This window comes from Cervus canadensis, chromosome 6, assembly GCF_019320065.1.
Source record: "Cervus canadensis isolate Bull #8, Minnesota chromosome 6, ASM1932006v1, whole genome shotgun sequence".
Taxonomy (NCBI): domain Eukaryota; kingdom Metazoa; phylum Chordata; class Mammalia; order Artiodactyla; family Cervidae; genus Cervus; species Cervus canadensis.
In genome coordinates this window covers 21,502,229-21,574,317 of record NC_057391.1, presented here as the reverse complement: position 1 = coordinate 21,574,317, position 72,089 = coordinate 21,502,229, and the positions used below count along the sequence as shown (strand labels likewise).

Below are 72,089 nucleotides of genomic sequence, written 5' to 3'. Positions count from 1 at the left end.
TGCGATTCATGGGGTCGCAAAGAGTCGGACACGACTGAGTGACTGAACTGAACTGAACTGAATACAGTCCTCTACCAAAAAAAAAAAAAAAAAAAAAAATTAGGATCTACATAAAAGGGAATAACATAAGATTCCATATGTCAAGATATAAATTGTCCCAAATGAATCCATAAATTCAACACAAGCCCATTCCAACTACTAGCAATGTGTTTTGGTAGACAGTGAGAGGCTAATTCTATAAGTTTGGTGGAAATTCAAAAAGACCTAAAATAAACCTTGAAAAAGAAGAAAAGTTTGAATTACATTTCCAGATATCAAAATGTATATGAAGCCCCAGTAATTAGGACAGAATGTTCTGTTGGAAAAGGATAAAATAAAGATGAGTAAGCAGGATCAAATCCAAAAATAAGCCTATATGTATACATCATCAATTGGTTATCTCCAAAGGTGTTTATGCAATTCTATGGGGAAAAAGATGGTCTTTCGGGGATAACAGCTAGTGTTAGTTGCTCAGCCATGTCTGATTCTCTGTGATGCTATGAACTGTAGCTAGTCGGCCTCCTCTGTCCATGCGATTCTCCAGGCAAGAATAGTGGAGTGGGTTGCCATGCCCTTCTCCAAGGGATCCTCCTGACCCAGGGATTGGACCCAGGTCTCCCACACTGCAGGCAGACTCTTTACCGTCTCAGCCACCTGGGAAGCCCCCACCCTGTGCTGAGACCACACAAACACTAGAATGTGCTCTTAGTGGTATCTTACTGTGGTTTTAATTGCATTTCTGCAATTTCTGGCTATTTGCATCTTTTGAAAGTACCTTGACTCCTTCCTCATAACATAAAAATATTAACTCTAATTGGATACAACTTCTAAATGTGATCAGTAAAACTATAAAACTTCTTAAAAAATACAAGAGAATTTCTTTATAAGTTTGACAGCATAGATTCCTTCAAAAGCACACACACAAACCCAATCAGAAAAGGAAAAATATTACATTTCACTCTTTCAAAATTAAATATATCTGTTCCCCAAATACACCACCAAGAGAATGAAAACACAAGTTATAGACTGGGTTAAAATATTTGTGTTATGTATATCTGATACAGGCTTCCCAGGTGGCTCCGTGGGTAAAGAATCTGCCTGAAATGCAGGAGATGCAGAAGACATGGGTTCAATCCCTGGCTTGGGAAGATCCCCTGGAGGAGGGCATGGCGACCCACTCCAGTATTCTTGCCTGGAGAATCCCCATGGACACAGAAGCCTGGCAGGCTACAGTCCATAGGGTGGCAAAGAGTAGGATATGACTGAAGTGGACTGAGCACATATACATGCATGTATCTGATAAACAACTTGAATACAGAATAACAAACATGCCTATATATTTTAAAATGGTAAAAATAAATAATCTACAACCTAAAAATACATAAGCAAATGATGCAAAGTGATACTTCTCAAAAGAAATCACCCAAATGGCCAATAAGCTTAGAAAATGTGTTCAACACCATTACTCATCAACAAATGTAAATTAAATCCACCTTCTGCTCCTTCCTTCCCCCCTGAGTCATTCAGTTTTGTCCAACTCTTTGCAACCCCGTGGACTGTAGTTTGCCAGGCTCCTCTGTCCATGGAATTCTCCAGGTAAGAATACTGGAGTGGGTTTTCTTTTTTTTTTTTTTTGTTGGAGTGGGTTTTCATTCCCTTCTCCAGAGGATCTTCCAGACCCAGGATCAAACTGCAGTCTCCCACACTGCAGGCAGAACCGTCTCAGCCACCTGGGAAGCCCCCACCTTGGGCTGCTACCACACAAACACTAGATTGTGCTCTTAGTGATATTTTATTGTGGTTTTCATTGTATTTCTCTGATGATTTATGATGTTGGATATATTTTTATATGCTTATTTGCTATCTGTATACTTCTTTAGTGAAATAGCTCCTTGCCTATGGTCTAAGTGAAATCTTTGCCTTATTTAAATACTGTTTAGCTCTGAGAGTTATTTATATATTCTAGATACTAGTTCCTTGTGGAATATATGGCTTCCAAATAATAGTTTTTCGCAGTTGGTAGCTTGTCTTTTCATGCTCTTACAGGTTGCTTTGCAGGGCAAAAGATCTTAATTTTGAAGTCTAGTTTGTCATTTTTAAAAAATTTTATTGACTGTTCTTTTGTTGTCAAGTCCAAAGACTCTTGGCCCATACACATATCAAAATTTTGTCCTGTATTTTTTCCTAAAATGTTTTATAATTTAACATTTTACATTTAAGTCTGTGATCCATTTTAAAGAATGCATGTATGAAGTGTGAGACCTGAATCAAAGTTAATTTTTCCTGCCAATAGATTTCAACTTTTCCCAACATAATCTATTGAAAGGTTATCTTTCTTCTATTGAATTTATTTGGCACTTTGCCAGAAAAGGTCAGTTGGGTATATTTGTGTGGATGTATTTTCTCTGTTCATTTCCACTGAACTGTGTGTTTATCCCTGCACCAGTACTAAATAACCTTGATGACAGTAGCCTGAAATCAGATTGGCTGATTGTTCTGACTTCTTATTTCTTCAAGATTTTTTTTTCATTAATTTATATTAGTTGAAGGCTAATTACTTTACTATATTGTAGCGGTTTTTGCCATACATTGATATGAAGCAGCCATGGATTTACATGTGTTCCCCTTCCTGAACCCTCCTCCTCCTCCCACCTCCCTCCCCATCCCATTCCTCTGGGTCATCCTAGTGCACCATCCCTGAGCAATTGTCTCACGCATCAAACCTGGACTGGCGATCTGTTTCACAATTGATAATATACATGTTTCAATGCTATTCTTTCAGATCATCCCACCCTCACCTTCTCCTACAGAGTCCAAAAGTCTGTTCTAACATCTGTGTCTCTTGTTCTGTCTTGCATATAGGATAATCGTTACCATCTTTCTAAATACCATACATATGTGTTAGTATACACTATTGGTGTTTTTCTTTCTGGCTTACTTCACTCTGTATAATGGGCTCCAGTTTCATCCACCTCATTAGAATTGATTCAAATGTATTCTTTTCTTTTTTCCATTTATTTTTATTAGTTGGAGGCTAATTACTTTACAATATTGTAGTGGATTTTGCCATTAATTGACATGAATCAGCCATGGATTTACATGTGTTCCCCATCCTGATCCCCTCTCCCACCTCCCTCTCTATCTCATCCCTCTGGGTCTTCCCAGTGCACCAGCCCTGAGCACTTGTCTCATGCATACAACCTGGGCTGGTGATCTGTTTCACCCTTGATAGTATACTTGTTTCAATGCTGTTCTCTTAGAACATCCCACCCTCACCTTTTCCCATAGAGTCTAATGTCTATTCCATACATCTGTGTCTCTTTTTCTGTTTTGCATATAGGGTTATCGTAATGATCGTTTTTGTTTTTTTGGTTTTTTTTTTTTTATTTATTTTATTAGTTGGAGGTTAATTACTTTACAATATTGTAGTGGATTTTGCCATACATTGACATGGATCAGCCATGGATTTACATGTGTTCCCCATCCCGATCCCCCATCCCGCCTCCCTCCCCATCCCATCCCTCTGGGTCTTCCCAGTGCACCAGTCCTGAGCACTTGTCTCATGCATCCAACCTGGGCTGGTGGTCTGTTTCACCCTTGATAGTATACTTGTTTCAATGCTATTCTCTCAGAACATCCAACCCTCGCCTTCTCCCACAGAGTCCAAAATTCTGTTCTGTACATCTGTGTCTCTTTTTCTGTTTTGCATATTGGGTTATCATTACAATCTTTTTAAATTCTATATATATGTGTTAGTATACTATATTGGTCTTTATCTTTCTGGCTTACTTCACTCTGTATAATGGGCTCCAGTTTCATCCATCTCATTAGAACTGGTTCAAATGAATTCTTTTTAATGGCTGAGTAATATTCCATTGTGTATATGCACCACAGCTTCCTTATCTATTCGTCTGCTGATGGGCATCTAGGTTGCTTCCATGTCCTGGCTATTATAAACAGTGCTGCGATGAACATTGGGGTACACGTGTCTCTTTCAGATCTGGTTTCCTCGGTGTGTATGCCCAGGAGTGGTATTGCTGGGTCATATGGCAGTTCTATTTCCAGTTTTTTAAGAAATCTCCACACTGTTTTCCATAGTGGCTGTACTAGTTTGCATTCCCACCAACAGTGTAAGAGGGTTCCCTTTTCTCCACACCCTCTCCAGCATTTATTGCTTGTAGACTTTTGGATGGCAGCCACCCTGACTGGCGTGTAATGGTACCTCATTGTGGTTTTGATTTGCATTTCTCTGATAATGAGTGATGTTGAGCATCTTTTCATGTGTTTGTTAGCCATCTGTACATCTTCTTTGGAGAGATGTCTGTTTAGTTCTTTGGCCCATTTTTTGATTGGGTCATTTATTTTTCTGGAATTGAGCTGCAGGAGTTGCTTGTATATTTTTGAGATTAATTCTCTGTCTGTTGCTTCATTTCCTATTATTTTCTCCCATTCTGAGGGCTGTCTTTTCACCTTGCATATAGTTTCCTTTGTTGTGCAAAAGCTTTTAAGTTTCATTAGGTTCCATTTGCTTATTTTTGCTTTTATTTCCAATATTCTGGGAGGTGGGACATAGAGGATCTTGCTGTGGTTTATGTCGGAGAGTGTTCTGCCTATGTTCTCCTCTAGGAGTTTTATAGTTTCTGGTCTTACATTTAGATCTTTAATCCATTTTGAGTTTATTTTTGTGTATGGTGTTATAAAGTGTTCTAGTTTCATTCTTTTACAAGTGGTTGACCAGTTTTCCCAGCACCACTTGTTAAAGAGGTTGTCTTTTCTCCATTGAATATTTTTGCTTCGTTTGTCGAAGATAAGGTGTCCATAGGTACATGGATTTACCTCTGGGCTATCTATTCTGTTCCATTGATCTATATTTCTGTCTTTGTGCCAGTACCATACTGTCTTGATACAGTGGCTTTGTAGTAGAGTTGAAGTCAGGCAGGTTGATTCATACAGTTCCATTCTTCTTTCTCAAGACTGCTTTGGCTATTCGAGGTTTTTTTGTATTTCCATACAAATTGTGAAATTATTTGTCCTAGTTCTGTGAAGAATACCGTTGGTAGCTTGATAGGGATTGCATTGAATCTACAGAATGCTTTGGGTAGTAAACTCATTTTCACTATATTGATTCTTCCAATCCATGAACATGGTATAATTCTCCATCTATTTGTGTCCTCTTTGATGTCTTTCATCAGTGTTTTATAGTTTTTTGTATATAGGTCTTTTGTTTCTTTAGGTAGATATACTCCTAAGTATTTTATTCTTTTCATTGCAATGATGAATGGTATTGTTTCCTTAATTTATCTTTCTGTTTTCTCATTGTTAATGTATAGGAATACAAGGGATTTCTGTATGTTAATTTTATACCCTGCAACTTTACTATATTCATTGATTAGCTCTAGTAATTTTCTGGTAGAGTCTTTAGAGTTTTCTATGTAGAGGATCATGTTGTCTGCAAACAGTGAGAGTTTGGCTTCTTCTTTTCCTATCTGGTTTCCTTTTATTTCTTTCTCTGCTCTGATTGCTGTGGTCAAAACTTTCCAAAGCTATGTTGAATAGTAGTGGTGAGAGTGGGCACCCTTGCCTTGTTCCTGACTATAGGGGAAATGCTTTCAACTTTTCACCATTGAGGATAATGTTTGCTGTGGGTTTGTCATATATAGCTTTTATTTTGTTGAGGTATGTTCCTTCTATTTCTGCTTTCTGGAGAGTTTTTTTTTTTTTTTTTTCATAAATGGATGTTGAATTTTGTCAAAGACATTTTCTACATCTATTGAGATAATCATATGGTTTTTATCTTTAAATTTGTTAATGTGGTGTATTACATTGATTGATTTGTGGATACTAAAGAATCCTTGCATTCCTGGGATAAACCCCACTTGGTCATGATGTATGATATTTTTAATATGTTGTTGGATTTTGTTTGCTAGAATTTTGTTAAGGATTTTTGCATCTATGTTCATCAGTGATATTGGCCTGTAGTTTTCTTTTTTGTGTGTCATCTTTGTTTGGTTTTGGTATTAGGGTGATGGTGTTATCATAGAATGAGTTTGGAAGTTTACCTTCTTCTGCAATTTTCTGGAAGAGTTTGAGTATGATAGGTGTTAGCTCTTCTCTAAATTTTTGGCAGAATTCAGCTGTGAAGCCATCTGGTCCTGGGCTTTTGTTCGCTGGAAGATTTCTGATTACAGTTTCGATTTTCGTGCTTGTGATGGGTCTGTTAAGATCTTCTATTTCTTCCTGGTTCAGTTTTGGAAAGTTATACTTTTCCAAGAATTTGTCCATTTCTTCCAAGTTGTCCATTTTATTGGCATAGAGCTGCTGGTAGTAGTCTCTTATGATCCTTTGTATTTCAGTGTTGTCTGTTGTGATCTCTCCATTTTCATTTCTAATTTTGCTGATTTGGTTCTTCTCCCTTTGTTTCTTAATGAGTCTGGCTAACGGTTTGTCAATTTTTTTACCTTTAAAAAAAAACCAGCTTTTAATTTTGTTGATTTTTGCTATGGTCTCCTTTGTTTCTTTTGCATTTACTTCTGCCCTAATTTTTAAGATTTCTTTCCTTCTACTAACCCTGGGGTTCTTCATTTCTTCCTTCTCTACTTGCTTTAGGTGTAGAGTTAGGTTATTTATTTGACTTTTTTCTTGTTTCTTGAGGTAAGCCTGTATTGCTATGAACCTTCCCCTTAGCAGTGATTTTACAGTGTCCCATAGGTTTGGGGTTGTTGTGTTTTCATTTTCATTCATTTCTATGCATATTTTGATTTCTTTTTTGATTTCTTCTATGATTTGTTGGTTATTCAGTAGTGTGTTATTTAGCCTCCATATGGTGGGATTTTTAATAGCTTCCCCCCTCCCCCCACTGTAATTGAGATCTAATGTTACTGCATTGTGGTCAAAAAAGATGACTGGAATGATTTGAATTTTTCTGAATTTTCCAAGGCTAGATTTATGGCCCAGGATATGACCTATTCTGGAGAAGGTTCTGTATGCACTTGAGAAAAAGGTGAAATTGATTGTTTTGGCGTGAATTGTCCTATAGATATCAATTAGGTCTAGCTGGTCCATTGTGTCATTTAGTTTGTGTTTCCTTGTTAATTTTCTGTTTAGTTGATCTATCCATACTTGTGAGTGGGGTATTAAAGTCTCCCACTATTATTGTGTTATTGTTAATTTCCCCTTTCATTCTTGTTAGCATTTGCCTTACATATTGTGGTGCTCCTATGTTGGGTGCATATATATTTATAATTGTTATATCTTCTTCTTGGATTGATCCTTTGATCATTTTATAGTGTCCTTCTTTGTCTCTTTTCTCAGCCTTTATTTGAAAGTCTATTTTATCTGATATGAGTATTGTGACTCCTGCTTTCTTTTGGTCTCCATTTGCATGAAATATTTTTTTCCAGCCCTTCACTTTCAGTCTGTATGTGTCCCTTGTTTTGAGGTGGATCTCTTGTAGACAACATATATAGGGGTCTCACTTTTGTATCCATTCAGCCAGTCTTTGTCTTTTGGTTGGGGCATTCAACCCATTTACATTTAAGGTAATTATTGATAGGTGTGGTCCTGTTGCCATTTGCTTTGTTGTTTTGGGTTCGCATTCATACAACCTTTCTTTGTTTCCTGTCTAGAGAAGATCCTTTAGCACTTGCTGAGAAGCTGGTTGGATGGTGCTGAATTCTCTTAGGTTTTGCTTGTCTGTGAAGCTATTGAATTCTCCTTCATATCTGAATGAGATCCTTGCTGGGTACAGTAGTCTGGGTTGTAGGTTATTCTCTTTCATTACTTTAAGTATGTCCTGCCATTCCCTTCTGGCCTGAAGAGTTTCTATTAAAAGATCAGCTGTTATCCTTATGGGAATCCCCTTGTGTGTTATATGTTTTTTCTCCCTTGTTGCTTTTAATATTTGTTCTTTGTGTTTGATCTTTGTTAAATTGATTAATATGCATCTTATGGTTTTTCCAGTGGTCATGTACGGATGTGAGAGTTGGACTGTGAAGAAAGCTGAGTGCTAAAAAATTGATGCTTTTGAACTGTGATGTTGGAGAAGACTCTTGAGAATCCCTTGGACTGCAAGGAGATCCAACCAGTCCATCCTAAAGGAGATCAGTCCTGGGTGTTCATTGGAAGGACTGATGCTGAAGCTGAAACTCCAATCCTTTGGCCACCTGATGCGAAGAGTTGACTCATTGGAAAAGACCCTGATGCTGGGAGGGATTGGGGGCGGGAGGAGAAGGGGACGACAGAGGATGAGATGACTGGATGGCATCACCGACTCAGTGGACATGAGTTTGAGTAAACTACAGGAGTTGGTGATGGACAGGGAGGCCTGGCGTGCTGTGATTAATGGGGTCGCAAAGAGTCGGACACAACTGAGCGACTGAACTGAACTGACTGACATGCTATAGGAGCTTCTTTGTGACTCAGACCATAAAAGAATCTTCTTACAATGCAGGAGACCCAGGTTCAGTCCCTGGGTCGACACGATGCCCTGGAGAAGAGAATGGCTATGCACTCCAGTATTCTTGTTTAGAGAATTCAGGTAGCTACAGTCCATGAGGTCGCAAAAAGTCAGACACAACTGAGCAACTAACAGACACACACACACACACTAAACACTGCAGATAAATTGAAGTGTAATCCTAGAAAATGTTGAATAATTCACAAGAGGTTAGAAGGAAAAACATACGGGACAAAAAAAGGCACACACACAAAAAAATCAAATAAAATGGAAGCCTGAGCCCTAAAATATCAAGACATTAAAAACAAGTGATCCACACACAGAAACTAAGACACAGAATTTGACCCGAACACACCAGTGTCAAAACTGTTCAGACAAAAAGTGGATTAAGAAACACGACCCAACTATAACTGTCTGAGAGAAATTCATTTCAAATAAGACATGGTCACCTTGAAAGTAAAAGGATGGGAAAAGATGTATTATGCAAACATTAATCAAAGGAAAGTATAATGGCTATATTAATATCAGATAAAGTAGACAGACTCCTGAACAAAGAAAATTACAAGAGACAGAGAAATATTATCTACTGATGAAGAGGATAATTTACTGAGAAGGCATAGTAATCCTAAATGTATATGTACCAACTAACAGAGCTGAAAAATAAGTGGAACAAAAATTAAAACTAAAAAGAAAAGAGACAAATCTAGAAATATAATTAAATACTTCAATATTCCTCTCTCAACAACTGGTAGAATAACTTGCCAGAAAATCAGCAGATATCTAGAACTCAATAACACCATTAACCAGTAGGATTTAATTATCAGCTATACAACACTCCACCCAACCAGAGGAGACTATACTTCTTGCCAAGTGTCCGTGGAATATATACCAGGTAAATCCAAATCTTGGGACCTAAAAAAACTCAACAAATCTAATGTAAAAGAACTGAAATATAAAGAGTATGTTCTCCAACCACAATGAAATAATAGTATAAATAAATAACAGAAAGATACAGGAAAATTCCCAAACATTTGACAACCAAACAACACACTTCTTAATCATCTATGGGTCATAGAGAATGTCTCAAGGGAAATCATTGAATTTCCCATGAGTTGAATAAAAATGAAAATACAGCATACCAAAACTGGGGGGACACAGCCAAAGAAGTATTTAGAGTGAAATTTTAGCACCACATGCAAATATTAAAAAAGAATAACATCTCAGATTATCCAAGCTTCTATCTGAAGAACATGGACAAGGAAAAGATAAATTAATCCAAAACAAGCATAAGAAAATAATAAAGATAAAAGGAGAAATCAATGAAATTTAAAAGAGATAAACAGTAGAGAAAATCAATGAAATAAAGATCTGGTTCTTTAAGAGGATCAGCAAAACTGACAAAGTTCTAGCAAAACAGATGGGTGGAGGGGAGTGGGAAGAACAGGGACAATGTCAGCAGGCTAATTAGCAGTATGGTATCCCATGTGATTGGCTAAGGATGAACATTTGCCTTTCTCCAGTTGGTCCTAGGCTTCTGTCATAGCTCAGTCGGTAAAGAATCTGCCTGCAATGCAGGAGACCCTGGTTCGATTCCTGGGTAGGGAAGATCCACTGGAGAAGGAATATGCTCCCTAGTATTCTTGGGCTTTCCTTGTGGCTCAGCTGGTAAAGAATCCGCCTGCAATGTGGGAGACCTGGGTTTGATCCCTGGGTTGGAAAGATCCCCTGGAGAATTGAAAGGCTACCCACTCCAGTATTCTGGCCTGGAGAATTCCATGGACTGTATAGTCCATGGGGTCGCAAAGAGTTGGACTCAACTAAGAGCCTTTCACTAACTAACTAACTTTAGCAGTTGGTCCTGAGTTGAATGAACTTCCAAAATATTATGCTAAGTAAAGTAAGCAATGCCAAAATGTCATGTATTGTAAGATTCCATTTGCATGAAATGCATAGAATAAGCAAACCCGTGGTCAGAAAGCAGGTGGGTGGCTCCCAGGGATGTGTGGGTGGGGAGTGCGTGGAGTGACTGTGTCCTGGGCGCGTGGTTTCCTTTCCGGGTGATGACAAGGTTTCAAATCTAGATAGAGGTAGTGATTGTGCCATGTTGTAAATATACTAGATGCACACTTAGGTGTTCATTTGAAAGAGAGAATTGTGTGAAATGTTGCTTAATCTCAACAAAACTACTATTTTTTGACTTTTTATTTTATATTAGAGAATAGCTGGTTAACAGTGTTGTGTTATTTTCAGGTGTACCTCAAAGTGATTCCGTTATACATATACATGTATCTCCTCGTTTTCAAATTCTTTTCCCATTTAGATTGTAAAACTATTATTTGATTTGAAGTTGATGAAAATCTAACAATCAAAGAATTCACAATATAATTTTAGATCATTTTAAAAGATTTTTTTAAATTAATTTATTTATTTTAATTGGAGGATAATTACTTTACAATATTGTGATGGTTTTTGCCCTACATCAGCATGAATCGGCCACAGGTATACCTGTGTCCCCACCATCCTGAGCACCCCTCCCACCTCCCCTGCCACCCTATCCCTCTGGGTTGTCCCAGAGGGTGGGCTTTGGGTGCCCTGCTTCATGCATGGAACTTGCACTGGTCATCTATTTTACCTGTGGTAATGTACATGATTCAATGCTATTCTCTCAAATCATCCTACCCTTGCTAATTGCCTCTATCTGAAAGGAAAGTCAATACAGAAAACCCCTTAATGGAAGAAGTTTCCTCAGCACCAAGCCAGGACGTGGTTGGAGCCCCATCTGCAGTTTGAGTCCTGGGAACAGGCTCCCTCTGGGCACTGGGGCCCACAGCTCAGAGGTCGGTGGTCGAGTCACTGTGCTGAGAAGCCGCAGTGTGTGAAGCACTGTGTCCTGATGGTTTATGCAACGAGACTGTAATTCTTCCACTTGTTTGCTCTGATTTGCCTGAATTGACAGTAGGGATGTGAGTCCTTTCCCGGGATCCTGCCTAAACCACTGCAGGAAGTACAGAGCACTGTCGGTGTAACTGCAGTTGAGATCCACGCTGTCTCCCTCTCTCACGCTCAGAGCTTCAGGACTCTGACTCACGTCCTGCTTACTGCTCACCCCTGTTCAGAAAGAAAACAGAGACAGGCTGGTCAGTGGCTGATTATTCTTGTAAACTAACTTAAGTTTACTTTTTCGTTCTCCACAGGAACTCCCAGAAACCATGCACGTACAACTCCCTGACTTTCTGTCTTCCCTAGGGAGGAATATCCGGGAGATGCCCATTCTTTGCCCATTTCCAAATCCCTCTAACTCCCAGTTTAGTTGTAACCAAAGGATGAGCAGGCTCAGGAATTTGTCCATTCCTTCTGTCATTAAGACTCACTGAAGAACTGAATTCTTATGTCTGTAAAATATTCAAGGACTCGCAGGATAAAAGACCTGCTTTCCTGCCTCTTGTGTTCAAAACTTTCTACAGGAATCACAGAGTCAGCCCAGCCCATCAGAGCAAGTCACAGAGACATGGAGGAGGACGAGCCAGAAGCCCATCTGCCGGGAGTGCGAGGTTGCCATGGAAACACCATCATCTCAGGACTAAGCCCAGAGTTGCCAGAGAAATGATTATCTCTTTCCCTCCTCCTAAGGGAAACAATTTTTAACACATCAGATTTGCAGAATGTGGCTAAGTATGTACCTAGAGGGGCTTCTCTGATGGCTCAAACAGTAAAGAATCTGCCTGCAATGCAGGAGACCCAAGTTCGATCCCTGGATGGGGAAGATCCCCTGGAGATAGGAATGACAACCCACTCCAGTATCCTTGCCTGGAAAATTCCATGGACAGAGGAGCCTGGTGGGCTACAGTCCATGGGGTGGCAAAGACTCAGACAATACTGAGTAACTCATACACACAGGTACCTAGAGAGAAATGTAAGCATAAATGCTTATGTTAGAAAAGAAGAAATTGTAAGTTTTACTGCACAGCTGCAGCTGAACCTCTTCACATTCCTGTAACTGCTCCCTCCTCTTGCCACTTCAGTTCTTAAGAATTGTTTTCTTTAATTCACACTTTCTTGAAAATCCCTTTCTATCATTTCTCAGCCATCAGGTTGCAAAAAGAGTTAAGAATCATAATATTCACATTCAATGTGTGTGATATATCAGGAAATGGGCACTTTCACATCCTATAACTGAAGTATAAGCTAAATAAGATTCATAGGTGCTATGTTCATATCATTGGCCAGATATTCCACTTGTCTGAGAATTTTTTAAGAAATAACCTTATAAATACATTATAAAATTGCATATTGTATGCAGCAAGGATATTTAAATATCCTTCAATACAAATACTCAATATGTTATGATAGATCTCTATTATAATATACTAGACAGTTGTCAAAAGAGTAAGTAGACTTATTTCTGACTTGCAAAGATTTTTTCAACTTATTCAAACTGGTTATTTACATTTTAAATTAATTCTTGTTGGAGTATAGCTGATTTACAATGTTATGTTACTTTCTGCTGTATAGCAGAAAAAATTTTGAACTGTTTAACTCTGGAGTTTTTATTTTTTAATTCTCATTTTATGTTGCCTGCAGCATTTATCTCAGAAATCCCTTTATCTTTAAACATGTTTAAGGCTCAGTTTCCTTTCCTGAGGATAGATTAATATTACTTTGTGGGTTTTAGATTACAAAAGGAGTATCTAAAGTGCTGAGCAATGGACCTGGCATATGGTAGTGGTTCAATAAATGATAATAAAGACTCTGATGTTGAAGATGAGAATGACAAAAAGACAGCAGGTAGAAACAAGAATCTCATGATAATTCTTGGATCTATTCCACTGAAGACATTGGGCAGACTATAAAGCTAAAAACCCAAAAGATCAAAAACTGAACAAAACCAGGAGGTATGGACAAGAATACCTGTGTCTCTCTCCTTGAATCAGGAAGCTTCCACTTCTTTCCTTCTTTGTAAACCCCCCTCTTCTTCTACCCACAAAGGAGGAGTGAGGAGGGCTGATTCTGTCATTCAGAGTCCATTTATGAGTAGGAGATTGAAAAAAAAGTGAAAATGCAAGTCGCTCATTCATGTCTAACTCTTTGCGATCCCATGGATGGTATCCTGCCAGGTTCCTCTGTCCATGGAATTATCCAAGCAAGCATAGTAGAGTGAGCAGCCAATCCCTTCCCCAGGGGATCTTCTTGGCCCAGGGGTTGAGCCCGTGTCTCCTTCACTGCAGGCGGATTCTTTACCATCTGAGCCCCCAGAGAAGCCCAGGAGATCAGTTCTCAGTCTAACTTAAACACTGGGCTCCAGAGTCCACTTATTCTGCTTATAGCTCCTGAATTTTGAAGTCTTTGCCACCTGTGATAAATGCATTTCTATAGAGGGCTAATTTAGTGCCCTGGGATGGGCTGCCTCTTCTTTCTATTTCAGCCCAGATGCCTGAAAAGTAAATCAACTCTTGGCCAATTTGAGGTGTGTCCTATCTTTCCACCTCACCCTTGTAGGAATTCTGAGCTTGCTATTCTGGATTCAGAAGGAAGTAGGAAACTCTACTTAAGCATGAACCTCAAACTTACTTTTCCTAGAGGTAATCAGAGGACAAGTGATGTTAGGTCCTGGAAGTAATTAGGTCCAGGGATCAGCTAAAAGTCCTTCTTCACCTTCTGTTTGTCTTAAGCTAATATATACAGCATCTTCAGGAATCTTCCCTGTGGTGAGCAGGGCAGGATTTGGCCATTCTTAGGTCCCACTTCAAATGGAAATATTTTAGTTGAATAATAATGAACATATGACATATCAAAACATGTAAGAAGCGGCAAAGGCAGTACAGAAAGTCCCTGACTTATTGTTTTCCAACTTTACGATGGTACAAAAATAATATGGATTCAGTAGAAACTGCACTTCTAATTTTGAATTTTGTTCATGGGCTAGCATGATGCTGTCTTTTAATGCTGAGCATCAGCAGCAAGTTGCAGCTCCCAGTCAGTTACTCGACTGCAAAGGTAAACAACCAACACACAACCCTTCTGAACCTAGACAACCACTCAGTTTTTCATTTTCAGTACAGTGCCAAATAAATTATACGTGGTAGTCTGCATCAAATTATAAGATAGGCTTTGTATTAGATAATTTTGCACAACTGTTGGCTAATATGTGTTCTGAACATGTTTAAAGTAGGCTAGGCTGAGCTATGATGTTCAGAGTTCAGGTGTATTAAATGAACTTTTGACTAAAGATATTATCAGCTTATGATAAGTTTTTTGGCACATAACACCATTGTAAGTCAAGGAATATTTGTAATTAGAGACAAATTTATGAATTTAAATTATATTTGTCAGAAAAAAGAAATGTTGAGAATTAATAGGCAAAGCTGCAACTCAAAGAACTGGAAAGAGTAGCAAGTTAAAATAAAAGAAAGTAAAGGTAGCAAATAATAAAACATGGGCAGAAAAAAACACAATTTGTCAACCATCATAAGAGAAAACTAAATATATAAAGAACCCTTTATCTGTTAAACTAACTGAATCTATAATTTCAGGATTATTAAGTTTCTCCCATAAGGCTATGCTTACATGGCCTCACTATAGTGAACTTTCTGAAAATTGTTTCTAAATCATTAAAAACCCTACACAAATTCTTCCACAGGTAGAAAAGAAGCCATGAATTGCAAGTTACCTAATGAACCATTACAATCTTGATACCAAAATCTGACATTAACTTGGAAAAGAAAAAGTTGAATACTAGCATCATTCAGGAAAATGGGGGGAAAGTGCTCAATAAAATAATAGCAAATCAATGTTTCATTATGTAAAAAGGACAAAACAACATTCCTAAGGGCACTTAACTCTAGAAATGAAAGTTGGTTTCACATTTAAAAATCAATTTAAATAAATAAAGAATATTTATCAAAAACACTATAATTAATAGTCACAGTGAAATATTGAATGCTTTACCTCTGAGTTTGGGAATAAGAAGAATTCTATTCAACATTTTATAGGTGATCTTAGCCAGTTAAGTAGGACTTGCTATATCATTTGTGGGGTGCAGTTAAAATGAAAATGCAGAACGACAAGTGGGCTGGGGAGTCATCTCCTAGGACCACTGCCCAGACCCCAGACCTACTGAAGAGCTTTCCGTCGGTGAACACACAGAGGTGCTAGGCGAGTGGTCCCTGGAGAGGACATGGAAGCTCTACAGTTCCTCTCACAAACCTGACCCTACACGTCTCTTCCATCTGGATATTCATGTGTATCCTTTATCATAGCCTTTTATAATAAACAGGTAAAAGTAAGTGAAATATTTCTCCTAGTTCTGTGAGTCACTCTAGAGAATTAATTGAGCCTAGGATTTTATTTTGTTTTATCTTGTTTTGGGAGTCTTCTATCTACAGTCTTTTGTTCAGAAGCACAGTTGATCACTTGGGCTTGTGACTGGCATGCTTTTTTCAGGAAGAAAGTGTCAGAACTGACTAGAATGATAGGATACTCAGGTGGGATTGCAGAGAATTGCTTAGTATGGGAAAAAACACATTTGTTGACCAGAAATGTTTTGTGCGAGTAGTAAAGGAGATTCATAGGAAAGAAGGACATAATAGGGCAGAACTGGATTTTTCCCTACCCAAGAAGGAAAAAAATCTGGTTTTTTCCCTCACACACAGCTTTTTTCACAGTAGCACAAGACTGTAATCAATCCAAACAACCCAAATATCTACTTCTGGGAGGATGAATAATTAAATTGTTAGATATTCATGTAGAGGAACTCTATGCATCAATTAAAAAAAGAACAAACAAGACATACACAAAGTGACACCAGTGAATTGCAAAGATATTATTGAGTGAAAAAAGCCAGAGATAATATACACTATGCATGTAGATATTAACAAGTGTAAAATTTCTTTGAGTTCTAAGCTTCCGTTTTGTACACTTTATTATATGTGTTGTACCTCAGTTACAGAGAGAGAGAAGAGAAAGCCAAGAAGCATTTTGAATATGGAGATAAATGTCAGTGTCAGCACCTGAGAATAAAAAGTGGTTCCTCTGGGGAGGCAAAAATAGACTATGTGGAAGAGTGAGAAGAAAAAGAGAGTGCTATATGATTTTGTAACTAAATGAGAGTATTATTTTGATTAAAAAATAGGTAATTTTATTTTTAAAAAGGATGAAAAAGTGAGAATCTCAGATGAGATGAGGTTGAGAAATAATCATTGGCTTTATCACCACCAAAGCCACTGGTTTAAGTGAGAGCTTCTCACGGAGTAATGCTCACAGAAGTCAGGTTCAAGGAGGGGACAGTAAGTCTAGACAGTCAACTAATTTGATTATTAAGGAGAAGAGAAATGTAGTATTGGGCTGGTGGAGATATAACCTTCGAGAGTATATTAAAATGGGAAAGATTCTCTTACAGATGTGTGGCCAGATTATTATAAGAGAATGCCAAAATATTTATTTTAGGGAAGAAGGTTCCTGTGGCATCTTTTCAAGGGGCCCAAGACTGGAAACAAAGACTCCATACCACCACTATCCCTTTCGAATCTACACAGGCGAAGCTCTGGGCTGTTTAAAAGAGCAGCCTGATCCATGGACACGCGGGGGGAGGGGACTGTCTAGGATCCTGGACAGAATGCCCAGTAATCTCTGCTGTCTGGCTGCGTCACAAGAGTTCGTTCTCCATAGGACCACTTGGGAAGAGGCCCTGGGTGCTCGGGAGGCACGAAAACAGCAGAGACGCCCTTATTCTAGAGCCGCAGGCTCAGGGCTTGGGTACGGTCTGCAGGTGCCTGGGGAGCACTGTGTCTGCACAGCGCAGAGGTAAGTGGCTGAGTCTTCGGGTTTGGGGACTTCGATGTGCAGAGAACTTCCCTTCTTTAACAAGGTGGCTCTCAGTCTTTCTTTCTGCTTTTCATCCCCAGCTGAGTAAAGAAGGAAGAGGAGTTCAGGGCCCTTCCCGGGGTCTTGTCTATACCACTGTAGCCCTCTGAAACCGCTGACGATGTGGCTGCAGTTGAGACTGAGACTGCCCCCCTCCTGGGTTCTCAGGGTCTGAGGACTCTGCTCCACTCGGTCTTCTCCACGCAGCCCTGTTCAGGAGAACAAAGTCAGAAACAACACAAAGCTTTCAGTTCAGCAGTGCTTAAAATCCCAACACAAAGCCTGGATGAGCAGTGTCTAGACTCCTCTCTCTCTCCTCCCCGTCTTTGGAAAAATGTGCCCATAAGTTCTCACCTCTTAACCGGCAACTTACATCCAAGCTGAAGCCACAAGACCATGAATGCACATTCCAGCATGTTCTCCATCCTGCCACCTCACTCTTGATGCAATTTTAATGATTCCAAATCTTCTCCCTTGAGGGGCTGCTCCCGTGTCTTAGTTCTTCTCTAATGCGCAAGAGAGCCTTTCTGCTGGGCTCAGCCAGTCACGAGCAAATCCTCAAGTAGCTTCATGCTTTTGACTTTTAAGACACTGGGAAAATGAAAGGAATGGAATTACAAACACAAACATCTCACTGGACAACTATGCCACCTACAAAGACAAATATTGAGGGAAGAACATCTTTTATGTTGGTGGGCACAGTACACAGGAGGTCTAAAGCAGTAATCAGAAAAGCCTTCTCTGCCTGCGATTTTAATCATGTCTTTGTTCCTTGGATGTACTTTAAAGCTAAAGTGCTACCAAGGGTTATGGGAGTTGAGCCCAAGCATCAGTGTAATGGGGCTTCTTAGGTGGCACTACTGGTAAAGAACCCATCTGCCAGTGCAAGAGATGTAAGAGATGTGGGTTCAATCCCTGGGTGGGGAAGGTGTGCTGGAGGAGGACATGGCCGTCCACTCCAGTACTCTTGCCTGGAGAATCCCATGGACAGAGGAGCTTGGCAGGCTACAGTCCATGGGGTCGCACAGAGTCGGATGCGAATGAAGGGGCTTAGTAGCAGCGGTATTGGTGTAATGGACTGTGTTTCCCTCTACGGTACACAAGAGTCTCAGCAGGGGAGACCTTAAAAAGACCAGAGTGCTGAGAGAAGCAGAGGGATAGAATAGATGTGCATCTGTCTGGAAACCTCTTTGACAGAGAATTGGGAATATAAGTTAAGAAATCCATTTCTTCAAATAATTTTATGCCTGGCTTCAGGGACCAAGCATAACTAAAACTCAGGGTCAAGAACGTGATAGATCTTGGGAGGACAGAACAGGCGATCATGGCAGAGGGAAAGAAGAGCTCTCCAATGTAGACACCAGACAGGTCAGAAAGTCACAGGGCAGAGTGGGTAGCAGAAGATAAGTATAGCAAAACTAGCCTTGCTTAATTTGCTCGCTTCTATGACACCCCATTGGATTTTGTCATTGAACGTGTGTCTATGCTGTGGAGTTGACCACCATTTATAGGAGCTCTCTTAAGACTTGTCTGAACAGCACACTCTGCCCCAACCCCATTAGCTTCAATGCGGAAAAAGAGCATCAGCTCTCAGCTGCACTGTTTTGATGTCACTTTATCCTTCACCCACTCAGTGACAAGAAAGAATAAGCAGCACAGAAGTTCTTACACTAACAGTGTTTGGAGTTTGTTGTTGTTGGACTTTTTATTTGAAAATTTGGTAATTTCTCAGTGATTTAAAAGTCCTTGTACTAACATATCAATTTTAGCATCCTTTCATATAATTCATTTTACCCAGACTTAGCAAGCTCTCTTACAATGATAGTTAGAAGGCAGCTTTTCTTTGTTTCTGAATGTGTATCTCAGAAAGAAGATGGGAAAGATAACTGCAAGATAAATGCAGGAGCTCTTTGTAGAACAGACACTAAATGAATCCGGGAGCTGGATGAGTGATGGGTAATGAAGCTCAAGAGATGATTTATAGTTGCGAACTTTATGAAAATTGCATGTCATTTAAAAAATATTTTTAATTTTAAATCACTGTAGAGTCATGAAAGTTTCCAAAAATGTACAAGGAGGCTCTGTGTACTCTTTACCTGGTCTCCTCCCTGGTATTTAAATCAGGAAATTAACATTAGTAAAATCCACAGGTTTCAGTTTTTAGATTTCCTCAGTTTTGCATGCAGATACATGTGTGTGTGTGTGTGTGTGTGTAGCTCTATTCGGTTTTACACATGTACAGATTCATGTATTTATGTATATCACATGTATAGGTTCATCACCACAATCAAGATGCACACTGCTTCATCATAACAAGGTTTCCCTAGGCCATGCACACCTTTGTAGCCACACTGACCCCCTTCCCTAATCATTAACCTGACAATCACTCATCTGTTCTTCATCCATACAATTTTGTTGTTTAGTAATGTCATAGAGGGGCTTCCCTGGTGGCTCAATGGTAAAAGAATCTACCTGCAGGAAATGCAGGTTTAGTCCTTGGGTCAGGAAGAGCCTCTGGAGAAGGAAATGGCAACCCACTTCAGTGTTCTTGTCTGGGAAATCTCATGGAGAGAGGAGCCTGGTGGGAGTCCATGGGATTACAGACTCAGGCCTGACTTATCGACTAAACAACAACAATGACCTAGAAATGGAATTATATAGAAGTAGCCAATGAGATTTTTTTCACTTAGCATAAGTAGTAAAATCATGAGATCTATCCAAGTTACTGTATGTATCCAACTTGTTGGTCTTTTTCATTTCTGAAGAGTATTCCATGGCGTAGATGTTTCACAGTTTGCTTAACCAGTAACCCACTGAGGGACACAGTTATTTCCATATTTCGGCTGCTGTGAATAAATTGTTATGAATATTCAGGTACAAGTTTTTATGTGAATAAAATATTTTATTTATTTAGAATAAGTGTCCAGATGTGTGATTGCATGTTTAGTTTTATGAGAAACTGCCAAGCTATTTTCCAGAATGCCCGTATCATTTTAGATCTTCATCAGCAATTTGTGAGTGACTGAGTTTTTCCCACATGTTTGCCAGAATTTATTGTTATCACTATTTTTTATTTTAGCCCCACTGAGATTTGTGTAGTGATATTTCATTGTGGCTTTAATTTGCATTTCTCTGATGGCTAATATTGTTGAACATCTTTTCAGGTGCTAATCTGCAATCTGTTTATCCCCTCTTTGGTGAAACACCTGTTCGAATCCGAGGCTCGTTTTCTTCCCTCATAGCTCAGTTGGTAAAGAATCCACCTGCAATGCAGGAGACCTAGGTTCGATCCCTGGATTGGGAAGATCCACTGGAGAAGGGAAAGGCTACCCATTTCAGTATTCTGGCCTGGAGAATTCCATGGACTGTATAGTCCAAGGGGTCGCAAAGAGTCGGACATGACTGAGCACCTTTCACTTTCACCTCCAGTTCTGTAACTTACCATTTCATATTTTAGCAGGGTCTTTTACAGAGGAAAGGTTTTTAATTTTGATTCAGTTTGGTGTGTGCATGTGTGTGTGAGTGTATCATGCTTTCAGTGTCAAATCTAAGATTTACTTAGCTGCAAGCCTAAAGTTTTTCTCTTATGTTTTTTTAGAGTTGCATAGTTTTATATTTTACATTTAAGTCCATGATCCATTTTGAGCTAACTTTTATAATGTATATATATTTTTAATATATTTAAGGGGCTGTGTCATCATCTTTGTTTCAGGCTTTACCTATTTGCTGTTATCAAGTAACTAGTTCAAAGCAACATGACCAAAGTGTGGATTGAAGACTTCTCATAGGGGAGTGAAAAAAAATTCGTTCTTTGAGCCTGTGGCTTTCCCTTTTTACACTTAGTGTGATTTCTCTACCTAAAGAGTAAAGTTAAAACTGTAGTAAAAAGCCAAGTCCTTCTCAATTCATCACCTCTGAAATCCTCTATCATGTATTACAGGACAATGCTTTCTAGTAAAGATTCAGAAAATGGTTACATCTGTCTTATGATTAAAGATAACTGATATTTCTAACATTCACATTTCTTTAAAGTTCTCTGACAAAAATGCCTATCAATCTTTAAGTCATCAAACTGAGCTAAACGTCAGAATCTCCTTCCTTTTCTAATACTTCTTTCCTATAATTGAGCATGTGCTTCTTGAAGAAGAGAATATTCTTTACAAATTGTCCCAAGAATGAAAATTCCCTCTTTCTGTTATTACTTTTTGCTAAAATTACAGGCTTCCATTGACCTTTTGTCACAGTCAGCATTCCAAGGTCAAACAGCTCATTTCTCCAAGGATGTAGTAATTCTTCTTTCTACTGTCCCCGGGGCAGAGTCTTTTAGATACCAATTTTTTAAATACAAATATTATAATTGAGGATAACACTTTCAAAAAATTTTCTTAAGGGTTGTGAATCCAGGAGCTTAAAATTGTTCTTGATCAAAATAAGTCAGCCCTTGAAAACAGAAACTAGAAAAACTGACAAGGCACTTTTCTTGTTAGTCTAGGACTCCCAATGATAGGAGTATTTATCCCTAAACTAGGTCTTTAGATTTGAAAGCAAAAATATACAAAGAAGCAGCACAAGTCATGGCAATGGTAAAGATAAATAGAAACAGATAGTTTGACACCATCAGTTGTACTCATGGGCAATATCTAGTGTATGGAGCCTACCTGTTATACAAAGGTCATTTCCTTTGAACCCTAGAAATTAGGATGGAAAGGAAAAGTATTGGGGCTCAAAGAGAACTAAGGTAACTGTGACTTTCTTTCAGTCTGGACCACTGCTCCCTCCTTGCCCACTACCATCCTTAGCTTAACAGGATTCATATCTTTAGCCACAGCAAGTAAATATTTGAGGCTAAAATTCGAAGATTAAAAAGTCTAGAAATGAAAGCAAGAAAGAGATAATACAGGGGTACATTAACATTGGCTGAAATCTAGAAGAATCACTGATAAGAGGGACTTCCAAGTTTACAAGAGAACAAGTCGATATACATTACTATAGACTCACTCAGGTGATTAAGATGGCTCTGTCTATGCCAACAGGAGGGAGACCATTTAATTTAATTGCAAGCCTAAAAATAGTACCATATGAACAAAATCTGTTCAAACAGAAAGGGAACTTATGACACATATAAACAGAAGTATTCTTATGGTGATGAGAAATGAACTACAAGAAAAAATAGATCCACAATTACCTAACAGCATCCAAAGGGTAGAAGCTCTATATCTGTTGATTTTATGAATTAATTCTTCTTCAGTCAACCAATATTTAATATGTAACCACTATGTTCTATGTAGTGTGTAATGTACAATGCATTCACATTTCCTGACCCTACAGAGCTCACAGTTATAGTCATAACAGTCATTACATTGCCAACAAAGGTCCATATCGTCAAAGCTATGATTTTTCCAGTAGTCATGTGTGGATGTAAGAGTTGGACCATAAAGAAGGCTGAGTGCTGAAGGATTGATGCTTTTGAAGTGTGGTGTTGGAGAAGACTCTTGAGAGTACCTTGGACTACAAGGAGATCAAATCAGTCAATCCTGAAGGAAATCAGTCCTGAATATTCATTGGAAGGATTGATGCTGAAGCTGAAGCTCCAATCCTTTGGCCACCTGATGTGAAGAACTGACTCATTAGAAAAGACACTGATGCTGGGAAAGATTGAAGGAAGAGAAGGGGATGACAGAGGATGATAGTTGGATGGCATCACTGACTCAGTGGACATGAGTTTGAGCAAGCTCTGAGAGATAGCAAAGGACAGGGAAGCCTGGTGTTCTGCAGTCCATTGGGGTCACAAAGAGTCAGACATGACTGAGCTACTGAAAAATACAATACATAATTATAGATATAGCTGTAGATACATAAAAGCATATTAATTGCAACATCCCTTTTGTCTTGGACTTTGAAGACAGCCTGCAGTACATGAGAACTCATGGAGAGAGACCACAATACATGGTTGAAGACACTTGCAAAACTTACATAAAGCCCACTTTTTAACTTTCCTTAGCCTATTCTGCACAATAATGATACATGAGGAAACTGAAAAATCACTAAAGAGTTAGAATAAATAGGGACTTCACAGGTGGTGCAGTGGCTAAGATGCTGAACTCTCAATGCTAGGGACCTGGGTTTGACCCCAGACAGAGAATTAGATCCCATGTGCTGCAACTAAGAGCTGGCACAGCCAAATAAATTTTAAAAATATTAAAAACATAAGGGAAAAAAGTGAAGCTGTGGTGGTGTGTGTTTTTTTCAATCTTCCCCAAGTTAGAGGAGATTCAAAGGACTGACTCAGAGAGTTTGGAATATTCCCCTGGAGTCTGGAGGATTTTGAGGCTCACACTAGGTTGCAATGACAACTTCTCTCACTTTACTGTGGTAAAGAATCTGACTGCCAATGCAGGTGATGCAAGTTCAATCCCTGGGTCAGGAAGATGCCCTGGAGAAGGAAATGGCAACCCACTCCAGCATTCTTGCCTGGGAAATCCCATGGACAGAGGAACCTGCAAAAAAATGGGATTGCAAAGAGTCAATTCTAGGATACATTTTTCTTCTTTCACGTTTGATTTATTCCTTGAAACTGCTTACATCTATTTTCTTCATTAAAAGTTGATCTCTGGATGGCTTTACTTCCTTCTTTCCAATATGTTTTACAAAATTCAACTCTTTTAACTAATTACCTGATGACATGGCTATGTAAGTCTGTTGTCTCTCTCATCTCTCTCTCTCCTTCACACACTTGCGTGTCATGCACACACTTATACTTTCTTTTCTGGAAAATTGCTCTTTATTGGGATCATTGTTATTTGTACAATAGGGATAGAACATCCTTACACAAGGAAGAGTAGTGTCTTCCTTTTTGGAATTCCAGATGAAAGCAAACCCACTAGGTTAATTCCCACCTAATGTCACCAAGAAAGACTTAACTCTTTTAGATGTTATATGACAGCTACTCTGCACAGATGTGGTGCAAAATCATCCAAAATTGAAGCCATCTGGAGTTAATTGGGACTAAAGTATAAAGCAAAGCCTTTGTATAAAAGAGTTTTGTGAAACAAGGAAAATATGACTGTTTAGTAATTGCAGAGTGAAAATGCTCTATACTCCAGGGTCACAGAAATGAGCAGGGAGCCACATCAGAAAGATTTAATGGTAAACTCCTATTAAACTCCTGGGAGTCATCAAGAAAATCACCAAATACCTTCGTGTTTATTCCATTATTGTTTACTACAGTCAGTAAAACAATCTAAAAAGCTAGTAAAATGGAATTAGCCCAAAAGTATGATAAAATCGCACATTGGAATATCACCATTCGGATGTGTGATATTGACCTGTAAATATTGTTGTGAAATAATTATTTCACAATATACTGTCAGGTAAAAACTCAGAATAGAAATATTCTATAAGGTATGAATCTCTAAGAGAGTTTTTTTGACTAGTAAAATTGGTGAGTTATTTTGTTTTCAGCATTCCTTCTTTGCATAGTCTATTTTCTACCTTAAACATACATAACTTTGTAATCACATATAGAGAATGTGACCAGGTGATGAGGTTAGTTCTGAGCTAACTGTAGGGTTTTGTTTCCCCTTGGGGTGAAGGTTTGTGGTAACAGTTACTCTACGCACATCATTCCGAGTCATTCACGGCACAGGTGAGGCAGGGCACAGGGAGGGTCCAAGAAGTGTCCTTTCAGAGATATTTCATATCCACAATGATGGCCAGACTTAGCAATGCATGAATATTTGTGCAATGAACCTACAACTCTAACAACTCAGATGCAGATTTAGTCAAATACTATTGAATTTTTTAAAGCCAAATTTCATGCTTCAATAAAATCACCATTTAAAAGTTCTTTTTTTTTTTTTAATTTGGCAAATGATGCAAGATAAAGAATTGAAGATAAAGGTATTTTTAATGAATGACACTTTGAGATATGCTCTCTGAGCCAAAGAGATAGCATTTTCTTTACAGTGAGGTTTTCGCGTCTAACACCCCTACCTGTCCTTTTCCTTACTGAGAATCTCACAAAGGTATTCATAGCTGGGGGACTCCACATGTTGACATCTGAGGTTTCTGTGGGGCTCCCTCAGGCACCAGCATCACTGTGGTCTCTCAGAGCACAGAAATACACCGCTGAGTCTTCAAGCTGTAAGTCTGTGATGGTGAGGCTGATGGAACTCGTTGCTTTCTTGAAGTTCAAAAAATACTGACCTTTTGTTGTATTCAGCTCATTGAAAGACTCCTGATGAATAAGGAAAATCATTTTCCCTCTGGGTGGTTGCTTGTACCAGAATAAATAATAAGTATAACTATTAGCTTCATATGCACAGTTCAAGGTTACATCCTCCTTCTCCAGCATAGGAATTTCTGACTGGTTTTGAGTTACTTTCTGGGCCATGATGGATCCTAGAGAGAAGAAAAAAAAAAAAAAAAAAATATATATATATATATAATATGGAGAGAGAGAGACAGAAAGGAAGAGGCTGATTCTCCTGGTGGAACTCAGAGGGCTTCAAGGAACAAACAGAGGATTCAGAGTTCTAATCCCTCTGCCAGTTAACCAACTCTCCTAAACCCCAACAGACAATAATCACCTGCTCTACCTCTACACATGGGAGCTGAGCAGAGCTGAGTCTGCTGGCGGTCATCCTTACCAGCCTTACCAAGGCAGACAGAGGCTATGAGAGCTCTGAGCAGGCCAGGGAGCCCCATGTGGGAAGTTCTTCCTCTGAGTAGATGCCTGAGCCGTGCCTGAGGGCACACGCACCGTGACTGAACTGTGAGTCGCTTCTGCATCAGAACAGGAGATGTAACTGGCTGATATCAGTTTGCCTGGGTCATGTCATGGCTTGTTGATGTGGCTGGTGATTGTAAGCTGCCTATTTAGACTTGGTCATATCTGACTCTTTGTGACTCCATGGACTGTAGCCCACCAGGCTCCTCTGTCCATGGGATTCTCCAGGCAAGAATATTGGAGCAGGTTGCCATGCTGTAATTAAATTAACAACAATTACATCAGGGCTGCATGCATATTCAGTCAATGCATCTAGGATAGGCATACGTTTTGTGACAAAAACAATTTATTATGATTATAGTGACCTCTGAGAACAAATAGGCATCCATTTTTGTATAGCTCTTTTTGGGGGGAGGGATCTGCAGCCCAAATCTACAGTGAAATAAGCTCGCAAGTTTTTCTTTCATACGGGAAGATAGAACTGTTTACTCTCAATCGTCATAACTTTTCTTTCTACACTCCAAGGCATGGGTTTCTGTGGAAATTTGCAATGGATAAAGTTCCTTGTCTGTTTAATGCAATCACAGCAAGCTTCCTGATGGACAAAATTTGTCCAGCTGTATGTGTCTAACAGGAATCAATAATGTGTGCTAAAATAATCTTGCTTTTAAATGTCCACCCTATAGCCAAAATGAGTACAAGCTCACCAGACCAAGCATCCTTATTTCCTTACATCAGAAATGCAGCCCTAGAGGCTGCGTGCCGCCGCTACTGAAGCCGGTGCAGCGGGAGCCCGCGCTCCGCACCAAGAGGAGCCGCTGCGGTGAGAAGCCCGTGCACCGCAATGACGAGCAACCTCCACCTGCTGCAACTGGAGAGAGCCCAAGGTCAGTAACAAAGACCCAGCCGGACCAAAAATAAAACAAACAAATACGTAATAAAAGAAACATGGCCACTCAAAAGTCACAGACGCTTTTTCATCCCACGCTGCAGCAGCTCCAGTTCAAAGGCTTTCACTGCAAACAGCACCTCAATAGCGTTACGTCTCAGCCACATGCAGACTGCTGTGTGATTTGCCTGATACCTCTGTGTTGGTTTATGATTATGATTCAGGTGATGCGCTTTTAATCATCTATTTCTTTTCTCTAAATGAATTATTAATTCTGTGGCATCTAATATTCATCTTACATTATGAGAAAAATAGATTTTTTTTTTAAGGTCTGCCTAGAGAAGAGAGGAATCTTTCTGGTTGAACAGGGGTGCTTCTGGGGACTGAGCTTCGGTCTTCTTTAAGACTGACATCCACCCTATTATCCCTGTAGAGCAATTCCCAACCTCCTGACTTTCTAGGATTAGACCTGAGCTTGATTGATTTTCCTGAAAAACTCTAAATGTACACTGAACTCTGATCAAGGAGAGACTATACCTCTTCCTGACTTCAGCCTCCTGCTCCCCTTGGGTTTGTGCTCAGCTCCCCCTGCAGCCCTCCATCACTGTGTCCCTCAGAGCACAGTAGTACACAGCCGAGTCTGATGCTTGCACTGCCTGTTTCTGCAGGTGGAAGGAGCTGTCCCTCTTAACAAGAGTGGCCTGAAAACCTTCATGCTCTACCGTCTTGTCTGCTGTTAAACCCTTCAGGAGGAGCTGAGGAGCTTTGTTGAGATGCTGGACGTACCAGAAAGGATAGATATTTGAATACGTGGTCTGGTAAGTGCAGTTCAGGGTCATGAGAGCCCCCTCTGAGACAGTCACTGGGCCTTCTGTCTGGTTCACTGAGTCACCATTGGTCCCTCCTACAAGAGAATCACTTCGTTATAGTAGAAATGTACAGGAGGAAAGCTTTCAGCCAGAGAAGAAAAATAAGACTTACCTGTTATCATAGGAAAATGAGAAATCATTTTAGGATAAAATGCTACTTACCAAGTATTAAGAAGATGACCAGAACTGAGTGAGGGGCAGAAAACATTCTGGCGACACTCCTTGTTCCCTAGAAACATCAAATCTAACAAAGTTAGTCTTCAGCTGGATGTTACAGAAGCTCCTCACTCAGAAAATGGGGACCCCTTTCTGCACAGCAGCAGTCATCTGTCTTGTGACTACAGAGTAGGCCAGTCAAACCAGCTCCTGAATACAAAAGGGAATCGCAAATGAAGGAAGCCCCGCCCTCTGGTGGTGATCTTAAAGATTACACCACAGTCATGTCTGACCTCAGCTCATTTCAGTAGTTCAGTGGTGCCCAACTCTTTGAGACCCCATGGACAGCAGGAGGCCAGGCTTCCCTGTCCAACACCAGCTCTCGGAGCTTGCTCAGACCCATGTCCATTGAGCCATCCAACCATCTCATCTTCTGTCGTCCCTTTCTCCTCCTGCCTTCAATCTTTCCCAGCATCAGGGTCTTTTCTAATGAGTCGGCTCTTCTCATCAGGTGGCCAAAGTATTGGAGCTTCAACTTCAACATCAGTCCTTCCAGTGAATATTCAGAGCTGATTTCTTTTAGGACTGACTGGTTTGATCTCCTTGCAGTCCAAGGGGCTCTCAAGAGCCAAGGGGTTCTCTTTTGAATACTTTAGTTCAAAAGCATCAATTCTTCAGTGCTCAGCTTTCTTTTTTGGTCCAACTCTCACATCCATACATGACTACAGGAAAAACCATAGGTTTGACTATATGGACCTTTGTCAGGAAAGCAATGTCTCTGCTTTTTAATATGCTGTCTAGGTTGGTCATAGATTTTCTTCCAAGGAGCAAGTGTCTTTTAATTTCATGCCTGCAGTCACAATTGGCAGTGATTTTGGAGCCCTAGAAAATAAAGTCTGTCACTGTTTCCATTGTTTCCCCATCTATTTGCCATGACGTGATGGGCCTGGATGCCGTGATCTTAGTTTTTGAATGCTTAGTTTAAAGCCAGCTTTTTCACTCTCCTCATCCTGACCTACTCCTGACCTAGTCCTCCTGATGAGACTTTGTGGGGTACACACAGGAGAATGGGACAGGACTCTAAGAGGAGAGCCCTAAACACAAACATGCTTTGGGAAACGTTCCATTATTACATCCATTATTTTCTGTGTGGTATGGTATCACTAGCTTGGCAAAGAATTCCAGTGAACAATTTTTAGGAGGAATAGTCAGAGGGTTTCTTCTTTACATACGTCTCCATAATTCCCATGGGTCAGAACAGGACCACTCTACATGGAAAGTGCTCCCTCCTCTCCCCAAGACCTTCACCTGAATTAGCTCTATTCATCCCCAAGACACAGCCAACATGCTGCTGGAATGTTGGAATGTTACATAATGTTGGAAACATTATCTAAGTCAGGTCTCAAACAATGTGTGACTGAACTATCAGGTGAATGAATGATCCCTGTGCCCTGTGCTGGGCTCAGTCGCTCAGTCGTGTCTGACTCTTTGTGGCCCTAGAGACTACAGCCTGCCAGGCTCCTCTGTCCATGGGATTTTCCAGGCACGAATACTAGAGTGGCTTGCCATGCCCTCCTCCAGGGGATCTTCCCAACACAGGGATTGAGCCAGAGTCTCCTGCATCTCCTGCATTGCAGGCGGATTCTTCACACATGTGAGCCACCTGATCATTTAAGGCAGCTCTCATGTAATGTGTGGTTGAATGAGCAGGCTATTATCCCTATCCATCATAAATGTCATATTTGTAAAATTAAAAAGTAAATTGCTGTTACTTCTTTTTACTCATAAAGGTAGAGTTGACCTTCCAACTAGCAAACTGGACAAAATATATGAGACAAGTTGTGGATCTTGGACATCAGGTAGCACAGAGATAAGGAAAACAGATGAGATGAGCCAGGACATCGCCCAGCTTTCTTCACAGAGGCAGCTTCTAGGTACCAGTGCATGAGGGACTTAACAAAAATGGTCCAACTGTCTCACTTTGACTTGGACTAATATTTTGGGGATCCTGAGGAACCTAGAAATTTGTGGACCAGCGTACCAGAGAGGAGGGACGTGTGCAAAAGAGAGAGAGGGAGAGAGATGAGGGCAAAGAGGTGGGGGGAGGATCACTGTGAATCTTGGACTGAGTACTGATCTGTAAGTCAAGAGAGAAGACCCAATGAGCTTGGTAAACCTCCCTGAAGGGGCCTCCTTTGGGGCCTGGACCCTACTTGGATGACCACCATGTCACATCTTTAGCCCTATGAGGGACGGGTGACCTTACTTAGGAAACCTGGTTCTTGAAACATCTTTTTACCTCTTGTCACATTCTTGCTTTTATTCCCTAAGTTAGTACATTTCTAAGGAGAGGTGAAAGATAAGCATACAAAGTTTAGTTTAACGTTATGTCAGTTTGTCCTTCAGGAAACCAGGGTGTTTTCTGCATACTTCTTTGTTTATGAGAGTCTTCTTTCATAGTGGATCTTTGTACATTATCTTCTGGCCTTGGGGCCTATTAACATTTTATGACCTAGGTGAAGGCAAAGCTGTTTTCCGTAGTCTATTCTTTATTGTTCTATTTTGCCTTGAGCCTAGCAGAAAACAGAAAAGTTGCAGTCTGGTGGTAGAGCAGGTTGCAACATAGTAGAAATACAATCCTGTTAACACAAAGGTCAGTCTTTTTGTAAAAGTTCTCAGCTAAACTTATCTTAAAAGTTTACCACACAAAGACTCTGCAGCTCTGGTGAAGCAGCCTCTGTTTAGCACTCCTGGTTAAAATTAACAATCCTAAACTCTTATTTTCCTAAATCTTTAACTATAACCACTTTTAGAATAATATTTTTGTGTTCTCTAATAGGGCCCCCTTACCCCCCGAAGGGCTCTGTGACCATTAGGGCCTTTTGTGATCAGGTTCTTTATGCTGTTTATGATTAAGGTGTTGTGAGCAGCCATGTGCATTAGTACGCATTTGCCAAACAAGCCAGAGTGCCAGCAGAAGGGTTTTTACTTGAAACATTTCCTTCATTCCTGGCCCCTTCATAGGGAACCAGCGTCCAGGAGATTTATTAATTAGGGTTCTGTGTTGGTCTTTATTTAGTGAAAGAGGAGCAGGAGAGCTCTCGGCAGGCAATGCAAAGATCCGCAAGAGGACGAACAAGGACAGCAGCAAGAGGGGGAGGCGACAGGGTGGGGTAGAGGCCGGGGTCAACCTGGAGGGTCCCTTGTAGCCTGAACAGCCTTGTGTTTCAGGTCTTCTCCTCATGACCTTGTCATGGGTGGGATCTCCCATACTGGCTCCCGGCACACATCCATTCATGATTACTGGGAAAACCATAGCTCTGACTATATGGACCTTTGCCGGTAAAGTAATGTCTCTGCTTTTTAACATGCTGTCTAGGTTGATCATAGCTTTTCTTACAAGGAGCAAGCATCTTTTAATTTCATGGCTACAGTCACCATTTGCAGTGATTTTGAAGCCCAAGAAAATTAAATCTGTCACTGTTTCCACATTTTCCCCATCTATTTGCCATAAAATAATGGGACTGGATGCCATAATCTTAGGTTTTATAATGTTGAGTTTTAATACAGCTTTTTCACTCTCCTCTTTCACCTGCATCACGATGTTCTTTAGTTGTTTTTCACTTTCTGCCATCAGAGTGATGTCATCTGCATATCTGAGGTTGTTGATATTTCTCCTGGAAATCTTGATTCCAGCTTGTGAGTCATCCAGCCCTGCATTTCACCTGATGTACTCCACATATAAGTTAAATAAGCAGGCTGACAATACATAGCCTTGATGTACTCCTTTCCCAATTTTGAACCAGTCCATTGTTCCATGTGCAGTACTAACTATTGCTTCTTGTCCTGCATACAGGTTTCTTTAAATTCTCTTTAAGAATTTTCCACAGTTTGTTGTGATCCACACAGTCAAAAACTTTAGTGTAGTCAATGAAGCAGAAGTAGATTTTTTTTTTTTAATTCCCTTGCTTTTGCTGTGATCCAGCAGATATTGGATCTGCTCTGGTTCCTCTGCCTTTTCTAAACTCAGCTTCTACATCTGAAATTCTTGGTTCGTGTACTGCTGAAGCATAGCTTGAAGGACTTTGAGCATAATCTTGCTAACATGTGAAATGAGTGCAAGTGTATGGTAATTTGAACATTCTTTGGCATTCATTTCCCTGAGATGAGGTTATTAGCAAAGAGAATATCCTGTACCCAGTTTGAATACAAACAATATACACAACACCTGCAATATTTACAGAGTGGGCTGCTCTGATCCACAGGGCCCTTGACAAAAGGAATACCTTGTCAGAAACTCACCTCTTGGAACTCACTTAGCAGCATTCCTGGAGCAACCAGAAGGGATGGAAAAGTCAAGAAAAGAGAGAATAAAGCTCCAGTCACTGAAGATGGAGTGTCTGCAGGTGAAACTCAGCAGGATACACAATCTTGGCCTGAATTTTAAAAACCAGAGACTAGCTTTCAGATCACATAGTCATCCGTCAACAATGAGCCCTGGAATTTTCATTAACACATTGTGAAATATTTCAGCATATATAATCTGAATTGTTGAAGAGTTAATGTCACTTTAAGGGATTCTATGCCATATGGGGGAATGTGGATGGGTTGAAAACAGGTATTTCTGGAGAAAAGCGCTTAGGTTCCTCTTTACACTGTCCTGCCCCAGATTCCTCTGTCAGGCAATCCAAGAATTCCAAGGTCCTTGGCCCGGAGTATCAGAGCTGGAAGTGCTTTTACAGCACCTCTGAGAGAGGCACAACATCCCCTTCCGGGGCTGCCCACAGCCAGAGCCCCATCTGCATCTGGGTTTGTGCTCAGCTCCCCCTGCAGCCCTACATCACTGTGTCCCTCAGAGCACAGTAGTACACAGCCGAGTCTGATGCTTGCACTGCCCGTTTCTGCAGGTGGAAGGAGCTGTCCCTCTTCACAAGAGTGGCCTGAAAACCTTCATGCTCTACCTTCTTGTCTGGTGTGAAGCCCCTCAGAAGGATTTGAGGAGCTTTGTTGAGATGCTGGACATACCAGAAAAGATAGGGATCCGAATATGTGGCCTGGTAAGTGCAGTTCAGGGTCATGAGAGCCCCCTCTGAGACAGTCACTGGGCCTTCTCTCTGGTTCACTGAGTCACCATTGGTCCCTCCTACAAGAGAATCACTTTGTTATCATAGAAATGTACAGGAGAGGAGTTTTCAGCCAGAGAAGAAAAGTAAAACTTAACTATAGTTTTAGACTGGAGAAGGAAATGGCAACCCACTCCAGTACTCTTGCCTGGAGAATCCCATGGACAGAGGAGCCTGGTGGGCTACAGTCCATGGGGTCACAAGAGTCGGACACGACTGAGTGACTTTCACTGCTACTACTTCACTACTTCACTATAGTTATAGAAAGTGAAAAATCATTAATATTTAGGATAAAATATTACTTACTGAATACTAAGATGATCAGAAGAACTGAGTGAGTGACAGAATGCATGTTCGCAAAAGAAAATGGTCCTTGTTTCCTGGAATACACCAGTCTAACGACTCTAGTCTCCATCTGGATGTTACAGAAGCTCCTCTCTCAGAAACGGAGAGCCCCTTTCTGCACAGCAGCAATATTCTGTCTTGTGGCTGCAAAGTAGGCAAGTCAAACCGGCCCCTGAACACAAGGAGGAAGCGCATCTGAAGGAAGCCCCGCCCTCTGGTGGTGATCGTCAGAATTGCACCACAGTCGAGTCTGACCTATTCCTGATAACAGCTTGTGGGATTACATACAGGAGAACGGGACAGGACCCTAAGAAGAGAGTCCTAAACATAAGCGTGTTTAGGGAAATATTCTATTATTACTTCCATAATTTTTTCATGGCACAGGTGTCTCTAGCTTCACAAGAAACCCCAGTTACAATTTCTAGATGGAATAGTCAGAGGTTTCTCCCTCGCGTATGTCTCCGATTCCCGTGGGTCAAAGAAGGATCCCTCTGTAAGGAAAGTGCTTCCTCCTCTCCCCAAGTCATTTCTCTGAAGTAGTTATATTCATGTTGACTCTGTCAACATGCTGTGGAGAAAATTTTATCTAAGGCAGGTGTCAAATAACGTGTAGTTAAATGATAAGGTTATTATCCTGATTTATCTTGGAATGACAGATTTGTAAAACACAATAAAAGTAAAATACATGACTTCTTTTTCACTGATAACAGTAGAGTTGATCTTCCAACTAGAAAACTATTTTTGGACCTTGAACATCAGGTAGCACAGAGATAAGGAAAACAGATGAGATGAGCACTAACATTGCCCAGCTTTCTTCATGGAGGCAGTTTCTAGGCACCAGTGCATGAGGGATTTGCCAAAAATAGTGCAGCTGTCTCACTGTGGGATTGAGACAGAATAGGAGAACGGAGATCCTGAAAAACCTAAAACTTGTGGACCTCTGTACCAGAGAGGAGGAATGTTGACAAAAAAGAGAGAAAGAGAGAAATAAGCACAAGGCAGGGGTTGGGGGGCAGAATGGGGGGGGGGGGGATTTGGACCATCCTGGATGACAGCAACCTCACACCTTTAGTCTCATGAAGGACAGGTGACCTTAACTAGGTACCTTGGTTCTTGAAACACAATCACTATTGTCAGGAAGCATTTAACAGGAGGCTTCCTGTGTGCTGGTTGGATCTGTCAGGAATCCTCTGGTCCTTATTAATTCCTGTATATTCAGGAATTAAGAGGAGAGGCACGCCTTTTCTGGGGCTGAGGAATCCAGGCATTTCCTTCATTAGTTTCTCAAGATGGTGATAAGTACCCTCTTCCTTCTTATGAACCATACGGTAAAACGTGATTGTTTACAACTCTCTCTTTAATAGGGATCGCCTTATATTTTGTAGTCTGGAATTTTAATCTTTATCTTTGCTGAGAATAACTACCTGTAAGACAGTATATATACCCACACCATGTTGATTAAAACACCTTTGCTCCATCAGAGCTTGGGTCCCCGTGTCTTTCTTTCTTTCTTTCCTTCTCTCTCTCTTTCAGGCTAATTCCTTGGAGCGCGGAGGCCCACTGAGCTCACTCTCTTGCCTGGGCTTCTAAAACCCTCTCAGGAAGGCACACCGGTTCTTGACCCACTCGAGAGGCGCCTGGTGTCAATGTGCAGCAGCACGGGCTCTAGGAATAGAACTTTATTGGCTTTCCGCATAAACCAGGGGATATCAGCCTCTTTCTCTCTCTTACTTTCTTATCGTCGACTCCGGACCACCAGGTTCCAGTCCATTAAAGGACCAACACACTATCATTTACTTCTTGTCACATCGTTGTTTTAATTTAACTAAGTATTTTTTTTAGGATGTCAAGTTTAGATGCTGAATATATTAGCCAGGCACTCTTCATTCCAGATGCATGTGTATGTGGTATTTATCTGTCTTCTGTTTATTTATTAGGGCTTCAGGAATCTCATTGGAAAGAACTGTTTGCTCAGTGTCTGTCAGCCCATTTGTCTAGATTCCTGTGCAATTATCTGGGCTGGTGAAGTGAACCCAGAAGAAGATTTAATACGGTCATTTCATAGCTTGTTTTCTCTAGGATTGGGTTTACCTTATGCAAAGTAATACTGTATTATGGTAAGAAGTCAAAACATTGTTCTTTGCTGACATAAACCATTTTAAGGCATGGGAATGTTGTGGCTGCAGACAGCTGTGAGGTTGCCTTACACAGGCTCTCAGGGCAGTGCTGTTAACCCAGGAACAATGGCTGTGACTTTTAGTTTAATTAAGTCCGATTTGTTTATTTTTGTTTTTATTTCCAATACTCTAGGAGGTGGGTTCAAAGAGGATTGTGCTGTGATGTATGTCAAAGAGTGTACTGCCTGTGTTTTCCTCTAAGAGTTTTATGGATTCTGGCCTTACATTTAAGTCATTAATCCATTTTGAGTTTATTTTTGTGTATGGTGTTTGGAAGGGTTCTAGTGTCATCCTTTTACCTGTATGCTTCCAATTATCTTCCAATTAAAAATAAAATTTTCTAAATGGCAATGACCAAGTCAGTTGAACACAAGAGCAATCTTCTTCAAATGATACCTATTAATGGACATAGAATTTCTCAACAGTCAAAATGACTTGTTTTTCTAAAATTATGGTAATTTTTAAATGCACAACTCTTTGCTGAGTTGTTCTGTTTTGTTTTTGTTTTTGGCTGTGCCGGGTCTTATTTTCGGCTTGTGAGATCTAGTTCTCTGATCAAAGATCACACTCAGGCCCCCTACATTGGGAGTGCAGAATTCTATCCCCTGGACCAAAGTTCCCCCTAAAATTAGGGTCTTGAGTTGAGTTATCATGCTGGCAGGACTGTCTGGCTCAGCGGATCACCGAGGTTCTCTTAAACTTTTGTGCATGTTCAGAAATCCCTAGGCTCCAGCATTCACTCTGGAAATTTACAGAGTTGTCTACAACGTGGGAACCAAAACCAGACGTGATTCCTATTTCAAACTGCTTTCAATCACTGAGGAGCAGGTAAAAAAAAAAATCCTCTGCCCTGTCTGTAGTCCCAGGAGCCTGGACCCAGAGATGTGGAATGAGGGATCAGACCGGAAGTAGAGCGCTGACTCAGTTACCACCAGGGGAATAAAACCTGGTTGGATACTTTTCTTTCACTGTTCAGATTTAGCTTTGTTTTTTTTTTTTTTTTTTTTTATCTCCCTCTCCCTTCCTATGCCCTGTTTATCAAGATGTTGAAGCCCCAGTGCTCAGGTGTCCAACATGCAGTGTGCAAGACTCTAGATGTTTGGAAGAAATCTGTGTTTACCTTCAGGTGGGTGTTCAGACATCTCCCCTGTTAAATAAGGATGGGGACTACATCCTCCAGGAATATTGAAACCACTATAACTATTAAACTCTGCATTTTTATAGTTGTGCCTATAAATTATAAAATGACAATGATCCAGTGTTTATGCCACATCTCCTAGATTGCCCAGAAATAAAACATATATCTCTTTTCTCCTTCTGTGTCACCTACTGTCCTTACAGAAAGTCTGGTCCCAAAGTTGCAGACAGGAGTTCGGCCTGCAGAGATGCAGATAGTACACTCTGTGCAATGGGCCCAATTGTAGCAGAGATGCCGAGTGCTGACCCAAGTGTCTCCACATTCCTGCTCATGAGCAGAGGAGCGGGGAGGTGTTCCTGCCTTGGGAGGGGGTGATACTTTCTCCTAGTTTCTTGGAGCAGGTGAAAAACTCACTCCGCTCCAATGGCAGTCTGTCTTCAAACTGGATACAGGATGAGAATATCCTCTTTGCCAGTGATCACATCATCTCAGGGAAAATTAATTCATCAATCAATCATGTTTCATATATATTGAAAAAGTGTTTATATAGTCTTAAAATAAAAATAGGAAAAATCCTTCCTTAACTTACCAAGATATTGTGTCTCACAAGTTATCCAATAGCAATATATATTTTTTTCAGCTGAAAAATGCCATTTCTTCATTATCATTTATCTTGACATATAGAACTTTGCTGAATATTTATTAACTGTGTGCAGGACTGAAACCAAATCATTTTGAAGGCTGCAATGAATATTGATCATGTCTTCATTGATCATTTTTTCATTGATTTGTCAACAAATATGGGAAAATACACCTTCAGGTATATAGACAGGGGAAATAAAGTGGCCCTGCCTGGCCCTGAGAAGGGCACTTTTATGTTGAACATAAGTCACCTGCTCTTCTCTGTCAAGACCAGGGGCTTGTCTGGAGGGGCTGCTGAGGATGGGAACATTGACCACAGGCGACATTTCTAGCAGTGCCAGCATGGCCCTGGCTTTTCACTGAGCTTTGCTTCCTTTCTTGAAAAATAAGGAGAAACTGTGTGTTATAAAAAAATGACATGAATGAAAATCTGATGTAGGTACTGGAAGAAACTCTGCCTTTTATATTAATAATGGTCATCAGTGAGTGATCCCAGCTGTATCAAGATGCCATAATATATACCTGTGCTTAAAATTTTATTTATATAAAACACATAGCCAGGTGTGTATATATATATATAATTTAATTTTATAATGATTTTAAACAGATAGAGATATATAGATGATTTTGATTCTTAAGTCCAACAAGTAAGTTCTATTATTGCCATTTTACATATTAAGAAACTGATGCACAGAGAGGCTAAGGAGTACCTCAGAAGTCGTGCTGTGATGCAGATGACAGGGTTTGAATCCAGCTAATTTCAATTCGTCATTTTATTAAGGATAATATCAAATGTATACAAAAGTGTTCAGGATGAAAGAACAAAGTCGGTGCCTGCCCTCCCCCCTGCCTGCATTCCTCTCCCTTTCCCTCCTCCCTCTCCCGTCCAGTGACAGTATTTCTGATAGAACAGCATTTCTGATGCGTTAAAGGTCGGTGACTTCCCGTGTCACTCTACTCTCTTCCTGTGTCCATGGCTTCTTATCATTCTAACACTGTGAAGCAATATGAGAAGCACCTTGATAACGTCTACATCTAATAGTTCTTTCTCAAGTAAGGGAGGGGTGAATAGTAGGTGTTAGGAACTCAAAAAGGATAGTGAACTAAGTACCCCTGTGAGGTTAGTAAAATTTTGGAAAGGACTTCCCTGGTGGCGCAGACGGAAAAAAAAAAAATATCTGTCTGCAATACAGGAGACCTGGGTTCAGTCCCTGGGTCAGGAAGACCCCCTGGAGGAAAAAGTGGCAGCTCACTCGAGTATTCCTGCCTGCGGACTCCCACGCACAGAGGAGCCTGCGGGCTCCAGCCCACGGGGCCGCAGAGGAGTTGTACACGACTGAGCGACTAACGTTAACTCAACAGCAGCTTCATAATGAATCTTCACACGTTGCAGACGAGGAAACAGAAAGTCACAGCGAACACCTGCTTAAGGCCACACAGTCTGTGCTGTGATGTCCTTTCTGCCTGCTATCCGGTACTGGATACCACTCAGCCCCCTGGGACATGAGCTCCATAAAAGCAGAAATCACATCTGTCTTGCCAACAAACTGTTTCCCCAATGCTTACCAGAACACTAAGAATTAATGAATAAACTATACTGAAATTTCTCACACTCGGATCCACGCTTTGTTGATAAAAATCACAGGGGGAGACAAGGTATATTTCCATGAGATGTTAATTCAGATTCTTTTACTTTGTGGATCAGCTTCTATGTTATGACTAATAATTTAAAATTTTACTGTTGGGCTATTCATGTTGTAAATCTGCATAGATATTAAACATAAAATGAGCCTATATCAAAGGCATAATATGCAATCAAACACAACTTTTGACCTCTACCCCAGAGGATGTTGTGCTCTTAGATATTTTTATAGAGAAGCTAGAAATCCAGTTTTCAATGTGATGTCTGATTTTTAAATAATAACCATAACTACTAGCTTCATATACACAGTACAAGGTTGCAGCTTCCTTCTCGACCACAGAAATTACAGACTGGGCTTGAGTTACTTTTTGGGTCATGCTGGATCCTGCAGGAAAGAGCCCTTATTTATAAACACGATGGTATAAGGGATGAAGTGGCTTAGGACCTAATGCCCTGATTCCAATTGCCCATTATCCCTTGCTTTCAAGATGCATCAGATAACAATGATCTGTCCCGCCCCACAACCTTGGAACTGAGAGAGGAGCATGAGTTCTGTGTGTGAGCATCCTTCCCAAGACAGACAGAGGCTATGCCTGCCCTCAGCACACTGGCAATCAGCATATTGGTAGCTCCTCCCTACAGTGAAACGTCCCCTGTCCCATTTCAAATCCAGATCTAAATTCTGCGCCCTGTGCTCAAGAGGCACAGGCGGAGCTCCTGGGCTGTGATGCTTCTGCCCCACGAGTCAGCAGAGGGAGGGCAGTTTGTGTCACGTCACACGCTTCCTTTATAGGAGGGAAATGCTAGACTTCTGCACAACAGTTTGCCGAATTATAACACTGTCTGACTAGAAATAAAGAGTGGTAAAACTGAATCATGTTCAGTTCATTCTTCTTTGGATCAGAGAATCAAAAGTAATCATGGGGTTTCGACTTCAATCTTTTCGCTTCAATCTTTGTTTCTGCCTCCTATGGAATCTAGTAAAGGCAGAATTTTTCGCTTCAATCTTTGTTTCTGCCTCCTATGGAATCTAGTAAAAGTTACCTGTGAAATATTTTGTTGTCTATGAATGATTTCATATCTTGCATCTGCGTCACAAAATCTGTCAAGTGTGTGCCATGTTAAATAGCAGGAGGGGAAGAAATACATGTATATGTGATTAAAGTTTACATGTGTGTATGTGTGTAAACAAAAGTAAATTCAGAAAATTTTAGTCAGTGCTTAAATATAAGAATTCCCGTTAAAACTCAATACATGTATTTATGAATCACCCCCAACTCTTCCAAACCACGCCCATTAATTGTGGTGGAAATTGGGATAGGGAAAACTCTAAAAATACACAAGTTTGGAGCCAAAGCATTATCAAAAGCAATAGAAATTCTATTAGAAATGCCAGCAGAGTTCAATCTCCACTGACGTCTATTCCTTGCATCATAGTCTTAAAACTCTTTGCCATCTTAATTTTGGGAGCTGTGTCTCACTGTAAGAATACGTAAGACCAACGTCATCAAAAATTTAAATATTATCGTTCTTCATAAGGGCTTTCCCTGGTGGCTCAGCTGGTAAAGAATCTGCCTGCAAGGTGGAAGACCTGGGTTTGATCCCTGGGTTGAGAAGGTCCCCTGGAGAAGGGAAATGATTACCCACTCCAGTATTCTAACCTGGAGAATTCCTGATAAATCAATTTGCTTAATGCTAGAGATGAAGATGGACCAGCATTCTTTTTACCCTCCCTCTCAGCTTTATCAGGTAGCTTTCACTTGAAAACCCTAGAAATTCTTAAAGCCACTAAAGCAAACACTAGATTTTAGGCTTTTTTATTGATAGAAAATCGCCTTTGAAAGTTTTGGCTTTGGCACAAATTACTGAAGTGCTTAGAAAAATCAATGAAACTTCCTCATCATACCTGTATTGTTGCTGTTCAGTCACTAAGTTGTACCTGACTCTTTGCAACCCCATGAACTGTAACCCACCAGGCTCCTCTATCCATGGGATTTCTGAGGCAAGAATCCTGGGGTGGGTTGCTATATCCTTCTCCAGGGGATCTTCTCGACCCAGGGATTGAACTCATCCTGAAGATCTTCTCCATTGGCAGGCGGATTCTTTACCACTGATCCCCCAGGGGCGCCCAGACCCATATTTACTAATTGTCTAAAAAAAGAATTTGCTTTAATAAGATATACACTGTAGCAGAACAGAAAATGCTGTGTCTTACAGTCTCAATGAGGAGACATATTTGCCACGTGTTTTTTTTTTTTTTCTGAAAAATATAGTCCTCATTACCATGGCGAAGACCTGTAATGTATGTCCCCTTTAATATGGCTGCTAAGGCTCAGCTATAAGCCCTGGAATAAGCAGGTTATTCAATCACAGAGAATCTGAGCAACTTTATGTTCAAAGACATAAAAGATGATGACTGCAATTTTTTGGCTTCAGTGTTCAAGAATATATATAGATTCCTATGATTGCCCATTGAGTAAAGTACAGCTTTCATTATTCCATTAACTTATTTTTCATCAAATGAAAATTTCAAAAATTCTAAAATTCTAAAAATGCAATGATATTTAATAAAAAACAAACAGATTTCATGATGGTTTTATCAAGTAGCTTTTAAGAATATTAGCCATGCATCAGACTGATTGAGGTCCTACCTAAGCTTTGCTCCTAACTGATTATGTAACCTTAATTAAGTTACTAAACATCTCTACACCTCAATTTTGTCATTTGTAAATTGGAAGTTTCCTAGTATCTACCTGAAGAGGTGGAGGGGGATTTAAAATGCTTAGCCCATTGCTCATAAACCTGTCAATGTCACATACTGGGGACAAACAGAGCTCAGTGAGTGAATAAAATGATTTGTGAAAGAAACATTGTTTTAAGACATGTGTGGTGTCTTAAAGCAATACAATCCTAAAGCAGGAGACTCGGTCATGTTTACTCTATTCTCAACACTTATTCATATGGCTGACACATATGAGTAGGTGCTCAAAAGCTTTCCTGAATGAACGCAGGTATAGCTTGGAATGATTCTATCTCATGTAAGCATTAACTCATAATTTTAAAGAGCATTTTCTCTTGCACTTACTCATTTTACATCCATAAGGAAATGTTGGTACCAAATAAAGCAAAATGAAATGAAACAGATATGAAAACAAGAAAAGTCAAACCTCTAACTGAAAGTACATTCATTTAGAACAATGGAGCTCCTGCACACGAGTGCTCACACCAGCATTGTTTATAAGAGCTGAAAAGTGGAGACAGCCAAAATGTTTCCAAAACAATCATTCTTCAAGGGAAGAATGGAGAAGGAGAATAGGTGGGATCACAGAGCAGCCTATTACTGAGCATGAGGAGTAGTGAAGAGCTGACGTAGAGACCATGGAGAGAGTCCTCCAGGTGAGAGCAGACAGGCGCCGCCATCTGCTGTCTGATTCCACCTCCAGGAAACGCCCACAACCGTCAGATCCACAGAGACAGAGAACAGAGGGGTGGAGGCCAGAGTCTGGGGGAAACGGGGAATGGGAGTGACTGCTAATGTGTACAAAGTTTCTTCCTGGAATGGAGTTCTGGAATCAGATAGTATTGATGACTGCACAACTCTGTGAACAGGCTAAAAACCACTCAACTGTACAGTTAAAAGCAGGACGTTGATGATATGTGAATTACCTTTATAAAGCTGTTATTTAAAAAGTGATAGAGCTGAAAATACTCATATTAATTACAGATCAAGTTCTGGGACAGAAAGAGTCCTGGGGGGTTCTAATCTGCCAACATCAGGACAAAAAGATATAAGATGGTTATAACGCTTTGATTTTAAAGAGGAAGGTAAATTTTATGAAGAGGGTTTACCATGAAGCAAAATCAGCTTGTATTTCAGGATGCCTTAGTGTCCTGGGCCAAGAAACTTGATTTTGTAATTTCATTTTTTCTTAAGAAAAGCCTCTGAAATCAAAGAAAGCTCAGGCTCTGCAAAACCTTCATCTGTGCCTGTCAGTCCCGCAGAATCATACAAGAGGGATAATGCACAGGTGAGGTTCAGAGACCTCCAGAATGCCAGGACGAGTTTCTCTTGGTGAGTTTCATTCATTGCAAGTTACAGTGAGAGCCGCACATTTCTCTGTTTTCTGGTCTGCTGTGGGAACGTTGTGAATATATTAAGAACTTAGAATCCTGGTCAACAGGAGTCCATGTGCCCTCTTTTCACTAACGGACCGAGTGTTTGCTTGGTCACTGAATTTGACACACTTCAAAAGGATCAGAGGCCTCAATACAGCAATAAAGATAATTGTCAGGTTACGTGGTCATGTTCATGTCCAGAATTTCTCACAGCACAGATCCCCAAGACCAGAATTGGGATCCTGACCTAGCATTCTGTAAAGAGCTGCCATGATGACAAGATGAGGGTGGGCTGTGTCAGCATCATATAAGCAAGACACCTCATGCACAAAATGTTCACTGACTAGACTGCTCTGATCCACAGGGCCCTTGACAGAAGGAATATCTTCTCAGGAAACCATCTTCATGGGACTCACAGCAGCAGCATTTATTGAGCAACCATAAGAGTTGGAAAAGTCAAGGGAAGAGAGTGTAAAGGTCGCAGTCACTAAAGATGGAGTGTCTGCAGGTGAAACTCAGCAAGACACAAAATTCTGGTTTGGATTATAAAAATCAGACAGTAGCTTCAAGGTCATACATTCATCCATGAACGAGGTGCCCTGGGAGTTTTCATCAACAAGTTATGACATATTTCAGCATATATCAACTGAACTGTCATTGAACAGAGCTGAACTGTCATTGAACAGAGTTAATGTCACTTCCAGGAATTCTATGCCATCTGGGGGAATGTGACTGGGCTAAAAACAGTCTGGAGCACTTCTGGAGAAGGCCTTCTAGATTCCTCTTTTCACTGTCCCCTCTCAGATTCCCCTCTGTAGACCAATCCAAGAATTCCAGGGTTCTTGGCGCTGAGCTTCAGAGCTGGAAGTACTTTGACGACGCCTCTGGCATAAAACAGGGGCTTCCCAGGTGGCTCAGTGGTAAAGAATTTGCCTGCCAAACAGGAGACATGGGTACCATTCCTGGGTCGGGATAATCCCCAGGGGAAAGAAATGGCAACCCACTCCAGTCTTCTTGCTTGGGAAATCCCATGGACAGAGAAGCCCACTAAGTCATAGGGTCGCAAAAGAGTCGGACATGACTTAGCAAATAAACAACAACACAGCTAGCATAAACCACTAAAGACCGAAACAACAACCCCTTTCCGGGTCTGCCCACAGCCGGAGCCCCATCTGCACTCTGGGTTTGTGCTCAGCTCCCCCTGCAGCCCTCCATCACTGTGTCCCTCAGAGCACAGTAGTACACAGCCGAGTCTGATGCTTGCACTGCCGGTCTCTGCAGGTGGAAGGAGCTGTCCCTCTTAACAAGAGTAGCCTGAAAACCTTCATGCTCGGGCCTCCGGTTTGTCGTCGAGCCCTTCAGGAGGAGTTGAGGAGCTTTGCTGAGATGCTGGATATACCAGAAAAGATAGGGAGCCGAATCAGCAGTCTGGTAAGTGCAGTTCAGGGTCATGAGAGCCCCCTCTGAGACAGTCACTGGGCCTTCTGTCTGGTTCACTGAGTCACCATTGGTCCCTCCTACAAGAGAATCACTTAGTTATTGTAGAAATGCACAGGAGGAGAGTTTTCAGCTAGAGAAGAAAAATAAAACTTACCTATAATCATAGGAAAATGAAAAATCATAAACATTTAGGATAAAATGTTACTTACCGAATATTAAGATGATCAGAAGAACTGAGTGAGTGGCAGAATGCATGCTGGCAAAAGGAAACGATCCTTGTTCCCTGCAATACACAAATTTAATAAATCTAGTCTCCATCTGGATGTTACAGAAGCTCCTCACTCAGAAACTGAGAGCCCCTTTCTGCACAGCGGCAATTTTCTGATTGTGGCTGCAAAGTGGGCAAGTGAAACCAGCTCCTGAATACCATGAGGAACCGCACCTGAAGGAAGCCCCGCCTTCTGGTGGTCATGATGAAAATTGCACCACAGTCAGGTCTGACCTATTTCTCCTGATAATAGTTTGTGGGATTACATAGAGAATGGGACAGGACCCTAAGAAGAGAGTCCTAAACATAAGCGTGCTTAGGCAAACTATTATTACTTCCATAATTTTTTGCATGGCACAGCTATCTCTAGCTTCACAAGAAACCCCAGTTACAATTTCTAGATGGAATAGTCAGAGACTTCTTCCTTCCATATGTCTCCAAGATTCCCATGAATCAGAGAAGGATCTCCCTGAATGGAAAGTGCTCCTTCCTCTCCTCAAGTTCTTTGCCTGAATTAGCTCTTTTCATCCCCAAGACTCAGTCAACATGCCATGGAGGAAACCTTATCTACAGCAAGTCTCAAATAATATGTGATTGAATGATAAGGTTATTATTACATACCCTACCATCATAAAATGACACATTTTTAAAAATACACAAAAAAAAAAAGTTACCGTTGCTTCTTTTTCACAGTTGAAGGTAGAGTTGACGTTACAACTAGAAAACTGGACAAAATACATGAAACAAATTTTGTCTGTAGTCCCACTAGCCTGGACCCAGAGATGTGGAATGAGAAATCAGACCAGAACTGTATCAGAGAGCTAATACAGTTACCACCAAGGAATAAAACCTGCTTGAATACTTTTTTTCCACTGTAAGATTTATTTTTGTCTTTTCATCTCCCTCTCCCTTTCTCTGGCCTGTTTATCATGATGTTGAAGCCCCAGTGCTCAGGTGGCCAACACCCAGTATGCAGGACTCCAGGATGTTAGGGAGGAAGTCTGCACTGACCTTCAGGCAGGTGTCCAGACATCCACCATGTTAAATGAGGATGGGGACTACATCCTCCAGGACAATTAAAACTATTCTAACTATTAAACTCTGTATTTTGATTGCTGTGCTTATAAATTATGAGATGACAAATAATCAGTGTCTAGGCCACAACTCCCTGACTGCCTGGCAGTAAACCATATCTTTGTTCACACCTTCTGGTCCCCCACTCTCCTTCCAGAAAGTCTGGTCCCCAAAGGCGCGGACAGGAGTTCCACCTTCAGAGATGCAGAGGGGATGCTCTGTGCAATGGGCATGACTGTTGCAGAGATGCAGAGCACTGACCCAAGTGGCTCCACATTCCTGCTCATGAGCAGAGGAGTGGGGAGGTGTTCCTGCCTTGGGAGTGGGTGATACTTGCTCCTAGTTTCTTGGAGCAGGTGAAAAGCTCACTTCACTCCAAAGTTATTGTAATAGTACATAAACACTTTTCCATGTATCAGAAGTCTGACTGACTGATGAATAAATTTCCCCTGAGGTGATGTTATTACTGGCAAAGAGAATATCCTGCACCCTGTTTGAATACAAACAATACACATCATGCATGCAATCTTCACCAACTGGACTGCTTCGACCCACAGGGCCATTGACAGAAGGAATATCTTGTCAGAAAACTCTCCTCCTGGAACTTACTTAGGTAGCAGCATTGCTGTAGCAACCAGAGGGGATGGAAAAGTCAAGGGAAGAGAGAATAAAGCTCCTAGTCACTGAAGATGGAGTGTCTGCAGGTGTATTTCAGCAAGACATACAATCCTAGTCTGAATTATAAAAACCAGAGACTACCTTCCAGATCACACAGTCATCCATTAACAATGTTCCTGGGAGTTTTCATTAACAGGTTGTGAAATATTTCAGCATATATCAACTGAATTGTCACTGAAGAGTTAATGACACTTCAAGGGATTCTGTGCCTTTGGGGGGAATGTGAATGGGCTGAAAACAGGCATTTCTGGAGAAAAGCACTTAGGTTCCTCTTTACACTGTCCCACCCCAGATTCCTCTCTGTAGGGCAATCCAAGAATTCCAAGGTTCTTAGCTCTGAGCTCCTGAGCTGACAGTGCTTTGACGATGCCTCTGGCATAGAACTCTGGAGAGCTGCCCACAGCCTGACCCCAACTGTGCCCTTGGGTTTGCGTTCAGCTCCCCCTGCAGCCTCCCTCACTGTGTCCCTCAGAGCGCAGTAGTACACAGCTGAGTCTGATGTTTGCACGGAGGATTTCTGCAGGTGGAAGGAGCTGTCACTCGAGGTATGAGTGGCTTCAAAACCTCTGCTGGTCACCTGGTTTCCTAATGAGCTTCTCAGGAGCAGCTCAAGCTCTTTGTTTTGGTACTGGACATACCAGAAAAGAACAACTGGATAGCTGGACTGGTAAGTACACTTCAGAGTCAGAGGTGCCTTCTCAGGGAGGGTAACAACACCTTCTGTCTGGGTCACCGAGTCTCCACTGGTCCCTCCTTAAAACAACAACAACAACAACACACACACACACACACACACACACACACGGTAAGACTTTGTTAAGTTGGCTAAGGAAGAGGGACCATCTCCCACTTGATAGAGGTTACATGGCAACCTAAAACCAAGGAATAGAACATCTTAGAAATTTTAAATAAATGTTACTCACGCATTGTCAACAAGATCACAAGTCCTAAGCACAAAGCAGACAGCATAGCTGGCTCAGAAGCAGTGGGAGGCTGAGTTTGGGGATAGAGGAAAGTTGAAAAAACTATTCCTCTAGTTTCTTGATCTTTTGTTGAAATCTTCAAGAAAATCTTGGTTCATGCGTTATGCAAGCCAAACTCCCCTACACGATCATGCTGTAGGCTGAGCAAGAGAGAAATGTTCTCAGAAATGAAAGATGAATTGATATCAAACCACCAGCGAGAGGGAGCAGCGCCCTCTGTTGTTCTCCCTCTGTTCCTGCAGTCTGCTGTACTTCTGGTATTTACCCTGAAAAAGAGCGCAAGTTGTAGGCATAGAAGGGAAATAGGTATCTGGGGTGTGTGTAGGGCTCAAGGAAGGAAGCACCAAATAATTTCTGCAGACTTAGCAATGGTGCCCGAGGTTGAGACAGTTGGTAATTCCTCTGTCTTTAAGATGCAGAGAAATACAGTTCCCTTAAGCCTTTCCAGACCCAGCATCTATTGTCTGATCACGTAGAGCAATAAGCTCGTTTAAGCAACTTAAGTTACAGTATGAGTGTGAAAAAAGACTGTACTGAGATCTCTTCTTGTCGTTTCCCTCACTGGTCCCCTAGAACTAGGGGATGAGCTGTCTCTGCTTAGAATGTTCTTCCTTTCTGCCCAGAATCTTCGCCTAGGCAACTTTTTATTCCTTCTTTAAGAACCAATTTACATGCCAACTCCTTATGAAAGTACTGATCCAGTCCTTCAGGCTGATTTAGGACCCACCTCTCTTCCCACCATACCTTGTATGCACATATATCACTGTCATTTCTACACCATATTGGAATCATTTTTGTGTTGTTTTTCAAACTAGGTTTGATGCACCTGAGATCAGGAACTTATTAATCTCAGCGGCCAACATCTCAAAATACACAGAATGCTAGTTCAGAGCAAATGGTTTAAAAATATTTGAGAAATGAATGAATAAGTGAATGAGTGGACACGTCTGGGTGTACAATGATCTGTTTATGAAGTATAGCCTCTACAAGAAATAGTTCTCAGGCCCGTGGTATGATGAGCTTCTTCCAGCCGCATGTCTAGGGTCTGAACACAGGGGCATTAGGTATTTCTCAAAATTAAGACACAGTTCTTCATATAAGAGACCACTCTCATACTATTTAAAAAATATTAGAACATTAACCCTAATGCTGGGAAGGACTGGGGACAGGAAGAGAAGGGGACGACAGAGGATGAGACGGCTTGATGGCATCACCGACTGGATGGACATGGGTTTTAGTAAACTTCAGGAGTTGGTGATGGACAGGGAGGCCTGGCGTACTGCGATTCATGGGGTTGCAAAGAGTCAGACACGACTGAGCGACTGAACTGATACATACAAAACTCAGGTTAAGTATGTCTTCGGTTCACAGTTCTTAATCACCAAAGTGAAAGTCGCTTAGTCGTGTCCAATTCTTTGCGGCCCCATGAACTATATGGGGTTCTCCAGGCCAGAATACTGGAGTGGATAGCCTTTCCCTTCTCCAGGGATCTTCCCAACCCAGGGATCAAACCCAGATCTCCCGCATTGCAGACGGATTTCTTTACCAGTTGAGCCACAAGCAAAGCTCTAGAATATGGAATGGTAACCTATCCCTTCTCCAGCGGATCTTCCCGATCTAGAAATCGAACCAGGGTCTCCTGCATTGCAGGTGGATTCTTTACCAACTGAGCTATCAGGGAAACTCATGCATACAAAATACAAAATTAATAAAGTTCATATTAAAACATTAATGTGAGGAGTGATATTTTGCTGAAACTAAAGAGGTGGTGAAATCTCATTAGAAGAAAGCTATAGATGGTGTCATTCAATAATTCACCTGATTAAAATGATTTGGAGCTTCATGCACTATTGTCTGAATTACTGTGATTAGTGATTTCCAGTATTTTTACTTCTATTCAAAAATATCCATTTAAGTCAGCATTATATAACTCTATTATTGAACAAAGCATCAAAAATCAGCACTGAAAAAAATATTGTGCATTTACTGCTGCTCTTTTTTTCTACTGAGTTCCATGTTGATACATTCAAACTTTTTAAATGTTTAAAAAATATTCTTAAAACTTTTATCCATTTAAAGACCTATGATGCTTTTATTTGTAAAGTGTCATTATTCCATTTGTCTTTAATTAGATTAAAAAATGACATAACATAAAGTCTTCAGAAAGACGGGGAGTATTCTAAATTGGCCCAACAGATGATTAGAAATATGCCTTTATTATTTAATTTGTTGTCATCAAACAAAAAAATCCAAATCGAAAAATTCTAATATAATTCCTGCACCCTGTAGGTTGGCAGACTTTTTTGTCCATAAAGGGTCAAATAGTAAATAGTTTAGGTTTTGAAGTCGTACAGGCTCTGCTACAACTATGCTGGTATAGCACAAAGCATCCATGGTCAATGCATAAATGAATGAGCATGGCTGTCTTCCAACAAAACTTTATTTATAAACACAAGTATCAAAGTATTTTGCCCTGTGGCTATCCTTTGCCAATCCCCTCTATACTCCAAGAATTTATCCATAAACCTCTAAAGATTACTTTTTCACTAAATATTATCATAGCTTTTTGAGGAGGCTTAAGATAAAGAACACAGTAATGGATAGAAAAGAAGAAGGAAATTGAATGATGCTAATACCAAAGATACTTCCTGGGTGGCTCAGTGGTAAAGAATCCACCTGCCAATGTAGGAGATGTGGATTCGATCCCTGGGTCAGGAAGATCCCCTGGAGGAGGAAATGGCAACCCACTCCAGTATTCTCACCTGGAAGTCCAATGGAGAGAGGAGTCTTGCAGGCTACAGTCCATGAGGTCACAAAGAGTTGGACAAGACTTAGCAACTAAAAAACAACAAAAAAATGCCTAAGATACAGTGATGCTGAGTTTTCAAGAAAGAAAAACACAGCTATGGACACTATCATTAAGGAGATCACAGAGTAGGATTGAAAATAGACCTTAAACAAATAATAAAAGAAGTAAAAATAAATCACAAACCTGAAAATGCAGAGGTCTGTAATTCTAAAAATATCCACTAAGCTTTCCTTAGTTATTGACTCTTGGACAAGTATACAAGAATGAGTAGGCATTTAGTATGTTTTTAACTCTTTTGATGGAGAAGGAAATGGCAACCCACTCCAGTATTCATGCCTGGAAAATCCCATGGACTGAGGAGCCTGGTGGGCTACAGTCCATGGGGTCACAAAGAGTCGGACACGACTGAGTGACTTTTCTTCTCTCTTCTCTTCTAACTCTTTTGAAGCAAGGAAAAGAATTTTAGGAAAAGAAAAAAATAAAAAAATCACCTAAAATTTCTATGAATGGGTTATATAAGAGGAAAGTAGTGCCTTTGGCAAACGTAGTATCTGTTCTGTTGAGAGAGAGGGAGAGACAGAGACGGAGATTAGGACACAATGAAATGAAGCTGGAGACACACCTTTTCTTTATCCTCAGAGCAAATGCGGATCCAGGTGGCTGACAGGCTAAAATTTGCACTCGGACAAAATCGCTCTCACCATGGTATAAGGGACTACATGGAAGAGTGATGGGGTGTGTCGAGTGTTGAACAAGAGACTAAGATGGATTTTTAATGAGGATTGTGGAGGTGAGTTGGCTTGTGGGGCTTGTGACATCTTCTAGAGGACTTTTAGGAAGCAAAGTCAACAGAGCTGGGAAGCAGACTGGAGACAGTATTTCAAAACTGAATATCACTAAACCAGCAAAAAAACCTACATGAGTCTTAATATACGCCATATTGAGAGTACAGCAGAAACTGCTATTTGCCTATAGAATGCTCATTTTCTACTACTTCTAATAGAACTACAATTTTTTTTCATTTTTATTTTATGTTGGAGTATGGTTGATTGATAGTATCATGTTAGTTTCAACTGTACAGCAAAGTGATTCAATTATACATAAACATGGACCTATTATTTCTCAAATCTTTTCCCAGTTAGGTTATTACAGAACACGAAGCAGTCTTCCCTGTGTGCTACAGTGGGTCCTTGTTGATTACATAGTTTATTTTTTTATTTTTTATTGGAGGATAATTACTTTATACTCTAGCGATGGTTTCTGCCATACATCAACATGAATCAGCCACAGGCGTACACATGTCCCCTCCCTCTTAAACCTCACTCCCACCTCCCTCCCCCTTCCACCCCTCTAGGTTGTTAGAAGAGCATCAGCTTTGAGTTCCCTGTGTGATACAGCAAATTCCCACTGGCTCTCTGTTTTACATATAGTAATATATATATTTCAGTACTACCCTCTCAAGTCTTCCCACCCTCTCCCTTCCTCACTGTGACCAAAAGTCTGTTCTTTATGTCTGTGTCTCCTTTGCTGCCCTGCAAATAGGTCATCATCACCACCTTTCTAGATTCCATATATATGCATTAATACATGATACTTGTCTTTCTCTTTCTGGCTTACTTCACCCTGTGCAATAGGCTTTAAGTTCATCCACCTCATTAGACCTGACTCGAATGTGTTCCTTTTTATAGCTGAGTGATACTCCATTGTGCATATGTACCACAACTTCTTTACCCACTCATCTGTCAATGGACGTCTAGGTTGCTTCCTTGTCCTAGCTATTGTAAATAGTGCTTAAATAAACTGGGGTACATGTGTCTTTTTCAATTATGGTAGAATCAAAATTTTTTTGTGAGTGACACCATGCTGAGATTGAAAAGATCCTGATATCCCAACCTAGACAGCATATTAAAAAGCAGAGACAATACTTTGCCAACAAAGGTCCATATAGTGAAACCTATGATTTTTCCAGTAGTCATGTAGGATGTGAGAGTTGGACCATGAAGAAAGCTGAGCACCGAAGAATTAATGCTTTTGAACTGTGGTGTTGGAGAAGACTCTTGAGAGTCTCTTGGACTGCAAGGAGATCAAACCAGTCAATCCTGAAGGAAATCAGTCCTGAATAGTCATTGGGAGGTTGATGCTGAAATTGAAGCTCCAATACTTTGACCACCTGATGTGAAGAACTCATTCACTGGAAAAGACCCTGATGCTGGGAAAGATTGAAGGTGGAAGGAGAGGGGGATGACAGAGGATGAGATGGTTAGATGGCATCATAGGCTCAATGGACATCAATTTGAGCAAATTTTGGGAATTGGTGATGGACAAGGAAGCCTGGGGTGCTGCAGTCCATGGGATCGCAGAGTCGGACACAACTGAGCGACTAAGCTGAATTGAACTGAGAACAACAATTTTGTGTGAGCGACAACATGCAGAGACTGAAAAAATCCTGATATCCCGGGCTCCTTTGCAGATGTAAGAAATGTGGAGACACGGACTAACACTCATGAGTGAAATGTAAGTAGGAGCTTCGGGGTGAAGCTTCTGAAAATGGCTAATGTGGCCAGCATGTGCTCAGTTACCTCTTGACGTTCTTCCTGGAAGGTGGATAAAATGGATAGACTTCTTGCTGTTTCGGCAAAGTATATAAACCAAAGTGACAATTTAAGGACAAGAAACAGCCAGAAAGAAGACCCTTGATTCCTCACAAAATTATGAAGCTAGTATACCAGCCCTGGACTGCACATGGTACATGCAATAGAGCTTCTTTATATGAGAGGGAAGTAAACTCCAGCTTGTTAAAAACGTTACCTGATTTTTTTGTGATATGAAGCTGAACCAATATCTGATATAAATGATGTTCATTAAAAATACATCACTGCTTCAGTCTGATTGAGTAAGCTCCTAATAACCCAGATCTTCAAAGGTTTTCTAGGTGATTCTCATATAGGTGATGGTGGTGGTTTAAGGTCTGGAGTGTGGGAACCACAGTCCTACCAACCTTTCCCCTGCCCTCCTACCTTTTCCACCAAGTGTCACATAAATACAAATGCCCTTTGTCCACAAACACATTTTCAGTAGCATCAAAACTCTATCAAGAAAACTATTCTTACCAGGAACAAGAATACAATGGATGGAAAACTGTTATATATGTGATAATAAACAGAAGTATCCACTTTCAAAAAACAATACTTTAGGGGCTGATAGCAGAAAACATACATCTCTCACTTATAAGAGGAAAAATTCTGACTTTTGGATAAATTCCCATCTCTTTAATGGAGAAATTGAAGCTTAGAAATCATACAAATCATAAATGGCAGAATCAGATTCACATCTTCGTCTCATTTACTCCAAAGACTGTGATCTTTGTGTCTATTATCACATAACGTTTTCACTCAGTTTTAAAGTGAAAAGTTTCATTGAAACAGTCCTAAATCCTTTTTATTTCTAATGCCTGATGAATCTACTGTTTCCTATACAGGAATTAGAGAAATACTAAAATCATCTCAGGCATCTTAAAGCCCTCCCTAGGTCTTGAGGGGGCTGCACATATAACAGATGAGCCCTTCTATACTGAGAAGTCCTTCTTCATCCTCCAGAGGTGACCTGGTAAAATTAGAACTTGAAGGGTCTTTAGGCTCATCCAGTCTGAATCCTTTGTTTAAACTGAGGAAACTGAAGGCTGCTACACCGATGACATGGCTAAAGACACAGCCAGGATGGGCAGAGCTGAATCTGGCATTTCAGTTTCCCGTTCTAAACCTCATGCCCTTTGCTATAGTCTGACACGCTACCAAAAACATCAAGAATTTGAGAGGAGCTCCCTTTCATGTTGCTAGCCATTTGCAGACTCTCCTTTGTGGGAAGACAAAACCACCAACTCTGCACACTGTTGCGGCTTCCGAGAGACAGCTCTGGCAGGTCTGTGCTGGGGCTGCGGGTGCCCGCGGAGCACTGTGGGTCTGCAGCACAGAGGTAAGTAGCCGCGTCCTCAGCCTGGGAAGCCGTGATGGACAAGGAACTGCTTTTGATGGAGTTGTCAAGTGTGAAGTGTAGTCTCCCACTATATTTCTGTCTCTCATTTGAACGCATTAAAATCAGATGAACAAAGCCTTGCCTTGAATCTTGTCTGTACCACTGTAAGGCAGTTAAAGTAATACTTTTATAACTGCAGTTCATGGTGGCATTTTCACCCTCCTGGATGCTCAGGGTCTGAAGATTCTGTTCTCCTTGCTGGCTATTCACCTCTAGGCAGAAACACAAGGACAGAGGCCAGGAATCAGTCACTGCATTTTCACTCGCTAGTGTTTGCATTTCCTTCCATAATTTGAGGGTACATTTCCCAATTAACATGCTTTCCTGGTGGCATAGTGGTAAAGAATCTGCCTCCAAAGCAGGAGATGTGGGTTTGATCCCTGGGTCAGGAAGATCTCCTGGAGCAGGGAATGGCAACCCACTCCAGTATTCTTGCCTGGAAAATTCCACGGACAGAGGAGCCTGGCGGGCTAGTCCATTGGGTCACAAAGAGTTAGACAGGACTGAGCGACTAACACTTTCACTTTTCACTTTTCCCAATTAAAGAGAAGATTTTGCCCCTCAGTCTTGTGGACTCTGAACTTTGGTCACCCTCTTCCCATCACCAAGAGCCCCAACTCACTAGCCAGCTGAAGCCACAGAATCACCAAAGACAGAGCCAGAAGCTTCTCCATTCTTCTTCTTTAGGGGGAAGAAGACGCAGCTCTCGTCCTGAAATAAAGCCAGGTTCCTCAGTCTAGCTCTTTTTTTGGGTGTACTCATCCAGTCCCTCTGAGTCCCAGGGAGAGTCTCAGGTTTCTTACCCAGCCAATCAAAGGAAGCTTAATCTTCTGCTTCCAATACAAATGTGCTGATTTCAAATAAAGTGAGTCTGAGGAGAGAGGCAATGCCATCTTGTGGGGGCAACATCATCCTGCAAAGAGAACCACTCGAGGAAGATGAAGTGTGTTAGGGCTGGGTCAGAGGAAATCGCAAAGCTGTTCTGTTATCTGCCTTTGTCGAACTCCAGTTCCAGCCTAGAGTGAGAACAGCTACAATCTTATGCACTAAAAACTCAATTAAGAAAGAACACTGATGCCCAGTATTTACAGAACACCTCTGAGGAGCACTGTTAGACTTCTTACAGTCACTTCTGATACCATGCCCTTCTTCTTTTTTCCTAACTTGCCTAATGCTGGAATGAGATTGTATATCAGTCAAGGTTCTTATTTATGAGTAACAGAAACTGACTCTGGCTGAATTAAATAGAAAGGGAATAAGTTAATTAATATTGGATTTGCCTCAGAATCTCCAATATGGTCAGAGAACTGGACTCCAAAGCTATAGAGTCAGTCTACTAAACAGTTAAGGAAGAGTTAACACTGATCCTTCTCAAACTACTCTCAAAAGTTGCAGAGATTGCAGAGAAAGGAACATCTCAGTGAAACCTGCTTCATCACTTTGGTCTCATGACTTCATGATCCGGCCTTGCTAGCAGTCTGAAAGTTATGCCTGAGCTCAAAAGCACTGATTTGCACTTATCAAGTTTGACCTCGCTAATGCTACTGCTCAGGGCCTAATCTGTCAATGACACAGACTCATACTGAGTCCCTGATGTGGTGTCATTCCCCAGAGAGACTTCCCAGATGCCTGGTGACGACTGGATTACATTAGATATCACCTATGATGGAGACGGCTGAGATTTGTTCTCACTGGAATAGACACTTATACCTGCTGTTGTACTCTGCCAGCGTCCTTCTCATAAACTCACAGGATGCCTAATTTCAGCAAGATATTCCCCACAGCACTTCTTCTGAGGAAGAAACGATTTTCACAGCAAAAGATTACAGCCATGGGCACATGCCCACAGAATTATCTTTCTTACCACATACCCTATCATCCAGAAATGGCTGACCTGATTAAATTTAGAATGGCTTATTGATTCCATGGGCTTCCCAGGTGTCACAGTGATAAAGGATGCACCTGCCAATACAGGAGATGCAGGAAACACAGGTTTGAGCCCTGGGCCAGTAAGATCCCCTGGGATAGGAAATGGCAACCCACTCCAGTATTCTTGCCTGAAAAATGCCAGGGACAGAGGATTGTGGTGGACCATAGTCCATGGGGTCACAAAGGGGACTGAACAACCGAGCACTCTCACACACATTGATTCTGTAATAGCACCGGTTGAAAAACAACTCTGAAAAGACGGCCTTCTGTCTCATCGGCTGCAATGTGTGCTTTACAGCAGAGATAAGTAATGGTGTTGTCTCCCCCATCGCCAGAATGCATGATTCCAGAAATGAAGGAGGTGGCCCTGGGAGTGGATCCTTCACTGTTATTTTCAGTAACTCACTAGCAAGATTTTTGCATGTAATGTTTGTAACTTTGAGTTGTATTAGTTCTTATTCTTGAAAAGAAATAGTGCTTTCCCCAGGGAACACAGCAATGGTTTCACTGAACTGGAAGATAAGACTTCCATGTGGCTATTTGGGCTACATACGTCTCACAACCAATGAATAGAAAATGAGGTTACTCTACTGACTAGGGTGGTTGATACCAATTACCAAGGAGAAATGGGGTTGTTGCTACATATCAAATAAAAAGAGGACTATGTCTGGAACCCAGGAGATTTCCTAGGGGAGCCTCTTGGCACTTCCATGCCCAATACTAAAGGTTAATGTTAAATTACAACAACCAATAAAAAGACAAGATTTTTGAGTACTCAGATCCTTTGAGGATGAAGAATTGGGTCACACCACTAGGTAAGTAACCCAATTCACAGAGGTTATGGCTGTGAGCAGGGAAAATATAAAATGTGTAATAAAAAAGTCGTCTATATCAATTGCAGCATCATGACCAAATCGGGAATCAAAGAATGTAGTAGTTTTCTACGTTTTCTTCTTGCTCTTTACTTTCATGTGTTCCTTTGTGTATACTGCCATTTTCTTCTTCCTTCTCCTCACTATACTTATTCTATATACAACTTGAGAGAGATTAACTTTACAATTTAGTCTGCGTATAACAGAATTTTCAGTGGAATTTCCTCTGAATTTTAGAAGTAATTAATACAGCTAGTGATCCATAGTGACTGTTGGGACCACAGGTTTCCTCATTTGGGAGCAAGGATGAGAATGTCTTTACTTGTTCAAAGGACAGATTAGCTTGTTAGATGGAAACAGTCATTTCACCCTTGCTTGAAAGTTCAACTGTGTGTGGAGGAGTGTGTATGAAAGATGTGCCAGTTATCAACTTATTGTCTTTGAACTACAAGTTCCCCCTTCATAGATTCAGAGGGTAATTCTGGACATGGACCTTGTAGACATTTCTCCTTTGCCAGCTGGCAGGATGTGAAGCTTTGTCAGTAGAGAGAGCGGAAAGGGCCCTGCTGAAGAGGCAGCTTCTCCTCCAGGTCCTGGCGCGTGTCCCACACTTCTTGCTCCTGTGGTGCTTGGCCATCCGGAGGGACACCTGTGATGCTCCCTTCCAGCAACGTTTAGTGACAGCCCCCGGGTGGTTTCTTGGCAAGTTTCACAGGCACCCAAGCAAGTTCAGCAGTACTCCTTTGCCAGCTTCCTACAAACTGTGCCAGAGCCCTGGGACCTGTTCTTCTGCTTGTTAGTCTTTTTCTCTGGCACCTCGGAAAACTTCCCCATCCAGTAGGCTACAGTCACACACTCCCCCAGTGAAGTCTGAGTCATCACTGTGATAGGAGAAGAGAGTACATATTATAATGTGCTACTTTCCGTGAAACTCTAGCATAGTCTTAAAGAGAAGTGTCTCCCTACAGATGCTATTTTTGTGTTCATTAGAGTTCTTTCTAGTGTTCTTTAGAGTTCATTAGTAAATAATGCTCTGCTATTTGTTAATAATTCTTTTTTTTTAATAATTCTTTATATTAAACTTTCCTTTTTCAACTTGCCATGATTTTTCTCCTGATTGCCCCTACTCGGATAGTATGAGTCCATCAAGTACATGAGAAGAAAGGCATCAGCTGCAGAAAGATCAGCAGTCACATGTCAGGAGGCACCATTCCACTTTTAAGGAACTTCAGCATGTGGTGAAGATACATGTGGGTGTGGATGAGGTAGCAGCACAGTTGGAGAAATGGGACTGTGTCATTAAACCTGGGGAGCCCACCTGGGCCAAGAAGAGGATTTTCATGCTATTACATAGTTTTATTTCAGAAGTATTTTTCCAGGTACTAATATCTAAAATAATACACTTGCTATTTAAAAATTAACTTATACAGAGTAGGCAATGAGAATTCCCTTAAAAAAATTCTACAGCTAGTTGACAACTGATGACAACTCTGTATCTGAGAGGTAAATTCAGTGTCAGTCTCTAGAGAGACAATGCCCCACGGTGGTCAAATAAGGAACATGGAATTGCTTTCTGTAAGGGGTTTGCACTCTGCTTCTCTTGTGAAGCCAGGTACTGTGTTACCCAGAGCACAGTAATACACAGCTGAGTCTTCCTCCTGAGCTGAGGGTTTTTTCAGATGGAAGGATGCCTCAGCCTGGTTGAGGTCAGCGGTGAAACCCTGGGTGCTCTCTCTTGAGGAGTCTTTCAGGAGTAACTGGAGGCGCTGTCTGGGGTACTGGACATACCAGAAGAGCCGAGGACTCCCAGAATACGAATAGCTGCACTTCACCTGCACTGGGTCCCCTTTAGACACAGAGATGTGGCTCTCAGGCTGAGTCACTGTCTGGGCTCTTGTTCTTCCTGTAACACAAATTCTGGGTCAGGGATTGACTTGCAAACATAGGAGAATATTTCGTTAAGCCAATTCTAAATCAGAAGACCATAGTAAGATAAAATAAAAAGAGACTTTACTCACCAAGTGTGAATATCATCACAAGCGCTGAGATGAGGGCGTGTATCATGTCTGAGCTCTGAGGAAGCAGGAGGTTCCTTTCTGCAGGTTTTTCCTGGAAACAATTCAGCCACATGGACACCCTGACAGAGCAGTGAGTGGGTTTACAGGGCAAGCAAAGTAAAAGCTCTTCCTCAAAGCGGTGGCTTTCTGGCTTTCCATCAAGTTCAAGTTGTGTAGCATCTCCCTCTAGAGGCCAAACATGATACTGCAGGTAATCTCAGGCTTCAGGAAGACCAATTCTGAAACAAAATGGAGAGGAATTTCCTCCACAGTTAGTAAGACTAAGTGTAATGCTATGTTAAGTAAAGATGCTTGTTGCCAGAAAGATCCAGACATCAATGGAACATAATAGAAAGTCCAAGCACACAAATTGCTTATGAAAATTTAGTTATTAAAAAATAAGAAAAAGAAACATGCCCTCAGAAATGGAGAATCATCTAGAGATTAACAAATAAATTTGGACACCTACCTTAGCATCTGTTATTAAATAAATTCTAAATATAGATAATTAATATTTTTAAGTAATAGCTATTTTTTGATAAATTTAGGATGGTCATGAATTTTCTAAGCATGAAAGTCAGAAAGAGTATAGGAAAGTATTAGCAGATCAGACCTCACAGAAATTTAAGCTTCTGTAGGTTTGTTAATGAAATGCTTAAGCATTATCATACCGAGTTATTTTCCATTCATCATCATTGATTCTGACCTTCCTCACACCAGGAATGGGCCCTTAGAATTTTAGATCTACAGTCATTTTTAAAACAGTTTATTAACAAAGTAACAATCATTTGAACTAAAAAGAAGGCAATTCTAGAAAGAGGGTAGATTAAAAATGTTCCTGATCCCCTGTGTTTAGCCAAGGAGCTTTCTGTTGAAGACAGCCAACGCTGTGCCAACAGAGCTCAAGTGAGTTCTTCCACTGGGGCTCGTAATAAATCTGGGGTCAGTAGCAAGGAACTTCAGGATGAAGAGTGGAAAACTATAGGTCATAAAGAAAGCTTTGCATGCAGAGATCAGTGGACCTCTAAGGAAGCTAGTTCTTTTGAGAAAGCCTTTTTTTTTTAGCCCCCAAATAGCTGAGAAGAAAGTAGCAGGTTGAGTCCCATCTGTCTTAAACGGAGAGGAGTACAACGAGATAGGAGAGCAAAGACATGTCTTTCTAGTTTTTCAGCAAGATACTGGCATTGCTGCTGAGACCAGTGCACTTCTGCCTAAGACATTGCTGACCACAGATACAGAAGTATCTAGACATTTCACTCTCACGGCATTGCCTCCACTTAACGTGCCCCAGCAACCAGACAGGTCAGAAAGGAGTAAAGAAAGGGAAAGGATACTTCAGAGAAAAATAAGGGCTTCATCTGGGGAAAATAAAGTCTAAAAAATGATCAGGGTCAGTGACCCAATTCCCCTAGCCAAAAATCAGGACACAAAGTTTTCAGTGATTGAGAATTCATTTATAAGGAAGCTCTCACAAAGAAGGAATATCTCACTGAATGCATTGCTTATTTATTGAATCCTCTTGAGGGAATAAAAACAATTAAATAAAATTAGGAGAATTATGTAAAGCTCAAACATAATTATCATGAAAAAAATAGAGTGTCTCCAACGAGATTTTGATTGATGGAAGAGAAACAGGAATGTCACGATGACCACCTGACCTCAATTCCACTGCTCTTCTTATCCTATCCAGCAATTTCCCCATTCACCTTGCAAGTGCATCTGACTGATTCTGCTCTGTGACTATGAAGTAGGGGCTACAAAGAGAAATATTGAGGGAAGGACATCTTTTATGTTGGTGGGCACAGTACATAGGAAGTCTAAAGCAGTCATCAGAAAAGCCTTGTCTGCCTGCAATTTTAATCATGTCATTGTTCCTTGAATGCACTTTAAAGCTAAACTGCTACCAAGGGTTATGGGAGTTGAGCCCAAGCATCAGTGTAATGGGGCTTCTTAGGTGGCACTACTGGTAAAGAACCATCTGCCAGTGCAAGAGATGTAAGAGACGCGGGTTCAGTCCCTGGGTGGGGAAGATCCCCTGGAGGAGGACATGGCCATCCACTCCAGTACTCTTGCCTGGAGAATCCCATGGACAGAGGAGCTTGGCAGGCTATAGTCCATGGGGTCGCACAGAGTCGGACACGGCTGAAGGGGCTTAGTGGCAGAGGCATTGGTGTAATGGACTGTGTTTCCCTCTATGGTACACAAGAGTCTCAAAGGTGAGACCTTAAAAAGACCAGAGTGCTGAGAGAAGCAGAGGGATAGAATAGTTGTGCATCTGTCTGGAAACCTCTTTGACAGAGAATTGGGAATGTAAGTTAAGAAATCCATTTCTTCAAATAATTTTGTCTGGCTTCAGGGACCAAGCATAACTAAAACTCAGGGTCAAGAACTTGATAGATCTTGGGAGGACAGAACAGGCGATCATGGCAGAGGGAAAGAAGAGCTCTCCAATGTAGACACCAGACAGGTCAGAAAGTCACAGGGCAGAGTGGGTAGCAGAAGATAAGTATAGCACAACTAGCCTTGTTTAATTTGCTTGGTTCTATGACACCCCATAGAGAAGGCATTGGCACCCCACTCCAGTACTCTTGCCTGGAAAATCCCTGGTCTTTTACAGAGGAAAGGTTTTTAATTTTGATTCAGTTTGGTGTGTGCATGTGTGTGTGAGTGTATCATGCTTTCAGTGTCAAATCTAAGATTTACTTAGCTGCAACCCTGAAGTTTTTCTCTTATTTTTTTTAGAGTTGCATAGTTTTATATTTTACATTTAAGTCCATGATCCATTTTGAGCTAATTTTTATAATTTAAAATATTTTTTTTAAAGGGCTGTGTCATCATCTTTGTTTCAGGCTTTACCTATTTGCTGTTATCAAGTAACTAATTCGGAGCAACATAACCAAAATGTGGATTGAAGACATCTCAGAGAGGAGTGAAAAAAAAATTTGTTCTTTGAGCCTGTGACTTTCCCTTTTTATACTTAGTGTGATTTCTCTACCTATACAGTAAAGTTAAAATTGTAGTAAAAAGCCAAGCCCTTCTCAATTCATCACCTCTGAACTGCTCTATCGTGGGCAATGCTTTCTAGTATAGATTCAGAAAATGGTTACATCTGTCTTATGAGTGAAGATAACTGTAATCTCTTCTAACATTCACATTTCTTTAAACTTTAAAGTTCTCTGACAAAAATGCTTATCAATCTTTAAGTCATCAAACTGAGCTAAACGTCAGAATCTCCTTCCTTGTCTCTAACTTCTTTCCTATAATTGAGCATGTGTTTCTTGAAGAAGAGAATATTATTTACAAAATGTCCCAAGAATGAAAATTCCCTCTTTCTGTTATTATTTTTGCTAAAATTACAGGCTTCCATTGACCTTTTGTCACAGTCAGCATTCCAAGGTCAAACAGCTCATTTCTCCAAGGATGTAGTAATTCTTCTTTCTACTGTCCCAGGGGCAGAGTCTTTTAAATAACAATTTTTTAAATACCAATATTACAATTGAGGATAACACTTTCTAAAACTTTTCTTAAGGGTTGTGAATCCAGGAGCTGAAAATTGTTCTTGATCAAATAAGTCAACCCTTGAAAACAGAAACTAGAAAAACTGACAAGGCACTTTTCTTGTCTTAGGCTAAGACTCCCAATGATAGGAGTATTTATCCCTAAACTAGGTCTTTAGATTTGAAAGCAAAAATATACAAAGAAGCAGCACAAGTCATGGCAATGGTAAAGATAAATAGAAACAGAAGATAGTTTGACACCATCAGTTGTACTCATGGGCAAAATCTAGAGTATGGAGCCTACCTGTTATACAAAGGTCATTTTCTTTTAACCCTAGAAATTAGGATGGAAAGGAAAAGTATCTGGACTCAAAGAGAACTAAGGTAACTGTGACTTTCTTTCAGTCTGGACCACTGCTCCCTCCTTGCCCACTACCATCCTTAGCTTAACAGGATTCATATCTTTAGCCACAGCAAGTAAATATTTGAGGCTAAAATTCGAAGATTAAAAAGTCTAGAAATGAAAGCAAGAAAGAGATAATACAGGGGTACGTTAACATTGGCTGAAACCTAGAAGAATCACTGATAAGAGGGACTTCCAAGTTTACAAGAGAACAAGTCGATACACCTCACTATAGACTCACTCAGGGGATTAAGATGGCTCTGTCTATGCCAACAGGAGGGAGACCATTTAATTTAATTGCAAGCCTAAAAATAGTACCATATGAACAAAATCTGTTCAAACAGAAAGGGAACTTATGACACATATAAACAGAAGTATTCTTATGGTGATGAGAAATGAACTACAAGAAAAAATAGATCCACAATTACCTAACAGCATCCAAAGGGTAGAAGCTCTATATCTGTTGATTTTATGAATTAATTCTTCTTCTTCAGTCAACCAATATTTAACACACAACCACTATGTGCTGTGTACTGTGTAATGTACAATGCATTCACATTTCCTGACCCTACGGAGCTCACAGTTATAGTCATAACAGAGACATTACTTTGCCAACAAAGATCCATATAGTCAAAGCTATGATTTTTCCAGTAGTCATGTGTGGATGTGAGAGTTGGACCATAAAGAAGGCTGAGTGCTGAAGAATTGATGCTTTTGAAGTGTGGTGTTGGAGAAGACTCTTGAGAGTCCCTTGGACAACAAGGAGATCAAACCAGTCAATCCTGAAGGAAATCAGTCCTGGATATTCATTGGAAGGACTGATGCTGAAGCTGAAGCTCCAATCCTTTGGCCACCTGATGCGAAGAACCGATTCATTGGAAAAGACACTGATGCTGGGAAAGATTGAAGAAGAAGAAGGGGATGACAGAGGATGATAGTTGGATGGCATCACTGACTCAATGGACATGAGTTTGAGCAAGCTCTGAGAGATAGCGAAGGACAGGGAAGCCTGGTGTTCTGCAGTCCATTGGGTCACAAAGAGTCAGACATGACTGAGCTACTGAAAAATACAATACATAATTATAGATATAGCTGTAGATACATAAAAGTATATTAATTGCAATATCCTTTTTGTCTTGGACTTTGAAGACAGCCTGCAGTACATGAGAACTCATGGAGAGAGACCACAATACATGGTTGAAAACACTTGCAAAACTTATATAAAGCCCACTTTTTAACTTTCCTTAGCCTATTCTGCACAATAAGGATACATGAGGAAACTGATAATTCACTAAAGAGTTAGAATAAATAGGGACTTAACAGATGGTGCAGTGGCTAAGATGCTGAACTTCCAATGCTAGGGACCTGGGTTTGACCCCAGACAGAGAATTAGATCCCATGTGCTGCAAATGAGAGCTGGCACAGCCAAATAAGTTTTAAAAATATTAAAAACAAAAGAGAAAAAAGTGAAGCTGTGGTAGTGTGTGTTTTTTTTCAATCTTCCTCAAGTTAGAGGAGATTCAAAGGATTGAAATATTCCCATGGAGTCTGGAGGATTTTGAGGCTCACGTTAGGTTGCAATGACAACTTCTCTCACTTTACTGTGGTAAAGAATCTGACTGCCAATGCAGGAGATGCAAGTTCAATCCCTGGGTCGGGAAGATGCCCTGGAGAAGGAAATGGCAACCCACTCCAGCATTCTTGCCTGGGAAATCCCATGGACAGAGGAGCCTGCAAAAAAATGGGATTGCAAAGAGTCAATTCTAGGATACATTTTTCTTCTTTCACATGTTTGATTTATTCCTTGAAACTGCTTACATCTATTTTCTTCATTAAAAGTTGGTCTCTAGGTGACTTTACTTCCTTCTTTCCAATATGTTTTACAAAATTCAACTCTTTTAACTAATTACTTGATGACTTGGCTATGTAAGTCTATTGTCTCTCTCATCTCTCTCTCTCCTTCACCCACTTGCATGTCATGTGCACACACACTTATACTTTCTTTTCTGGAAAGTTGCTCTTTATTGGGATCATTGTTATTTGTACAATAGGGATAGAACATCCTTACACAAGGAAGAGTAGTATCTTCCTTTTTGGAATTCCAGATGAAAGCAAACCCACTAGGTTAATTCCCACCTGATGTCACCAAGAATAGTGCAGAGACTTAACTCTTTTAGATGTTATATGACAGCTACTCTGCACATACGTGGTGCGGAATCATCCAAAATTGAAGCCATCTGGAGTTAATTGGGACTAAAGTATAAAGCAAAGCCTTTGTATAAAAGAGTTTTGTGAAACAAGGAAAATATGACTGTTTAGTAATTGCAGAGTGAAAATGCTCTATACTCCAGGGTCACAGAAATGAGCAGGGAGCCACATCAGAAAGATTTAATGGTAAACTCCTATTAAACTCCTAGGAGTCATCAAGAAAATCACCAAATACCTTTGTGTTTATTCCAGTATTGTTTACTACAGTCAGTAAAACAATCTAAAAAGCTAGTAAAATGGAATTAGCCCAAAAGTATGATAAAATCACACATTGGAATATCACCATTAGAATGTGTGATGTTGACCTGTAAATATTGTTGTGAAATAATTATTTCACAATATACTGTCAGGTAAAAACTCAGAATAGAAATATCCTATAAGGTATGAATCTCTAATAGAGTTCTTTGTGACTAGTAAAATTGGTGAGTTATTTTGTTTTTAGCATTCCTCCTTTGCATATTCTATTTTCTACCTTAAATATACATAACTCTATAATCACATATAGAGAATGTGACCAGGTGATGAGGTTAGTTCTGAGCTAACTGTAGGGTTTCGTTTCCCCTTGGGGTGAAGGTTTGTGGTAACAGTTACTCTATGCACATCATTCCAAGTCATTCACGGCACAGGTGAGGCAGGGCACAGGGAGCCTCCAAGACGTGTCCTTTCAGAGATATTTCAGATCCACAATGATGGCCAGACTTAGCAATGCATAAATATTTGTGCAATGAACCTACAACTCTGACAACTCAGATGCAGATTTAGTCAAATACTATTAAATTTTTTAAAGCCAAATTTCATACTTTAATAAAATCACCATTTAAGTTTTTTTTTTTTTAATTTGGCAAATGATCTTCTGCAAGATAAAGAATTGAAGATAAAGGTGTTTTTGATGAATAACACTTTGAGATATGCTCTCTGAGCCAAAGAGATAGCATTTTCCTTACAGTGAGGTTTTCACTTCTAAACCCCCTACCTTTTCCTGTCCTTACTGAGAATCTCACAAAGGTATTCATAGCTGGGGGACTCCACATGTTGACATCTGAGGTTTCTGTGGGGCTCCCTCAGGCACCAGCATCACTGTGGTCTCTCAGAGCACAGAAATACACCGCTGAGTCCTCGAGCTGTAGGTCTGTGATGGTGAGGCTGATGGAACTCGTTGCTTTCTGGAAGTTCAAAAAATACTGACCTTTTGTTGTATTCAACTCATTGAAAGACTCCTGATGAATAAGGAAAATCATTTCCCCACTTGGTGGTTGCTTGTACCAGAATAAATAATAAGTATAACTATTAGCTTCATATGCACAGTTCAAGGTTACATCCTCCTTCTCCAGCATAGGAATTTCTGACTGGTTTTGAGTTACTTTCTGGGCCATGATGGATCCTAGAGAGAAGAAAAAAATATATATATATTTATATATATATATATATATATATATATATATATATATATATTATATGGAGAGAGAGAGAGACAGAGGAAGAGGCTGATTCTCCTGGTGGAACTCAGAGGGCTTCAAGGAACAAACAGAGGATTCAGAGTTCTAATCCCTCTGCCAGTTAACCAACTCTCCTAAACCCCAACAGACAATAATCACCTGCTCTACCTCTACACATGGGAGCTGAGCAGAGCTGAGTCTGCTGGCGGTCATCCTTACCAGCCTTACCAAGGCAGACAGAGGCTATGAGAGCTCTGAGCAGGCCAGGGAGCCCCATGTGGGAAATTCTTCCTCTGAGTAGATGCCTGAGCTGTGCCTGAGGGCACACGCACAGTGACTGAACTGTGAGACGCTTCTGCATCAGAACAGGAGATGTAACTGGCTGATATCAGTTTGCCTGGGTCATGTCATGGCTTGTTGATGTGGCTGGTGATTGTAAGCTGCCTATTTAGACTTGGTCATATCTGACTCTTTGTGACTCCATGGACTGTAGCCCACCAGGCTCCTCTGTCCGTGGGATTCTCCAGGCAAGAATATTGGAGCAGGTTGCCATGCTGTAATTAAATTAACAACAATTACATCAGGGCTGCATGCATATTCAGTCAATGCATCTAGGATAGGCATACGTTTTGTGACAAAAACAATTTATTATGATTATAGTGACCTCTGAGAACAAATAGGCATCCATTTTTGTATAGCTCTTTTTGGGGGGAGGGATCTGCAGCCCAAATCTACAGTGAAATAAGCTCGCAAGTTTTTCTTTCATACGGGAAGATAGAACTGTTTACTCTCAATCGTCATAACTTTTCTTCCTACACTCCAAGGCATGGGTTTCTATGGAAATTTGCAATGGATAAAGTTCCTTGTCTGTTTAATGCAATCACAGCAAGCTTCCTGATGGACAAAATTTGTCCAGCTGTATGTGTCTAACAGTAATCAATAATGTGTGCTAAAATAATCTTGCTTTTAAATGTCCACCCTATAGCCAAAATGAGTACAAGCTCACCAGACTAAGCATCGTTCTTTCCTTACATCAGAAATGCAGCCCTAGAGGCAGCGTGCCGCGGCTACTGAGCCGGTGCGTCGCCGCTACTGAAGCCGCTGCAGCGGGAGCCCGCGCTCCTCATCAAGAGGAGCCGCCGCGGTGAGAAGCCCGTGCACCGCAATGACGAGCAACCTCCACCCGCTGCAACTGGAGAGAGCCCAAGGTCAGTAACAAAGACCCAGCCGGACCAAAAATAAAACAAACAAATAAGTAATAAAAGAAACATGGCCACTCAAAAGTCACAGACGCTTTTTCATCCCACGGCTGCAGCATCTCCAGTTCAAAGGCTTTCACTGCAAACAGCACCTCAATAGCGTTACATCTCAGCCACATGCAGACTGCTGTGTGATTTGCCTGGTACCTCTGTGTTGGTTTATGATTATGCTTCAGGTGATGCGCTTTTAATCATCTCTTTCTTTTCTCTAAGTGAATTCTTAATTCTGTGGCATCTAATATCCATCTTACATTATGAGAAAAATAGATTTTATTTTAAGGTCAGCCTAGAGAAGAGAGGAATCTTTCTGGCTGAACAGGGGTGCTGCTGGGGACTGAGCTTTGGTCTTCTTTAAGACTGACATCCACCCTATTATCCCTGTAGAGCAATTCCCAACCTCCTGAGTTTCTAGGATTAGACCTGAGCTTGATTGGTTTCCCTGAAAAACTCTAAATGTAAACTAAACTCTGGTCAAGGAGAGAATATACGTCTTCCTGACGTCAGCCTCCTGCTCGCCTTGGGTTTGTGCTCAGCTCCCCCTGCAGCCCTCCATCACTGTGTCCCTCAGAGCACAGTAGTACACAGCCGAGTCTGATGCTTGCACTGCCCGTTTCTGCAGGTGGAAGGAGCTGTCCCTCTTATCAAGAGTGGCCTGAAAACCTTCATGCTCGGGCCTCTGGTTTGTCATTGAGCCCTTCAAGAGGAGTTGAGGAGCTTTGTTGAGACGCTGGATGTACCAAAAAAGATAGGGATCTGAATACGTGGTCTGGTAAGTGCAGTTCAGGGTCATGAGAGCCCCCTCTGAGACAGTCACTGGGCCTTCTCTCTGGTTCACTGAGTCACCATTGGTCCCTCCTACAAGAGAATCACTTTGTTATAGTAGAAATGTACAGGAGGAGAGTTTTCAGCCAGAGAAGAAAAATAAAACTTACCTGTTATCATAGGAAAATGAGAAATCATTTTAGGATAAAATGCTACTTACCAAGTATTAAGAAGATGACCAGAACTGAGTGAGGGGCAGAAAACATTCTGGCGACAGTCCTTGTTCCCTAGAAACATCAAATCTAACAAAGTTAGTCTTCAGCTGGATGTTACAGAAGCTCCTCACTCAGAAAATGGGAATGCCTTTCTGCACAGCAGCAGTCATCTGTCTTGTGACTACAGAGGAGGCAAGTCAAACCAGCCCCTGAATACAAAAAGGAATCGCATATGAAGGAAGCCCCGCCCTCTGGTGGTGATGTTAAAAATCACACCACAGTCATATCTGACCTCAGTTCAGTTCAGTAGCTCAGTCATGTCCAACTCTTTGTGACCCCATGGACAGCAGCAGGCCAGGCTTCCCTGTCCAACACCAGCTCTCGGAGCTTGCTCAAACCCATGTCCATTGAGTCAGTGATGCCATCCAATCATTTCATCTTCTGTCGTCCCCTTCTCCTCCTGCCTTCAATCTTTCCCAGCATCAGGGTCTTTTCAAATGAGTCGGCTCTTCCCATCAGGTGGCCAAAGTATTGGAGCTTCAACTTCAACATCAGTCCTTCCAGTGAATATTCAGAACTGATTTCTTTTAGGACTGACTGGTTTGATCCCCTTGCAGTCCAAGGGGCTCTCAAGAGCCAAGGGATTCTCTTTTGAACACCGTAGCTCAAAAGCATCAATTCTTCAGCTCTCAGCTTTCTTTTTGGTCCAACTCTCACATCCATACATGACTACAGGAAAAACCATAGGTTTGACTATATGGACCTTTGTCAGCAAAGTAATGTCTCTGCTTTTTAATATGCTGTCTATGTTGGTCATAGCTTTTCTTCCAAGGAGCAAGTGTCTTTTAATTTCATGTCAGCAGTCACCATTGCCAGTGATTTTGGAGCCCTAGAAAATAAAGTCTGTCACTGTTTCCATTGTTTCCCCATCTATTTGCCATGACGTGATGGGCCTGGATGCCGTGATCTTAGTTTTTGAATGCTTAGTTTAAAGCCAGCTTTTTCACTCTCCTCATCCTGACCTACTCCTGACCTAGTCCTCCTGATGAGACTTTGTGGGGTACACACAGGAGAATGGGACAGGACTCTAAGAGGAGAGCCCTAAACACAAACATGCTTTGGGAAACGTTCCATTATTACATCCATTATTTTCTGTGTGGTATGATATCACTAGCTTTGCAAAGAATGCCAGTTAACAATTTTTAGGAGGAATAGTCAGAGGGTTCTTCTTTACATATGTCTCCATAATTCCCATGGGTCAGCAAAGGACCCCTCAGCATGGAAAGTGCTCCCTCCTCTCCCCAAGACCTTCACCTGAATTAGCTCTATTCATCTCCAAGACACAGCCAACATGCTGCTGGAATGTTGGAATGTTACATAATGTTGGAAACATTATCTAAGCCAGGTCTCAAACAATGTGTGGCTGAATGATCAGGTGAATGAACGATCCCTGTGCCCTGTGCTGGGCTCAGTCACTCAGTCATGTCTGACTCTTTGTGGCCCTAGAGACTACAGCCTGCCAGGCTCCTCTGTCCATGGGATTTTCCAGGCACGAATACTAGAGTGGCTTGCCATGCCCTCCTCCAGGGGATCTTCCCAACACAGGGATTGAGCCAGAGTCTCCTGCATCTCCTGCATTGCAGGTGGATTCTTTACACATCTGAGCCACCTGATCATTTAAGGCAGATCTCATCTAACGTGTGGTTGAATGAGCAGGTTATTACCCCTGTCCATCATAAAATGTGATATTTGTAAAATTAAAAAATAAATTGCTGTTACTTCTTTTTACTGATAAAGGTAGAGTCGACCTTCCAACTAGAAAACTGGACAAAATGTATGAGACAAGTTGTGGATCTTGGACATCAGGTAGCACAGAGGTAAGGAAAACAGATGAGATGAGCCAGGACATCGCCCAGCCTTCTTCATGGAGGCAGCTTCTAGACACCAGTGCATGAGGGATTTAACAAAAAATGGCCCAACTGTCTCACTGTGAGATGGAATGATATTTTGGGGATCCTGAGGAACCTAGAAATTTGTGGACCAGTGTACCAGAGAGGAAGGACGTGGGCAAAAGAGAGAGAGGGAGAGAGATGAGGGCAAAGAGGTGGGGGGAGGATCACTGTGAACCTTGGACTGAGTACTGATCTGTAACTAAACAAAGAAGACTCAATGAGTCTTGTAAACCTCCCTGAAGGGGCCTCCTTTGGGGCCTGGACCCTACTTGGAGGACAGCCACCTACACCTTTAGCCTCATGAGGGACGGGTGACCTTACTTAAGAAACCTGGTTCTTGGAACATCTTTTAACCTCTTGTCACATTCTTGCTTTAATTCAACTAAGTATTTTTTTTAGAATGTCAAGTTTAGATGCTTAATATATTAGCCAGGCACTCTTCATGACAGAGGCGTGTGTGTGCTATTTATCTGTCTTCTGTTTATTTATGAGGGATTCAGGAATCTCAATGGAAAGAACTGTTTGCTCAGTGTCTGTCAGCCTGTTTGTCTGGTTCTCTATGCAATTATTTGTGCTAGTGAAGTGAACCCAGTAGAAGATTTAATGGGGTCATTTCATAGCTTGTTCTTTCCTCTAGGATAGGGTTTATCTTATGCAAAGTCCGACTATATCATGGTAAGAAGTCAAAACATTGTTCTTTGCTGACATAAACCATGTTAAGGCATGGAAACACTGTGGCTGCAGACAGCTGTGAGGTCGCCTTACACAGGCTCTCAGGGCAGTGCTGTCAATCCAGTAACAATGGTTGTGACTAAGTCAGTTGAACTTAAGAACTGCTGCTGCTGCTAAGTCGGTTCAGTTGTGTCCGACTCTATGTGACCCCATGGATGGCAGCCCACGAGGCTCCTCCATCCATGGGGTTTTCCAGGCAAGAGCACTGGAGTGGGGAGCCAGTGCTTTCTCCAGAACTCAAGAGC

General features: G+C 41.0%; 2 pseudogenes and 5 gene segments (V, D, J or C); all 7 read right to left on the bottom strand.

The window, feature by feature from the left end:
- Positions 1-17,082: 17,082 nt before the first annotated feature.
- On the bottom strand, positions 17,083-69,010 carry LOC122443251. The segment is given in 3 exon segments: positions 17,083-17,562; positions 17,727-17,944; positions 68,921-69,010. Coding segments are annotated over 2 exon segments (399 nt in total).
- LOC122444185 lies at positions 27,045-28,145 on the bottom strand (annotated as a pseudogene).
- Positions 32,793-47,754, bottom strand: LOC122443246. The segment is given in 3 exon segments: positions 32,793-33,138; positions 44,828-44,901; positions 47,562-47,754. Coding segments are annotated over 2 exon segments (354 nt in total).
- LOC122443239 lies at positions 53,678-55,318 on the bottom strand. The segment is given in 3 exon segments: positions 53,678-54,674; positions 55,085-55,173; positions 55,266-55,318. Coding segments are annotated over 2 exon segments (543 nt in total).
- Positions 58,623-64,841, bottom strand: LOC122443243. The segment is given in 3 exon segments: positions 58,623-59,166; positions 59,282-59,559; positions 64,818-64,841. Coding segments are annotated over 2 exon segments (468 nt in total).
- On the bottom strand, positions 66,467-67,344 carry LOC122443268. The segment is given in 2 exon segments: positions 66,467-66,869; positions 67,153-67,344. Coding segments are annotated over 2 exon segments (453 nt in total).
- LOC122444184 lies at positions 68,655-69,519 on the bottom strand (annotated as a pseudogene). The gene is made up of 2 exons (XR_006270189.1): positions 69,166-69,519; positions 68,655-69,038 (listed from the first exon to the last, which is right to left on the bottom strand). The product of XR_006270189.1 is annotated as a T-cell receptor alpha chain V region CTL-F3-like (transcript).
- Positions 69,520-72,089: the final 2,570 nt, after the last annotated feature.